The sequence below is a fragment of the Salvelinus namaycush genome, chromosome 3 (assembly GCF_016432855.1).
Source record: "Salvelinus namaycush isolate Seneca chromosome 3, SaNama_1.0, whole genome shotgun sequence".
In the NCBI taxonomy this organism is placed as follows: domain Eukaryota; kingdom Metazoa; phylum Chordata; class Actinopteri; order Salmoniformes; family Salmonidae; genus Salvelinus; species Salvelinus namaycush.
The window spans coordinates 72,016,979-72,085,529 of record NC_052309.1 but is presented as its reverse complement, the minus strand read 5'-3'; the positions used below and the strand labels follow the sequence as shown (position 1 = coordinate 72,085,529).

The 68,551-nt window shown below is 43.7% G+C and overlaps 5 protein-coding genes and 1 pseudogene across 7 annotated transcripts; 3 read left to right on the top strand and 3 right to left on the bottom strand.

Moving 5' to 3' along the window:
* Positions 1 to 1,612: 1,612 nt before the first annotated feature.
* LOC120044018 (vascular cell adhesion protein 1-like) lies at positions 1,613 to 3,019 on the bottom strand. The gene is made up of 4 exons (XM_038988613.1): positions 2,630 to 3,019; positions 2,286 to 2,563; positions 1,933 to 2,156; positions 1,613 to 1,630 (listed from the first exon to the last, which is right to left on the bottom strand). The coding sequence occupies exons 1-4, from the start codon at positions 2,950 to 2,952 to the stop codon at positions 1,613 to 1,615; spliced, it is 843 nt and encodes a 280-aa protein (XP_038844541.1). The 5' UTR covers positions 2,953 to 3,019.
* Positions 3,020 to 4,360: 1,341 nt separating this feature from the next.
* On the bottom strand, positions 4,361 to 9,942 carry LOC120044562 (angiopoietin-related protein 2-like). 2 transcript variants are annotated; one of them, XM_038989226.1, is made up of 7 exons: positions 9,567 to 9,942; positions 8,325 to 8,803; positions 8,042 to 8,182; positions 7,663 to 7,882; positions 5,779 to 5,972; positions 5,135 to 5,405; positions 4,361 to 5,017 (listed from the first exon to the last, which is right to left on the bottom strand). In XM_038989226.1, the coding sequence occupies exons 2-7, from the start codon at positions 8,784 to 8,786 to the stop codon at positions 4,833 to 4,835; spliced, it is 1,473 nt and encodes a 490-aa protein (XP_038845154.1). In that variant the 5' UTR covers positions 8,787 to 8,803; positions 9,567 to 9,942; the 3' UTR covers positions 4,361 to 4,832. The 2 variants fall into 2 exon arrangements, with proteins under 2 accessions (XP_038845154.1, XP_038845153.1); XM_038989225.1 differs by having other exon boundaries at positions 8,325 to 8,798; positions 9,567 to 9,941.
* Positions 9,943 to 26,903: 16,961 nt separating this feature from the next.
* Positions 26,904 to 31,412, top strand: LOC120037184 (annotated as a pseudogene).
* Positions 31,413 to 32,041: 629 nt separating this feature from the next.
* Positions 32,042 to 34,299, top strand: LOC120037174 (P2Y purinoceptor 11-like). Its single transcript, XM_038983349.1, has 2 exons — positions 32,042 to 32,121; positions 32,736 to 34,299. The coding sequence occupies exon 2, from the start codon at positions 32,824 to 32,826 to the stop codon at positions 33,766 to 33,768; it is 945 nt and encodes a 314-aa protein (XP_038839277.1). The 5' UTR covers positions 32,042 to 32,121; positions 32,736 to 32,823; the 3' UTR covers positions 33,769 to 34,299.
* Positions 34,300 to 44,596: 10,297 nt separating this feature from the next.
* On the top strand, positions 44,597 to 49,082 carry LOC120044561 (eukaryotic translation initiation factor 3 subunit G). The gene is made up of 10 exons (XM_038989224.1): positions 44,597 to 44,685; positions 44,772 to 44,818; positions 45,167 to 45,255; positions 45,388 to 45,447; positions 47,400 to 47,504; positions 47,692 to 47,884; positions 48,000 to 48,119; positions 48,421 to 48,557; positions 48,746 to 48,852; positions 49,010 to 49,082. The coding sequence occupies exons 1-10, from the start codon at positions 44,663 to 44,665 to the stop codon at positions 49,023 to 49,025; spliced, it is 897 nt and encodes a 298-aa protein (XP_038845152.1). The 5' UTR covers positions 44,597 to 44,662; the 3' UTR covers positions 49,026 to 49,082.
* Positions 49,083 to 49,571: 489 nt separating this feature from the next.
* On the bottom strand, positions 49,572 to 67,113 carry LOC120037158 (DNA (cytosine-5)-methyltransferase 1-like). Of its 2 annotated transcripts, none has more exons than XM_038983332.1 (34): positions 66,954 to 67,113; positions 66,184 to 66,226; positions 65,171 to 65,278; positions 64,767 to 65,016; positions 64,437 to 64,512; positions 64,259 to 64,349; positions 64,124 to 64,164; positions 63,981 to 64,035; positions 63,809 to 63,892; positions 63,493 to 63,602; positions 63,267 to 63,385; positions 63,022 to 63,114; positions 62,744 to 62,895; positions 62,355 to 62,542; positions 61,521 to 61,704; positions 58,292 to 58,389; positions 57,768 to 57,921; positions 57,490 to 57,605; positions 57,200 to 57,401; positions 56,896 to 57,032; positions 56,123 to 56,302; positions 55,173 to 55,397; positions 54,782 to 54,974; positions 54,563 to 54,653; positions 54,283 to 54,417; positions 53,840 to 54,122; positions 52,158 to 52,299; positions 51,832 to 51,998; positions 51,556 to 51,733; positions 50,944 to 51,139; positions 50,504 to 50,667; positions 50,197 to 50,313; positions 49,991 to 50,099; positions 49,572 to 49,856 (listed from the first exon to the last, which is right to left on the bottom strand). In XM_038983332.1, exons 1-34 carry the CDS (start codon positions 66,998 to 67,000, stop codon positions 49,804 to 49,806), a joined length of 4,581 nt encoding a protein of 1,526 aa, XP_038839260.1. In that variant the 5' UTR covers positions 67,001 to 67,113; the 3' UTR covers positions 49,572 to 49,803. The 2 variants fall into 2 exon arrangements, with proteins under 2 accessions (XP_038839260.1, XP_038839269.1); XM_038983341.1 differs by having other exon boundaries at positions 65,171 to 65,260.
* Between the last annotated feature and the right edge of the window lie 1,438 nt (positions 67,114 to 68,551).

Below are 68,551 nucleotides of genomic sequence, written 5' to 3'. Positions count from 1 at the left end.
TACTTTTAAAAACAGTTTTGAAAATAGTTTTATAAAGGAAAATGAATGTTCAGATTCTACTGTAATTAGACTACAGCAAGCAATACAATTAAGCATTGATATAGAAATATGAACATTCTTATTAAATTCCTTTGTATGATGACAGATGCAAGACACTTGAACAGCCAAAAATCTACAAAAGCATTAAAAAAACGCTAGTCACACAAAAAGCTCATAGTTAAGATTGTTTAAACACAATTCAACAAACTGTACCACTGAATCAAGGCCCATGTATCGACAGTATTCTGATTCATTTTCTAGACTGAGGAAAGCACACACACACATAGCTACTTCATATTTACATAAATCCTCAAATTTTACAACACTATTTGTTCAAGAGGGCAGCCAGCACATGGCAGTAATACATTTCCTTTTGTTATTTTCTTATACAGTGTAATTCCTAGCAGGGGTGCAACTTTCACTGGGGACGGGGGATGGGGGGCATGTCCCCCCCTACATTCTGAAATTGCATTTTCTGTCTCCCACAGTCTATCATTGGAATTTGATACAAAACGAGGCACCGGTGTGCTTTAAGACCATGCAGACGTCTCCGAGCGGTCGCATAGGCTGTTTGGAGTGTTTATCCGACTGGATATTTAAAATATATATATATATGTCCCTCCACTTCTAAAACCAAAGTTGCTATGTGTCTAGTCTACACATAGTTGACATTGACTCCAAATCCCATACAAGTACATTAACAGTAAACTCACATAGATTTGTTACTCAAAGTCACATTCAAAATCAAGGAAAATACTAGTCCAATTGAATCCCCACCTTAATCTTACATTTTAAATATTTTTTTTGCAGATCACGCAGTCGATTTGATTTATTAAATCCCATTGTTGCTTGTAGACCAAATCATTTTCATGTCATACAAAAGTGTTACTGCGTGAAGTTTAAAATACATTCTGTCATTACTAAATTGGGAATGTGATATATTTTAAACTTTTTTTAAATGTACACACACAAAAAGATTTCATGAATAAAAGCTTGTCATCCTAAAATGAAGTGGATGTTGACGCAATCTTTATAAGCGGGAGGGATTCGTATTTCATTGGTCCTCAACTCGTGGCTCAGTCGTTTCATTCAGTGTAAGTGGAGTTCACAGGAGGTTGGTGGCACCTTAATTGGGGATGACGGGCTCTTGGTAAATGGCTGGAGCGCAATCAGTGGAATGGCATCCACGCTCCGTTCCAGCCATTATCATGGGCCGTCCTCCCCTCAGCAGCCTCTACTGGGCTGGAGTTAGCCTGCTCAGGAGCAGATTAGTTCTGAAATGTATCTGGCTAAAGGGTGAGCCACTTTCGTATGACTGGCTATCCCGAGTTGAACTCAGAGTTTTCCTAATTTACCTAGGTAACTCCTCAAACCTTCGTAGGATACCCCTCTGGATCAGATTGGTCTACCCCTGTTGTAGACAGTGGCATCATTGGAACGTTGTTTGGCTGGTTGACGTCTGTGGTGTTGATTGTTATGAAATGATAATATCCTTGTATTTTCCTCAACATACAGAAGACGTTCAGGAGTATCAGGGTACTGACCAGGATAACTAATGTAATAATTACAATAATTATAATTGTGGGGTCATCTGAAGAGGAGGAAATAGAAGGAGATGAGGAGAGTTTAGACATGATTCAGACCAATTCTGTTGATAAATTGATTCAGGCTAACTTGTGATCTAGGATTTCTGTTTCGCAATTCAGCTCTTTAAAATTAAATGCGATTCATTTATTCATCTTACTGAAAGAATATGAAGTATGTCTTATGACAACATGAATCACTACATCAGGGTCAGCTACGTTTCTACCATAACATTACCCTCAGTCGGTCAGTTATAACTACCTTTCTACCTTTCATAGTTACTGTTGTTGTTCTGGTGGCCGTCCCAACTCTATTCGTGGCAGTGCAGATGTAGATCCCAGCGTTGGTAGACGTGGCTGTGGTGATTCTAATAGTCCTCTGGCCCCCCTCAGTGGACAACTTCACATTGCGTGCAGCGGTGTAGTTCCACTTCATCTCAGGAGGAGGGTTCCCTTCAGCACTGCAGTTCAGAGACACATCACTGCCTGCACTCACCTCCACTGTGTCATTCCCAAGAAGGAACTTAGGAGCATCTAAGGAGAAATGAGGTGCTTTTAGAGTAGACCACTCAAAACTATGCAACTTATGGGGTTTCAATTGGAAGCCATACCCGTCAAGTGTTTTTGATTTATGAAAAAGATCAAGATTAATAGCCAACTCACAGTGCACAGTAATGTCGAGAGGTTCTGATGTTACTGTAGGATGGGGTTGTGGTCCCTCTGGTCCCAGGTCCAGTTCTGCTCTACATCTATACTGAGCTCCATCATCATCTCTATTGGGGCTGATCATCAGAGTATCTGACACATCCACTGGTGTCTTATTGACGTTACTGTAAGTTACATTATCTAAGGGTTCATTTCCTTTGTACCACTTCACAACCAGGTTCTGTAGAGGAGCGATGTTCTGTATGTCACACTGCAGCTGGTACTCTGTCTGGAGTCTCTGTAGAGGAGGTCAACAATATAAAAAACCCTCAATGCTGATATACAGTTAAATAGAAACATACCTTTCACATTCACAAGGAGGAAAATACTCACTGTAGAGAATGACTGGAAGTACTTTTGAGGATTGTTTGCCATCATTGAGAGTGATGTAGCATTTAGGTTCTATTGTCCAATCAGTAAGTTTATCCACAGTCCAGGTGACAACGTTGACATCTTGTTCAAAACCTGTACCTCCGAATGTGGCCTCCCAGCCCATTCCCTCATGGTCTGTGGATGATGTGCTGCAGTTGACTGAGACTGAGTCTCCATATCTCACCACCACTCTGGGAGGGTTGAGCTCAAGAGGAAAGGTAACTACTGTAAAAACATACAAGAATGAAGACATCAATGTGAAATCCACATCAAATATAAACTGTTCTGCCTTGTGAGATGTTACACCACATGGAAATTCACACCCACCCCACACATTTAGACACTGACATATCACTCAATAACATCAACAGTGTCTGTATTGTACCTGAGTGAGTGTGTGTTTCTTGTGATTTCATGTCATTATATAATTGTATCCTTTAATTTGGGTCCTGAGTTGTTTCTATCCATGTGACCTGATCAGGAAAAACTCAGGTCCCTGTCTACTGATGACTGTTACCTTATTGCATTATTGCAACATATCAATATAACTTTTTTATTGCTCATTGAATACTTTAATTTCTTGACTTTAATTGCTCTCAAATTGCTCTTAAAACTAATTTCCTTTGTCAACAATCAACTTCTGTTCAAGTTTTGTTAGCGGGAGGCGAGCACATGTTTAAGTACCACCCTGGGAGACAGCAAACAGTTACTATATCACCAGAGTAGATAATAACTATATGATAAACTACATTCAACATAAACATCATAACCCACACAGCGATCACAACAATAGATATTAATAGATAAGTATGGAACAAATTAACCACTCACCTCCATGTAACAGCATGAGCATGAGGAGGCCCAACATCCTCTGGAGTGAGATCATGGTAGTTCTCTGGTACCCCATGCTGAGCAAGGTGAGGGTGATGGGGGACAGGATGCCCTGACTGATGGTCCAGGCTCAGTCCTAACGCTGTGCTAGTGCCAGTTAGTGTATCTCAGGCAGAGCGCTTACTGTGTGAAGCAAGTGTTTCAAAGAGGAAATTCAAACCCTACCCTGATGCTGTGCAAAGAGGAAACTGTTAAACTGAAACATGACATCAATCCAGTGGTGGAAAAAGTACCCAATTGTCATACTTGAGTCAAAGTAAAGATACCTTAATAGAAAATGACTCAAGTAAAAGTGAAAGTCACCCAGTAAAATCCTACTTGAGTGTAAGTAAAAAAGTATTTGGTTTTAAATAAACATAAGTATCAAAAGTAAATGCAATAGCTCAAATATACTTAAGTATCAAAAGTAAAAGTATAATCATTTCAAATTCCTTATATTAAGCAAACCTTTTTCCTTATATTAAGCACATTCTTTTATTTACCGATAGCCAGGGACACACTCCAACACTCACACATCATTTATAAACAAAGCATTTGTGTTTAGTGAGTCTGCCAGATCAGAGGCAGTAGAGATGACCAGGGATTTTCTCTTTATGTGCTTGAATTAGACCATGTCCTGGTAGGCATTAAAAATGTAATGAGTACTTTTGGGTGTCAGGGAAAATGTATGGAGTAAAAAGTATATTATTTTCTTCAAGAATGTAATAAAGTAAAAGTCATCAAAAATATAAATAGTAAAGTACAGATACCCCAAAAAACGACTTACGTAGTACTTTAAAGTATTTTTACTTAAGTACTTTACACCACTGCATCAAACCACAATGTCAGTTCTCATTAGTAAAAGAAACGTACTCCTACTTCACCTTGTGGTGTAATCTTCAAACATTGTTTTGCAACTTTTGATCAAATAAATACATTGCAGTTAGAAAACAATTCCACATGTTGTGTTGGCATGTCAGTCTAACGCTGTCTTATTAACATAACTGTTTAACATATAAGAACTTCATTAACATCCTTCCTTATCCATGAAGGAACCATAATATTGCCGTGATGCATGATTGACATGTGTATAACACAGGAGGCTGCTGAGGGGAGGACGGCTCATAATAATGGCTGGAACTGAGTGAATGGAATGGTATCAAACACATTTGAAACTATTCCACTCCAACCATTACCACGAGCCCGTCCTCCCCAATTAAGATGCCACCAACCTCCTGTGGTGTATATCTAACGGGAAGAGGGTTAGGTGGGTTTGATCATCATGGTGACCGTCTTGAGGGAGTAGGAGCCGCCGTGGAACTCTGCCCAGTAAACCCCGTCCTGGTAGCGGCTGCGGTAGTGACCCCCTCGATACCACACGCCGTTTAAGTTGGAGTGGGCACACATGTGGTACCACCAGCCCCCCTTCTGGAAGTGGGCACAGTTCCCTAATGAGGAAATGGAGAGAAACCAACTCATCAAGCCAAACCTGGGTGCTCAAACAGGCAGCCATGAAAAGAGGCAGAAATGAAAAAAGAGAGGGTAGAGAGAGAGAGAGGATTCACCTGAATAAGCATCCTTATCCTTGTCCAGAGTTGTAAAGGCTTTGTTATTGTGCCAGGACATTGAGTCTCCGGCGTTGCCTTGGTATTCCCCCAGCCTCAGACGGTACCAGTCGCTCTCAGGCTCCAGGCGGAAGCTGTCGTACTCTGCAAACACCTGGCGGCCCTGCCAGTCCTCCATGGCCACCCGAAGCTTGTAGTGGGCCTGCTTGGTCAGCCAGTAGAGGTGCTCCAGACCCAGCCAGTACTCTCCATCCAGGTTCCCAAAGCCTTGCTGGGGTGGAGGGGTACAACAGATAGTTTAGGGTTATGTTCACTGTAGCAATAGTTTTCATGACTTCTGTGGTGTTAAACCGTCCTCAACTGAAGGATACTCTTGAGTCTCTGAGCTGTAATACCAGCTGTTTTTCTGGTTTTAGAGCCCACTGTGATGGTTGTCAATTACAGTAACTATACAGCTCGTGTTTCATGACATATAATCAGCTGAAATGAAAGGCAAATGGAGGAGGGGAAAGGATTATGGGTCTGCAGTGCACACACTCACTGTGTGTTTTGTATTGCAATGGTAATAGCACAATGTCTGATGTCATAACAAGCTCTTGAGCGCTTCACTTTTAGTGCTCACTACACACTGGAGGTGAGAGCACCTTGTACTGCTCCCAGGTCCTGAAGAAGTTGACTGATCCGTCCTGTCTCCTCTGGATGACGGTCCAGCCTCCCTGGGCCTTGGTCTGTTCACACCAGGCCTGCAGAAGCCGGTTGGCGCTCTGTGGACGCAGCAGGTAGATCCCATTGGTGGTCTCGCCCGAGTCCAGCACATGCTGGCAGTCCCTCCAGGGTCCTGAGGGACAGAGATGGTGTAGGTATGTGATTCACAAAGGCAGTTAGGATTTCGGAACATACCTGGGTTCAAATAGTCATAATTGTGCTCGATTGAGCCTGCCTGGTGCAATGGAACTAATGGAAGTCCAGAACGTCCAAACTCCGCCCACCTGCCACTAGGCAGGCTCAACCAACTGCTGGAAATGAGTGAGTGAGACACGTAATGGAGAGAGGGGTCTGGAATTCTGTTTGTTTTAGAGCCAACAGGGTCACAGATACATGTTTTCTCGCTTTGCTTCAGCTTATCTCTTTACTGCCGAAGACATTCTTTCACCACACATGTTGAATGTCTTATGTCACACTGGGAAAGATAAGCATACACCGCATGAACGGACACGAAAGGCTAAGCATCACCTCTCTCTCACACAGTCCAGACCAAGGGTTAGTCATACTGTAACCGTACACTCATTCTATAGACAAGTATCTCCTTGTCACTCATCACACGACATAAGCTCTGAGTCTACATTGTAACTGGTGTGAAGTCCCCATGCTGCTGCTGCTGCTCAGCTCCACTGTGGGAGGAGCCTGTCCATACAAGGTGGTGTCACACATCTGAATGCTCTGCCTTGTAATCTCACACATTCCAGTTGCGCACACAACGTGCATTGTATGGGGGTATCACCTTGTAATTCAAGGTTACATAGCAATGTCCTATAGAGGGCTGTGATTAGGGTGTGTGTTTGTTAGGGTGTGTGTGTGTGTGTGTGTGTGTGTGTGTGTGTGTGTGTGTGTGTGTGTGTGTGTGTGTGTGTGTGTGTGTGTGTGTGTGTGTGTGTGTGTGTGTGTGTGAGAGAGAGTGTCTGTTGTGTGTACTGCTGGTAAATTAGATTTTTTTAGATTCTAATATATTTTTATTTGGAATTCATCCTATTCGCTCTTTCTAGAGGAGGTGCTGACAAATCTGATTATTGGTACCAAATTGTGGATTAGCTACTTTTGATGGTTTATTTCCTAAAAGAGGATTATTATATTTTGGCCCATTTGATTGTTATTTATAACAAATATTATTGATGAATTTGCAAATGTTATATCAAAGTCAAAATGTGTGTGTGTGTGTGTGTGTGTGTGTGTGTGTGTGTGTGTGTGTGTGTGTGTGTGTGTGTGTGTGTGTGTGTGTGTGTGTGTGTGTGTGTGTGTGTGTGTGTGTTACTCATTAACAAAGCCCCTTCTCTACTCTGATGAGAACAGCTGGCAGTTATTAGACATTGTTTAGGCATTCCCAGAGAGATAACAAAGTCCTATCAGCGGGTCAGTGACTCCCCGAGCTTCTGCACAGTGTCTTCTGGAGTGTAAATAACACTGACAAAATACTGACACTGTTTCATACACAAACTCAAGGTCCCGACAGCAAACAATTAAGCATTTGAAGGGCCGAAAGAAAACAGCTTGTTTGTTCTGATTGTTGTCAAAGGTGACAGAAAAACCATATCGAAAAACAATATCGAAACAAAGCAGGAACCAATGAGATATGCGATGTATTGACTGAAATAGAAACAAGGTGTTATAATGTGTGATAACGCTGCCGGGGGAAGATAGATACATAGTGTTACTCTGTCTTACAAAGACAGACCTTCATTCCTACATAGACAGTGTTGGTTAAGCTGAAAGCGCCGTTGGCAGTTGTAAGCTCTGAGGGTGCCATGATTTACCTGGGGTCTTAGTGACAGGGAAGCTTATGAAGGGGGCATCAGTAGGGGTGTCGGCCATGGTGGTGGGGAGCACCTTTGTCCCCTGCAGGGGTTCTCTCTCCTCCTGTGGCTGTAGTGGAGGGGCGCCCTGGTCTCTCTGAACATCATTAGCCATCTCCTTGGACTGTGAGCTGTCATTCAGACGCCCACTGGACTGGATACTCAGGGGTTCAGAGGTCATCTGTCCAATACAACACAAATATATAAAGACATTTGTACAGACCATTGTGGGTACTGTAGTATGTTATGGTACAACTTTAGCTTCATGGGTCAGGGTCAATGCTTGAGAAAGGCCCATGATAACAATGCCAGTGATTTGATAAATACATAGCTCCCCTACCTGTGGAGGTGGGGTAGTGTTCTTGGTGGTCTGGCACAGCTTCTCCAGCCGGGCGATGAGCTGACTCTGGTTGCTCATCATGGAGGTGAGGGCTCCATACTTCTTCTCCAGCTCCCTGTAACTAGTGGAGATCTGCAGCATCTGGGATGTTGGTCCACCATGACCGAGCAACAGACAACGGGACAATCAGGGATGTATCAAGGTGCTACATGCCTGTAGTTATATGATTCTAACTTCCCCCTTATGAACACAGCTGTTCCCACAATGCTCTCTGTCTGATTACCTGTGCGGTGGCGTTGAGCAGTAGGTTCTCGACCCGCCTCTGTTCGACCACCTGGTCCTTCCTGTACATAACCTCGTGCAGCAGCTGGGCGTAGAGCTGGGCGATGCGGGAGTTCATGCTGCCGCTCTCTTTCCGTAGCGCCCGTACCTCCGTAACCAGGGCCCCCTCCTGCTCCAGCTGGCCCCTTAGCTTCTCCAGCTGTTCCTGCTGACGGCTCAACTCACCCCGCAGAGCCGTTACCTCTGAGTGGTTGGAGGCGCCGGTGGTGGACTCGGTGCTCACGCACAGCGCCCCCTTCAGTTTCTGCTGGGGAACGATAAAGGTGTAGGAGCAGCGGCCTGCTTTTAGCTCTGAGGAGCGGGACGGGCGCTTCTGGGTCTCTTCCTTCCACCCCCCCACCTCAGGCATGACTAGGAGGAGCACCAGCAACAGAGACAGGCCAATAGTCAGCTGCTTCTCCATCTACCTGTTCAACTGCTCTTCAGTCCATGGAAATAAGCAGTGATAGAGATTCATTAGCAGATTCCCCCAATAAAACATGATACTCTATATCTAGAACATGTAGAGATGTATTCATTCAGTAAAACTAGCATTTGCCCATTTCAAACAACTATAATTGTACACCAACAAGTACATCACAGTCAGACACTGGCCACAAAGATGCAAAATTCCATACAGGCATTTTCAGTGGATAGCAGAGCATGTAAAAGTGCTACCACAATATCTAAGATGCAGCTCAGACTGTCTTTTAAGCCTTGAAAACCCACCAGATGTTCCCCTGGTAGGTGAAAGTACACGTAACCCTGTCTGCCTGGCTGGAGTTTATTAACAAGTCAACACTGGGGTGACGATGGTCAACAAAACCCAGTCAGAGTCAACTCACACTTCCATCCCATTGGTCAACACAATCCTTTCAGGGTCAACTCTGGCTACCACTATTGTCAACACCATAAACACCATTATCACCTCAACATTGACACAACACACTATATTTGCAGGGGTCACTACTCCTCAACCTCAGTGAAACACATTACTGGTAGCAACAAGTTTCTGTAAGTAAACTGGAATACCAAAGAAAAAGAATACATCACATGATTGCCAAATGGTAGTGTCAGAAGCCCTGTACCATATCGCCAAACATTAACCATTGATCATCTATCATTATAATAGTAGCACTATTCTTATTAAATCTGAAAGGGGATCCTATCTTTGTAACTTTTAAAGTGAGGGAGCATGACTTACCTCAGTCCTGTTCAGTGGTATAGAGTTAGTTGGCAAACTCTGTCAGCTGTGTTCCTGTGTGTATCCCAGAATCCTGAGCTCTAATGGGTACAGAATGTACTTCTTTAAAGCATCCTCATCTAGAATCCAGATGACAGGACTAACGGACCTTTCCTCAGCATTGCCTCAGAATGGTCTACTGCCTCAGAATTGCCTCCCAATGAGAAAGTCCACCGCTGTGGCTGTAGCATGCAGCCCGGCGACCCTTTTTCCTAGTGTGTCTGAGCCTCACAGAGACAGGCAGACCAGAGAGACTGAGCTACAGTAAGAAAGACTCAAGGGAGAAAGAGAACTACACACCAAACTGACACACAACGTTTTTTCAGCAGCAAGACCTCCCCCTCACTTCATCCCTGTCACAGGCCCTCTAAACAAAGAGAGACATAATTACAAACTACCCAAATGACAACCCCTCTCTCTCTCCTCCCATCCTCTCAGCTCAGCTGCCTCTGGCCCTCAGTGCAGGAGGCAGGAGCCCTCTCTCTGTCTCTGTCCGTTGCCTCCCTTCAGCCTGCTGTTCTCTCACAGAGGCCTACTCCCAGGCGGTCCATCTGTTACTGTAGTTCAGCTTGAAAAGGAAGCCTATGAGTAATCAATATCATTTATTAAACAATGTCAAATATAAAAACAATATATTGAGGGTAATAATATGGATAAGATGCAGATGAAGGTGAATATCCACCGTATGATGAGGAATAATTCTGTCAGTCATCATGGATAGTCTCTTTCAACTGCTGTGTGCTAGTAGATACGGTAAAGACGGCATTTCATCTAAAAGGACCCATGAGCGCAACGTGTGAAGTTTACAGGAACATGTCAAATTTGGTGTCAAATGAAAGCTAAGAGTCTATGGTTTTACAAATTAAGGCATATATACATTTTCCAACCATTTTCACCCTAAAAATGTGGAATAAGTAAAGGCTTTGATTTGATTTCTGGTCCAACAGATAGAAAATGGGTCTTAAAAAACATCTACCAGAAAAAGTATTAAAAGGTATTAGAAATACATTAAAAAACAATAATGTAAAGACCTCTGCCAACTAATATCAACACTTATATTTCGTTTTTTAGATTACATTGCCTTCTGCCTTGTAATTCCATTACCTAAAACCTCTAATTTCACTCACTCATGAGAAAGGAGGATGAAAGGTCACAGAAGTAACAAGTAAAGGTATACCTACCAATTAGTTATAGTGTTTTTACTGATATCAAGTTTGTTTATGAATTATTAAGTGATTAAAACTACACCAGGCGGTGTCAGAGGAAGGCCCAAGAAATTGTCAAAATCTTCAGCCACCCAAGCCACAGACTGTTCTCTCTGCTACCGCAGGGTAAGCGGTACCGATGCATCAAGTCTGGAACCACCAGGAGCCTGAACAGCTTCTACCCCCAACCCATAAGACTTGTAAACAAGACTACTAAATAGCTAATCAAATGGCTACCCGGACTACCAGCATTGACCCTTTTTGCACTAACTCTCTAGCACTGACTCTATGCACACACACTAGACTCTATCCACACACTCACATATATTAACACTGACACCCCAACACATGCACACATGTATACTGACACCACACACATGCATACTGATGCCACACACACACACTTTCACCCTCACCACATACGCTGATGCTACTGTCTATCCTGTTGCCTAGTAACTTTACCCCTAACTATATGTACAGTACATACAGTTGAAGTCGGAAGTTTACATACACCTTAGCCAAATACATTTAAACTCAGTTTTTCACAATTCCTAACATTTAATCCTCTTAAAAATTCCCTGTCTTAGGTCAGTTAGGATCACCACTTTATTTTAAGAATGTGAAATGTCAGAATAATAGCAGAGAGAATGATTTATTTCAGCTTTTATTTATTTCATCACATTCCCAGTGGGTCAGAAGTTTACATACACTCAATTAGTATTTGGTAGCATTGCCTTTAAATTGTTTAACTTGGGTCAAATGTTTCGGGTAGCCTTTCACAAGCTCCCACAATAAGTTGGGTGAATTTTGTCCCATTCCTCCTGACAGAGCTGGTTTAACTGAGTCAGGTTTGTAGGCCTCCTTGCTCGCACACTTTTTCAGTTCTGCCCACAAATTTTCTATGGGATTGTGGTCAGGGCTTTGTGATGGCCACTCCAATACCTTGACTTCGTTGTCCTTAAGGCATTGTGCCACAACTGTGGAAGTATGCTTTGAGTCATTGTCCATTTGGAAGACCCATTTGCGACCAAGGTTTAACTTCCTGACTGATGTCTTGAGATGTTGCCTCAATATATCCACATAATTTTCCTGCCTCATGATGCCATCTATTTTGTGAAGTGCACCAGTCCCTCCTGCAGCAAAGCACCCCCACAACATGATGCTGCCACCCCGTGCTTCACGGTTGGGATGGTGTTCTTCGGCTTGCAAGCGTCCCCCTTTTTCCTCCAAACATAATGATAGTCATTATGGCCAAACAGTTCTATTTTTGTTTCATCAGACCAGAGGATATTTCTCTAAAAAGTACGATATTTGTCCCCATGTGCAGTTCCAAACCGTAGTCTGGCTTTTTTATGGCGGTTTTGGAGCAGTGGCTTCTTCCTTGCTGAGCGCCTTTCAGGTTATGTCAATATAGGACTCGTTTTACTGTGGCTATAGATACTTTTGTACCTGTTTCCTCCAGCATCTTCACAAGGTCCTTTGCTGCTGTTCTGGGATTGATTTGCACCTTTCGCACCAAAGTACGTTCATCTCTAGGAGACAGAACGCGTCTCCTTCCTGAGCGGTATGACAGCTTCGTGGTCCCATGGTGTTTATACTTGCGTACTATTGTTTGTACAGATGACCGTGGTACCTTCAGGTGTTTGGAAATGGCTCCCAAGGATGAACCAGACTTGTGGAGGTCTACAAATGTTTTTCTGAGGTCTTGGCTGATTTCTTTTGATTTTCCCATGATGTCAAGCAAAGAGGCATTGAGTTTGAAGGTAGGCCTTGAAATACATCCACAGGTACACCTCCTATTGACCCAAATGATGTCAATTTCCCGATCAGAAGCTTCTAAAGCCATGACATCACCTTAGTGTATGTAAACTTCTGACCCACTGGAATTGTGATACAGTGGAATTGTGATATAAGTGAAATAATCTGTCTGTAAACAATTGTTGGAAAAATTACTTGTGTCATGCACAAGTAGATGTCCTAACCGACTTGCGAAAACGATAGTTTGTTAACAAGACATTTGTGGAGTGGTTGAAAAACGAGTTTATTGACTCCAACCTAAGTGTATGTAAACTTCCGACTTCAACTGTATATACTGTAATCTAGTCAAGGCCTATCCTATTTAATTATTGCTGTACATATACTATTCTATACTACATATTCTTCAGATATTCAAAATATTCTATCCATATACTGTCCATAATGTCTATACATCCCAGTATATATATATATACAGTACCAGTCAAAAGTTTGGACAGACCTACTCATTGAAGGGGTTTTCTTTGTTTTTACTATTTTCTACATTGTAGAATAGTAGTGAATACATGAACGCTATGAAATAACACATATGGAATCATGTAGTAACCAAAAAAAGTGTTAAACAAAGTCTTCAAAGTAGCCACCCTTTGCATTGATGACAGCTTTGCACACTCTTGTCATTCTCTCAACCAGCTTCATGAGGTAGTCACCTGGAATACATTTTAAAAAACAGGTGTGCATTGTTAAAAGTTAGATTGTGTCACATTCTGACCTTAGTTCTTTTGTTATTTCTTTGTTTTAGTATGGTCAGGGCGTGAGTTGGGTGGGTTGTCTATGTTAGTTTTTCTATGTTGTGTTTTGCGTTTGGCCTGGTATGGTTCTCAATCAGAGGCAGATGTTGTTAGTTGTCTCTGATTGAGAATCATACTTAGGTAGCCTTTTTCCACCTGTGTTTCGTGGGTGATTATTTTCTGTTCTGTGTTTTGTATTTTCACCGTTCAGGACTGTTTCGTTTCGTTCTCGTGTTTTGTTGTTTTTGTTCGAGTATTCGTTTTCATTAAAAGAGATTATGAATACTTACCACACTGCACCTTGGTCCTCCTCTCTTTCTCCCAATGACGAACGTTACAGATTGTGGAATTTCTTTCCTTCTTAATGCATTTGAGCTAGTCAGTTGTGTTGTGACAAGGTAGGGGTGGTATACAGAAGATAGCCCTATTTGGTAAAAGCCCAAGTCCATATTATGGCAAGAACAGCTCAAATAAGCAAAGAGTCCATCATTACTTTAAGACATGAAGGTCAGTTAATACCAATATTAAGAAGGGACTTGCTTGGGCCAAGAAACACGGTGGAAATCTGTCCTTTGGTCTGATGAGTCCAAATTGGAGATTTTTGGTTCCAACCGCCGTATCTTTGTGAGACACAGAGTAGGTGAATGGATGATCTCCGCATGTGTAGTTCCCAAGCATGGAGGAGGAGGTGTGATGGTGTGGGGGTGCTTTGATGGTGACACTGCCTGTGATTTATTTAGAATTCAAGGCACACTTAACCAGCATGGCTACCACAGCATTCTGCAGCAATACGCCATCTCATATGGTTTGCGCTTAGTGAGACTATCATTTGTTTTTCAACAGGACAATGACCCAAAACACACCTCCAGGCTGTGTAAGGGCTATTTGACCAAGGAGAGTGATAGAGTGCTGCATCAGATGACCTGGCATCCACAATCACCCGACCTCAACCCAATTGAGATGGTTTGGGATGAGTTGGACCACAGAGTGAAGGAAAAGCAGCCAACAAGTGCTCAGCAAATGTGGGAACTCCTTCAAGACTGTTGGAAAAGCATTCCTCATGAAGTTGGTTGAGAGAATGCCAAGATTGTGCAAAGCTGCCATCAAGGCAAAGGGTGGCTACTTTGAAGAATCAAAAATATTTTTTGATTTATTTAAATTTGTTTTGGTTACTACATGATTCCATATATGTTATTTCATAGTTTCGATGTCTTCACTATTATTCTACAATGTTGGAAATAGTAAAAAAAAAAAAAAAAAAATCATGAGTGGCTGCATCCAAACTTTTGACTGGTACTGTATATATACACTGCTCAAAAAAATAAAGGGAACACTTAAACAACACAATGTAACTCCAAGTCAATCACACTTCTGTGAAATCAAACTGTCCACTTAGGAAGCAACACTGATTGACAATAAATGTCACATGCTGTTGTGCAAATGGAATAGACAAAAGGTGGAAATTATAGGCAATTAGCAAGACACCCCCAATAAAGGAGTGGTTCTGCAGGTGGTGACCACAGACCACTTCTCAGTTCCTATGCTTCCTGGCTGATGTTTTGGTCACTTTTGAATGCTGGCGGTGCTTTCACTCTAGTGGTAGCATGAGACGGAGTCTACAACCCACACAAGTGGCTCAGGTAGTGCAGCTCATCCAGGATGGCACATCAATGCGAGCTGTGGCAAGAAGGTTTGCTGTGTCTGTCAGCGTAGTGTCCAGAGCGTGGAGGCGCTACCAGGAGACAGGCCAGTACATCAGGAGACGTGGAGGAGGCCGTAGAAGGGCAACAACCCAGCAGCAGGACCACTACCTCCGCCTTTGTGCAAGGAGGAGCACTGCCAGAGCCCTGCAAAATGACCTCCAGCAGGCCACAAATGTGCATGTGTCAGCATATGGTCTCACAAGGGGTCTGAGGATCTCATCTCGGTACCTAATGGCAGTCAGGCTACCTCTGGCAAGCACATGGAGGGCTGTGCTTGCCAGCAACACTGTCAATCAGTGTTGCTTCCTAAGTGGACAGTTTGATTTCACAGAAGTGTGATTGACTTGGAGTTACATTGTGTTGTTTAAGTGTTCCCTTTATTTTTTTGAGCAGTGTATATATATACAGTATATTTATACTCCAGACTCCAACATTGCTCATCCTAATATTTCTATATTTCTTAATTCCATTCTTTAACTTTTTAGATTTGTGTGTATTGTTGTGTATTGTTAGATATTACTGCACTGTTGGAGCTAGAAACACAAGCATTTCGCTACACCCACAATAACATCTGCTAAATACACTACATGACCAAAAGTATGTGGACACCTGCTCGTTGAACATATCATTCCAAAATCATGGTTATTAATATGGAGTTGGTCCCCCCCTTTGCTGCTATAACAGCCTCCACTCTTCTGGGAAGGGTTTCCACTAGATGTTGGAACTTTGCTGCGGGGACTTGCTTCCATTCAGCCACGAGCATTAGTGAGATTGGGCACTGATGTTGGGCCCGCCAAGGGCCTGGAAAAGACCTTCCCCAAAATGTTGCCACAAAGTTGGAAGCACAGAATCATCTAGAATGTAATTGTATGCTGTAGCGTTAAGATTTCCCTTCACTGGAACTAAGGGGCCGGGCCCGAACCATGAAAAACAGCCCAGACCATTATTCCTCTTAACCAAACTTTACAGATGGCACTATGCATTGGGGCAGGTAGCGTTCTCCTGGCATCTGCCAAACCTACATTAATCCGTCGGACTGCCAGATAGTGATGCGTGATTGATCACTCCAGAGAACGCGTTTCCACTGCTCCAGAGTCCAATGGTGGAGAGCTCCAGCCCACGCTCGGCATTGCGCATGGTGATCTTTGGCCTGTGTGCGACTGCTCGGCCAGGAAAACCCATTTCATTAAGCTCCCGACGAACAGTTATTGTGCTGAAATTGCTTCCAGAGGCAGTTTGGAACTCGGTAGTGAGCAGTGGTGTAAAGTACATAAGTAAGAATACTTTAAAGTACTACTTAAGTAGTTTTTGGGGGTATCTGTACTTTACCTTACTATTTAAATGTTGGACTTTTACTTTTACTTCAGTATATTCCTAAAGAAAATAATATACTTTTTACTCCATACATTTTCTCTGACATCCAAAAAGTACTCGTTACCCCTTTCCCTTTCCCTTTACATTTTGAATACTTAGCAGTACAGGAAACTGGTCCAATTCACACACTTATCAAGAGAAAATCCCTGGTCATCCCTACTGCATCTGATCCGGCAGACTCACTAATCACAAATGCTTAGTTTGTAAATTAAGTCTGAGTGTTGGAGTGTGTCCCTGGCTATCTGTTAATACAAAAAAACAAGAAAATCATGCTGTTTTGTTTGCTTAATAAGGAATTTGAAATATTGTATACTTTTACTTTTGATACTTAAATATATTTTAGCAATTACATTTACTTTTGATACTTAAGTATATTTAAAACCAAATACTTTTAGACTTTTACTCAAGTAGTATTTTACTGGGGGACTTTCACTTTTACTTGTGTCATTTTCTAGTAATGTAACTTTACTTTTAGTCAAGTATGAAAATGTGATACTTTTTTCGCCATTGGTAGTGAGTGTTGCAATCGAGGAAAGACGATTTTAACACGATACGCGCTTCAGTAGTTGGTGGTCCCATTCTGTGAGCTTTTGTGGTCTACCACTTCGTGGCTGAGCCGTTGTGGCTCCTAGATGTTTCCACTTCACAATAACAGGACTTACAATTGACCGGGGGAGCTCTAGCAGGGCATACATTTTACAAACTGACTTGTTATAAAGATGGTTTCCTATGACGGTGCCATGTTGAAAGTCACTGATATCTTCAGTAAATCCATTTTACTGCCAATGTTTGTCTATGGAGATTGAATGGCTGTGTGCTCGATTTTATGTACCTGTCAGCAAGGGTTGTTGCTGAAATAGCCAAATCCACTAATTTGAAGGGGTGTCCACATACACTATATATACAAAAGTATGTGTATACGACCAATAAAATTTGACTTGATTTGAGTCACCACTAGAATTGTTATTTTTATGCTATTGAGTAGGCCTATATCTTAGTTTAATATAATTAAGCAAATTATGAATCTAACAATAGAAATCCTTATTATTTTGTAAGAAATGTAAGGTCTTTTTACATGTTGCAATAAAGTTGACTAAAGTAGAAGCTCATCTTTTGTTTGTAGGTATTTTCAGTTGGTAATGAGTAATATGTAATATCGAAATTGCTCATAGGTAACTATAAAGTTACGCATCACTTTAAATAGCTACATCCTGTGTAACAATTAGCGATAACCTTGTACTTATGCAGATATTACAGATATATACTCTGTGGTGTATTAGTGTGTTTATTTTCTCACTTGGATGACGATTAGATTGTCAGAATGGGTAACGTACTTTGTAGGTACACAATAATTAAAAGTAAGTACATCTCAAGATACACTTAATTTTAACTGGCTGTATCCTGTGTAACACCTTGTCACGATCTTTCAAGATCGAACCCAGAAGCAGACCAGGACAAGGAGCGTAGGAAGAAGGTGAGTATTTATTTACAATAAAATGTGAAAAGGTAGATATATCCAGATGGCGTAGCGGCCAGCGGTGGTGAATAGATGAGAAGAAATAGGTGAGTCCAATGTAGTAGTAGAATCCTCTGTCAACCAGGCGGGAATGGAGTGAATGATCCAGGTGAGTAACTGAAGGCAAAACAAACGGAGGTAAGTTCAAGGCAAGCAATACGTAAATGAAAACCACAAAACAAATACTATCCAACTGGAGTCTGGTACTCAGGCACAACATACTGTTCATGGCTAACGATCCGGCAGGGAATGGAAGTCAGGTCAGAGCTTTTGAAGGGTAGAGATGATGATCAGGACAGGTGTGCAGATTACTGATGGGAAACAGGTGCGGGTGAACATCAATCTCCCAATGAGCTAATTCGCCCGGCAACCAGACAGGGTGCGTTCCAGGACACCTGAAACACACTCCAGGACAGACACACAGGCAAACCCAGACTCAGGAAGCGGGATTCGTGACAGTACCCCCCCTCCGACGAACGCCACCGGGCGGACTACCTGGAGCGCCAGGATGGAGGCGGTAGAAGTCACGAAGCAGGTCGTCATCCAGAATCTGACGCCGAGGAATCCAACTCCTCTCCTCTGGACCATATCCTTCCCAATCCACTAGATACTGGTACCCTCGACCCCGCCGTCTGGAGTCCATGATGCGGCGCACCGTGTAGACAGGACCACCTCCGATCATCCGAGGAGGAGGAGGACGAGGAGGCAACAGAGGACTGAGGTGAACCGGCTTGAGACAGGAGACATGAAAAGTGGGATGCACTCTAAGTGTTGCAGGCAACTTGAGTCGAACCACCACAGGATTTATGATTCTCTCCACTACAAACGGACCAATAAACTTCGGTGACAACTTCCTTGACTCCGTCCGTAGAGGAAGATCCCGTGTAGCCAACCAAACCTTATCTCCAACCGTATAAGCTGGGGCAGGAATACGGCGACGGTTCGCCTGGATCTGATACCGGTCAGAAACTCTAAGGAGAGCCTTCCTGGCCCGATGCCAGGTCCGGTGGCAACGACGAATGTGGGTCTGGACAGAGGGAACCGAGAGATCCCTCTCCTGAGAAGGAAACAAAGGAGGTTGGTATCCGTAAAGGCATTGGAAGGGGGACATCCCCGTGGCAGATGAAGGAAGGGTATTATGGGCATACTCAACCCAGGGTAATTGAGATGACCAAGAGGTGGGATCAGAGGAGACAAGACAACGCAGCGTGGACCCCATCTTCTGGTTGGCTCTCTCCGCCTGACCATTAGATTGTGGGTGAAATCCAGAAGTGAGACTGACTGTAGCTCCAATGGCCAAACAGAAGGATTTCCAGACAGCAGAGGTAAACTGAGGACCACGGTCAGAAACAATGTCACTGGGCAATCCGTGAACCCTGAAAACCTCCCTAACCAGGATCTCGGACGTCTCCGTAGCCGATGGAAGCTTGGAGAGAGGAACAAAATGAGCAAACTTGCTGAATCTGTCCACAATGGTCAGAATGACCGTGTTCCCAACAGAAGGGGGCAATCCCGTGACAAAATCCAGGGCCAGATGCGACCAAGGTCGCCGAGGAATAGGTAGGGGGTGAAGAAGCCCAGAGCTGGGCCGATTGGTACTCTTGTTCTGGGCACAAACAGGACATGCGGCAACAAACCTCCGGGTATCTTCTCCCATGGCAGGCCACCAAAAACGTCTGCGCAGTAGTGCCATAGTCCGAGCAACGCCAGGGTGACAAGCTATCTTGCTGGCGTGGGACCACTGAAGAACAGCAGAACGGACCGACTCGGGTACGAACAACCGACCGGGTGGACCGTTACCGGGGCCGGGCTGCGTCCGAAGGGCCGCCATCACATCCTCCTCTATCCTCCATGTAACGGCTCCCACGACCACATTCTGGGGAAGAATCGTCTCAGTCTTGACCCCACTCTCCTCCGTCTTAGAGAACATCCGGGACAGGGCGTCCGCCTTCCCGTTCTTCGACCCAGGTCGGAACGTCAGGGAAAAATTGAAACGTCCAAAAAACAAAGCCCACCTGGCCTGACGGGCGTTGAGACGTTTAGCCGATTGTACGTAAGCCAGATTCTTGTGGTCAGTCCAAACCACAAACGGTTGCTCCGCTCCCTCCAACCAGTGACGCCACTCCTCCAAGGCAAGCTTCACAGCGAGAAGCTCCCGGTTACCCACATCGTAGTTTCTTTCAGCTGGAGAAAGACGACCAGAGTAGAAAGCGCAGGGATGGAGTTTACCGTCAGTGGAGCTACGCTGGGACAGGATGGCGCCCACACCCACATCAGAAGCATCCACCTCCACAACGAACTGACGGGAAGTGTCAGGTTGAGAGAGAATCGGGGCGTTGGTGAATCGGCTCTTCAAGTCCAGAAATGCTCGGTCTGCCTCAGGAGTCCAACAGAACTTTCTGGTGCAAGACGTCAGGGCAGTTAAAGGTGCAGCCACCCGGCTGTAGTCACGGATAAACCTCCGATAAAAATTCACAAACCCCAGGAATCTCTGGAGCTGCAATCTTGTACCGGGCTGGACCCAATCCCGAACCGCCCGAACCTTCTCTTGGTCCATCTTGATCTCTCCCCTGGATATGATGTACCCGAGGAAGGACGTTGTGTGGGCGTGAAAATCACACTTCTCAGCCTTCACGAACAGCCGGTTCTCCAATAACCGCTGCAGGACCTGCTTGACATGCAGAACGTGGCTAGAAAGCTCCTTTGAGAAGATGAGGATATCATCCAGGTAAACGAACACAAAAATACCAATCATATCTCTCAGAACGTCATTCACCATACTTTGGAACACAGCCGGAGCGTTGGTCAGTCCAAACGGCATCACCTGGTACTCAAAATGTCCCATCGGAGTATTGAACCCAGTCAACCACTCGTCCCCCTCCTTGATCCGAACCAAATGATAAGCATTACGTAAATCAAGCTTCGTAAAAACCGTAGCACCCTGTAAGGAATCGAAAGCCGAGCTCATCAAGGGCAGGGGATACTTGTTCTTAACCGTAATATCATTCAAACCCCGATAATCAATACACGGTCGAAGAGAGCCATCCTTCTTGCTCACAAAAAAAAATCCTGCTCCCAAAGGTGATGACGATGGCCGAATAAGACCTGTAGCTAGAGACTCCTTGATGTAGGTCTCCAAGGCCTCACGTTCCGGTCGAGAGATACTGTATAACCGTCCCTTGGGAAAGGCAGATCCAGGAAACAGATTAATCGCACAATCATAAGGTCGGTGGGGAGGAAGGGACAGAGCCTTCTGTTTACTGAATACCTCACCCAACTCGTGATATGTTTCTGGAACCAGGGACAAATCAGGAGGAGCAGAGTCACTGACCTGACTGGAAACAGCAGGAGAACAGGCAGTCCTAAGGCAGTTAGCATGACACTCAGTGCTCCAACTAGTTACCTTCCCTGTCACCCAATCAAACGAGGGATTGTGTTCCTTCAGCCAGGGGTAACCAAGAACCAGAGGAACATGGGGCGAGGACAAAATGAAGAAAGAGATAAACTCTGAATGATTTCCCGACACCAACATCTTAACCGGTTCAGTCCTCATAGTGATCCGTGCCAGACTACTGCCGTTCAGAGTGGTTGCTTCAATGGCTTCCGGCAATTGCTCCTTGGAAAGCCCCAGCTGTTCCACCAAGTCGGCATCCATAAAGCTGCCATCGGCACCTGAATCGATAAAAGCGTTCATGTCAAAACTCTGATCCTTATTCATAAGGGTCGCAGGAAAACGGGGTCTGACAAGATCCTTGAGAGATTGAAACTGGCTCGCTAAAATTCCTCCCAAAACTAGCGAGCCGGGCAGTTTAACGGGCGCTGTGGACAAGCGGAGATGTAATGTCCCGATCTACCACAGTAGAAACCGCTATTGGTCTCACGTCTACGTTGACGCTCCTCCTTAGTTAGCCCGTGTCGCCCCACTTGCATTGGTTCAGAATCTGGTGGCAAGACCCCTCCACTAATCCCGTGTGGAGAATAATGCTCAATACGTCCTGGTTCACCTCCTGAACCGAATGGTAACCGAGTTGCAGATTGATTGGATGGGCCCCACTGCTTCTCCCTCCTCTCTCGGACTCTATTATCTACCCGAATAGATAAAGCGACCAAGCTGTCCAGGTCACTAGGCTCTGGATAAGATATCAGCTCGTCCTTAAGTTCCTCTGACAACCCCTTGTAAAAAACCGCTTGTAGTGACTCCTCATTCCAACCACTCTCCACAGCCAATGTCCTGAACTCAATCATAAAATCTGCCACACTGCGATCTCCTTGGCGAAGAGAGAACAAACGTTTAGCTGCGTCCTTACCTCGGACTGGATGATCAAAAAGCTTTCTCATCTCTCCCGTGAACTCCTGATATGAAGCCGTGCAGGTTCCCTGTCGTTCCCAAACGGCTGAAGCCCATTCCAGAGCTCTTCCACGCAACAGTTCAATAACAAAGGCTATCCTAGCCTTGTCAGTGGCGTAAGAATGGGGCTGTAGATCAAACACTAACCCACACTGCATAAGAAAGTAACGGCATTTTCCCAAATCCCCTTCATATTTATCAGGCGTCGGTACCTTGGGTTCACGGAATGACACCGCTCCAGACACGGCAGGTGAGATGGGTGAAACCGGTGGTGAATGAATCGCCGGCAAACTGAGCTGATCCTGGATTTGTGTCAAGCTAGCAGATAAGTTCTGGATCGAACTCGCTATCTCCTGTAGCGCCGTATTGTGTTGTCCCAATGTTTTCCCCTGCTGGGTAATGGCATGGCAAACGGAGTCCAGGTCCGCTGGGTTCATTACTGGCCGGATCGTTCTGTCACGATCTTTCAAGATCGAACCCAGAAGCAGACCAGGACAAGGAGCGTAGGAAGAAGGTGAGTATTTATTTACAATAAAATGTGAAAAGGTAGATATATCCAGATGGCGTAGCGGCCAGCGGTGGTGAATAGATGAGAAGAAATAGGTGAGTCCAATGTAGTAGTAGAATCCTCTGTCAACCAGGCGGGAATGGAGTGAATGATCCAGGTGAGTAACTGAAGGCAAAACAAACGGAGGTAAGTTCAAGGCAAGCAATACGTAAATGAAAACAACAAAACAAATACTATCCAACTGGAGTCTGGTACTCAGGCACAACATACTGTTCATGGCTAACGATCCGGCAGGGAATGGAAGTCAGGTCAGAGCTTTTGAAGGGTAGAGATGATGATCAGGACAGGTGTGCAGATTACTGATGGGAAACAGGTGCGGGTGAACATCAATCTCCCAATGAGCTAATTCGCCCGGCAACCAGACAGGGTGCGTTCCAGGACACCTGAAACACACTCCAGGACAGACACACAGGCAAACCCAGACTCAGGAAGCGGGATTCGTGACACACCTAGTAATTACATTACACGTATACAGATATTACACGTACTCTGTGGAGTAATAGTGTGTTCATTTTTTCACTTGGATGGTGCTTCCAGAAGCTTTAAAATTAGGGCCAGGTTGTCAGGGTGGATGACGTACTATATAAGTACACATTAATTACATAATGTTCCCCTCAAAATCAGTGGTGGAAAAAGTACCCAATTGTTATACTTGAGAAAAAGTTAAAATACCTTAATAGAAAATGACTCAAGTAAAAGTGAAAGTCAGCCAGTAAAATACTACTTGAGTAAAAGTCTAGAAGTATTTGGTTTTAAATATACTTAAGTATCAAAAGTAAGTGTAATTGCTGAAATATACTTAAGTATCAAAAGTAAAAGTTTAAATCATTACAAATTCCTTATATTAAGCAAACCACACGGCAACATTTTCTTGTTTTTTAAGTTTAAGTATAGCCAGGGACACACTCCAACACTCAGACATCATTACAATTGAAGCATTTGTGTTTAGTTACTCCGACTGATCAGAGGGAAGGCCATGGATGTTCTCTTTACTAGTGTGTGAATTGGACCATTTTCCTGTCCTGCTAAGCATTCAAAATGTAATGAGTACTTTTGGGTGTCAGGGGAAATGTATGGAGCAAAAAGTACATTATTTTTCTTTAGGAATGTAGCGAAGTAAAAGTAAAAGTTGTAAAAAATTAAATAGTAAAGTAAAGTACAGATACCCCCAAAAACGACTTAAGTAGTACTTGAAAGTATTTTTACATAAGTACTTTACACCACTGCTAAAGATACACTTCATTTCAACTAGCTAAATCCTGTCTAACACCTAGTAATTGCATTGTGTTATTCTGTGGTGTACTTGTGGGTTTAAATCAAATCAAAGTTTATTTGTCACGTGCGCCGAATACAAAAGGTGTACAGTGAAATGCTTACTTACAGGCACTAACCAACAGTGCAAAAAAGGTATTAGGTGAAGAATAGGTAAGTAAAGAAATAAAAACAACAGTAAAAAGACAGTGAAAAAAACAGTAGGGAGGCTATATACAGTAGTGAGGCTATATACAGGCACCGGTTAGTTGGGCTGATTGAGGTAGTATGTACATGTAGATATGGTTAAAGTGACTATGCATATATGATAAACAGAGAGTAGCAGTAGCGTAAAAGAGGAGTTGGCGGGTGGTGGGTGGCAGGTGGTGGGACACAATGCAGATAGCCCGGTTAGCCAATGTGCAGGGGCACTGGTTGGTTGGGCCAATTGAGGCAGTATGTACATGAATGTATAGTTAAAGTGACTATGCATATATGATAAACAGAGAGTAGCAGCAGCGTAAAAGAGGGGTTGGGGGGGGGGCACACAATGCAAATAGTCCAGGTAGCCATTTCATTACCTGTTCAGGAGTCTTATGGCTTGGGTGTAAAATCTGTTGAGGAGCCTTTTTGTCCTAGACTTGGCACTCCGGTACTGCTTGCCATGCGGTAGTAGAGAGAACAGTCTATGACTGGGGTGGCGGAGGTCTTTGACAATTTTTAGGGCCTTCCTCTGACACCACCTGGTGTAGAGGTCCTGGATGGCAGGCAGCTTAGCCCCAGTGATCTACTGGGCCGTACACACTACCCTCTGTAGTGCCTTGCGGTCAGAGGCCAAGCAATTGCCATACCAGGCAGCGATGCAACCAGTCAGGATGCTCTTATCTTCTTACTTGGATGGCAAGGAGATTCAGGTTTTCATAATTGGTAGTGTAAACATTAATTATACATTATTTTTGTATTATAATCTGGGATGACACCCATATGGTAGACCCCAGTCAGTGAGGTTGATTTATATATAACTGTCACACCCTGATCTGTTTCACCTGTCTTGTGCTTGTCTCCATCCTCCACCAGGTGTCTCCCATTTGTCCCCATTATCTTCTGTGTATTTATACCTGCGTTTTCTGTTTGTCTGTTGCCAGTTTGTCTTATCCCGTCAAATCCTACCCGCATATTCCCGTGCTCTAGTTTTTGTTTTTCCTAGTCTTCCCAGTTCTGCCCTTTCTGCCTGTCCTGATCCTGCCTGCCGTCCTGAACCTGTCGTCCTGTACCTGCCTGACTCTGATTTGGATTATGACTCTTTGCCTGCCTTGACTTACCTTTTGCCTGCCCCTTGTACTATAATAAACTCTGAGACTTGTACTATCTGCCTCTTGTGTCTGCATCTGGGTCTTAGCCTGAGCCATGATATAACATGTTTTTATAAACTCAACCAAGTTAACCAAGATGGTACACTTTGGTGGCAAGCAACAATATTGAGTGGAGCAGCTTCTATCTCAACGCCATCAGACTGTTAAATAGCCATCACTTTGCTGCTTCCACCCGGTTACATAACCTTGCTCCTTAGAGGCTGCTGCCCTATATACATAGACTTGAAATCACTGCCCACTTTAATAATGGAACACTAGTCACTTTAATAATGTTTACATAGTTTTGCTTTACTCATCTCATATGTATATACAGTATTCTATTCTACTGTATTTTAGTCTATGCCACTCCGACATTGCTCGTCCTAATATTTATATATTCCTTAATTCCATTATTTTACTTTTAGGTTTGTGTGTATTGTTATGAATTGTTAGATATTACTGCACTGTTGGAGCTAGAAACCAGAATTTCGTACACCCGCAATAACATCTGCTAAACATGTGTATGTGACCAATAACATTTGATTTTATTTGGAGATTTCGAAGGGTGCGGATTGACGGGTTGGTAATTAGAGCCCATTGAGCATCCAATTTTTATAATCTGGGACACCCAGCGCATCTGTCCACAAGAGATACAACCTTGTGACAGTTATTACTAAATCGGATGCAGCTGATAAGAAACTAAATACTAAATTGGTGAATTGAAACACTAAATTGTTGAATTTAGTGGAAACTTGCCCCTTTGTAACAAACATGGTAACAATTGTTGTTACACCTCTGTAATTACAGAATGCAATTACCACCAGTTACATGTTATTACAGTATAACTATGAGTTATTACAATTAACTACACTACCTGTTACATGTAATTACACTGTAATAATGAAGTTTTACCCTTTGGACTTCATATTGCAAATGTTCTTTAAATACCCCAAGCAACACCAGGTCGGTTGCCAAATACACATGCTGGAAGCTGAGAACAAAAGTTTGGTTAGGCATTTGAATAAGACGAACGTTTTTCAATGTGACACACAACGCGCCGGCGCAGTCAGATCCACGTGGTTGAAGAGCAGTATCTGATTGAAATGGAGGACACGGAGAGGCATAACGGAGCTTGCTCGCTTTTTACATTTAGATAGTTAGGTTCATTAGCGACGTGTTATATTATTGACTCTATTATATTGTTTTGTTAAACTGCCATTATGTGAAAGTCAAAGGTAAGTGGTTAAGTAGTTGTTGGCTAACGTTAGCTATCTAGTTATTGACACGATTCTGTGGATGAAAAGGATGTTTTTATGAGAATATCTGAACAATGATTAAAATATTTGTAACTGATTACATCCACAACTGCGTCAGCTCGTAACATAGCGAAGTATCTTGGCCATTTAAACGAAGGTGTTAATTCAATTTCAGACCAAAAACCAGAAGAAGTCACGTGTGAGTGCGAACCATTTGGCGGAAGAGGTGTTCGGTGCGGTCCCTCACTCCTTCGTGTTTCACCGTGGCCAAGTCGGCAAGAATGTCTGTCAGCTAGTGGAGGACATGCGGCGCGTCATGGAGCCCTTCACTGCAGAATCCCTTAAGGTCCGTTTGTTCATGTCATGAAACTCAAAACTGCTATTTATAACTGACTTGAATCAAATTGACGTTACTGCATGCCACATTTGTTACTTAATATATTTGTTAATGTTTATAAAACGTATCATAATACTTCTGTGATCTTGCACTTTCAACCACTGCTTTGAGTTTATACATAGAAGTGTGTCTTGGCTCATAATGGATTGCATTTGATTGACAGGTCTTGCCTGCTTGTGATTGACAGGTGAGAAAGAAGAATGTGCTGAAGGACTTTGTGGCTGTAGCAGGGCCACTGGGAGTGACACACTTCATGATCTTCACCAAGACGCCCAGCAGTGTCAACATGGTAAATAAGTCAGCAAACACCAGGGGTGTGTTCATTACTGAAACCGTTTTACTGTTTAAGAACCATTCACTGTTTAAGAACCAAACTGAAGCAAATTAAACAGGGAGTGACATACTTGATTTTGTAAAGTAGAAACTCATATTTTTCTTGTAAAAAAAGTATGTTTTGTTATATATATTTTTACCTTTAAAAGGTTTTGTTTGGCGTAAATGGTTTATTTTGCAACAGACAACGTTTTGCAACAGAATCGGCGTAATGAATACACCCCTGTTGCGTTACTGTACCACGTGGGGCTTTAACAGTAGACACTGCAGCTGCTCTAAACCCATGGCCTTATGAAAGGCAGGCATAGGGAATAGCTTTATGATATATCGCTATTGATCAATGAAGTATATGCTGTGTCAGCCACCTCCTTAGTTATTCCGATTGCTGATGCAGATGATGAGTTATGAGAATATCTGAATTCATGATTAAGATGTTTTATCACTGATGCATCAATATCTACATTTGGGCTGTTTACTAGATCCTAATGGCAAATTAGAAAGTGTATGAGTAATTTTTTTCTCTTTCCAGAGGCTTGCTCGGCTGCCGAAAGGCCCTATGCTCCATTTCCGGGTGACCAAAGTGAGTACACAAACCCATATGACTTACTGGAAGAAATGGGCTCAAAGGATGACAGATGTGACTGTTCGGTGATATATGTTCAAAGTAAACGCACTGATGAGCCCCAATACTAGAAACAAGCAAATATAGGGTTTTGTGCTTCAATTGCTTTTCCTGAATATGTTCTTAATCGTTTTCAGTACTCCCTTATTAAAGATGTGGTCTCGTCACTGAAGAGGCACAGAATGCACGAACAGCCGTTCACACATCATGCACTGCTGGTCCTCAATAACTTTGGCTCGGAGGGCATGCATGTCAAACTTATGGCCACCATGTTCCAAAACATGTTCCCTTCCATCAATGTGCACAAGGTATGTCAAAAGCACCAGTACCTGGATTTTTGCTGGATTGGTGATTTGTGAAATATGATGATAGTATAGTCTTCTGATTATCTGTGACGATCACTCAAAAGTAAACGCTTTCTGATATCCCAAAATCCTTTTATCCTCTTATTATATTGATGAGAATCGTATTAGTATGCATTTTAACAGGTTTGCTTCTTGTAGGTAGCCCTCAACGCCATAAAGAGATGTACTTAGCTGAACTACGATCCAGTGTCTCAAGAAATTGAATTTCGCCATTAGTACGTATACAAGATGTTTTGTGCACTCATTTTAATTCAAGGTGGCTTGGTTACTCTATAGGAAGACCGCTTGGGCTCAGAGGATGACAGATTGTGATTTGATTGTTTAGTGATGTATATTCAAAGTAAACGCACTGATGCGCTCATCATGCAGAATCCCCCCCCCCCCCGTAGCTGACTGAATGGATCAGTCCACACTCATCCTTGTCCTTCTCCCTATCCCCCTCTGCAGCAGCCTGAAAGTAGTCCCTGTGGGCATGAGTAGAGGAGTGAAGAAGCTGATGCAGGAAAAGTTCCCCAACGTGAGCAAGTTTGAGGACATCAGTGAGCTGCTGATGAAGTAAGAGCCCTGTCTGTTATAGTCCTAGCAAACTGCAGAGTGTCTCCTGCTCTACTTGATCTATCTGGTCTATCTGCATGTGTTTGGGTTCTCAATATTGCTTTGATGAATTTGAGCTGTTTCATAATGTTATTTGGGTGATACTACCTTGTCTATGTTGGCTGTGAAGTGATCTACCTACAAAGTAATTCTGATTTGGCCAGCTGTTATGTGTTTTCTTACCCTGCTAACTTTCTTTCAGAGGGGCTAATCTTTCAGAAAGTGAAGCAGAGCAAGATGGAGATCACAACATAACGGAACTGCCACAGATCTACTCCGGGCGTGGTAACATGGCGTCTCAACAGAGCGCTGTGAGACTGACTGAGGTGATTACCATGGTGACTTAGTGGCTGATCTTAATGATATTACATTGTAACCAGTGTTTCAATAGAATTGTCTACTCCTGTGTTGGCAGTGACTATAAATGCTAGGTTTATAGCATCAGTTTGTCTTGTCATTTTCTGTCCATGGGATGTACATGATGAAAAGATATCTATGATTACCTGTGATATTTCACAAAAGTAAACGCTTACTGACACATCCTGACATTTATCACCATGGTGCCTTCAGCAGTTGATCCTACTGATGTGACATTGTTAGCAGTTTCTGGTAGGGTTTTACAGCATCAGTCTCTTCAGATTGGCCCACGCATCACCATGCAGCTGGTGAAGATCGAGGACGGAATGGGAGAGGGGAACATTCTCTACCATGCAGTCAGTAAGTACACCTGTCAGCTTCCTGTTGATTTAGCTGTCCATGGGATGTACATGATGAAATGATAACAATGATTACCTGTGATATTTCAACAACAAAAAAGTAAACGCTTACTGACACATCCACTGAGAATGGGTGTTTCTGTTGATTGGTCATGGTGAAATGCTGATACAGGCACTCTGAATGTCTTTTCTGAAGTCGCCAAGACTGAGGAAGAGCTTCAGGAGATCCTGATCCGAAAAGAGGCGCAGATGAAAGAAAAGCAGGAACGGAAGAAAAAACAAGAGCCGGATGTTGCCCAAAAGAAAGCGCTACGGGAGGAGAACAAGTGGGTGTTCTAGCACATTGTAATTGCTAGTCATTCCACCTGAGTTGGAGTGGAACAGTGATGTTTGTTTCTGTAACGTCAGAAAAAGAAGCATGGCAGGCATCAAGAGGAGGCGCCAGGAGGAGGAAGAGCATGACCCTGAAGTGGAGGATCCTGGGAACCAGGATAACAGGCCTCCGGTTGTTGAATCTGACGACGAGGCAGAGTACTACAGACAGGCTGTAGGGGAGGAGCCAGATGAAGGTATGTACTCTTTCAGTACTGAACCAAGTCTCTGTAGTTTGTGTTTTGTTGTACTATATGTTTGTGCTACTTTGGCAGACAAAATCACCTATATTTATTTTTCTCCCTCCCCCATCTAGATATGTTCCCTGCAGCCAAGAGGAGGCAAAGACCTGAAAGGCCCTCAGGATGACCCTTCAAGAAGAGGAAACCGTTCTCTGGCGACGACAGGAAAAACAAATATGGTTCCAAGTCACCTCATAGGTCTGGTCCAGGAGGGAAACCCAAAGACCGAATGGGGGGTGACGTGGACAGGAAAGAGGGAAAGAAATTTGGGGATGGGGGCAAATATTTTGGGAAAATGTCACCAGGGGGCAAGAGGTTTGGAGGAAAGACATTTGGGGATAGGGGCAAACGGTTGGGAGGGAAGAAATTTGGTGACAGGGATAAAAGATTTGGAGGGAAGTTTGAGGGGGGCAGTAAATTTGGGGGTGATGGGGGTTCTAAGTTTAAGGGCAAACCTCGTCCTGGTGGTTTCAAGAAGGGTCCTGGAGGGGCGAAGGGGGGCTTCAAACAGAGGAAGGGGAAGAGCTGAGCTTCATAACCCTTTGAAAGCCTGGACTGATGCACGCTGAGCGCTCTACCCTGGTAAAACACCAGGTGGCAGTATGGACTCACTCTTGTGGTCACTGCAGTTTCTGATCAACATGAACAGAGGAACGCATTCCTTCATGAAAGGACATTGGTATTGCCACAAGTCAGCTGGAGGACTGGATGAAAATGCAATGATGTCATTTTGTACCTTGTGAACATGTTTATACATTTTTTTTTATAAGCATTAGCAAATAAATTGCTGAATACAGGGAAAGAAATTTGGGGATGGGGGCAAATCTTTTGGAAAGATGTCACTGGGGGGCAAGAGGTTGGAGGAAAGAAATCTGGGGATGGGGCAAACGTTTGGAGGACAGAGGAATGTATTCTTTCATGAAAGGACATTGGTATCGCCACAAGTCAGCTGGAGGACTGGATGAAAATGCAATGATGTCATTTTGTACCTTGTGAACATGTTTATAAAAATGTTATAAGTATTGGCAAATACATTTTTGAATACAAAGTTCAGCTCAATTGTGTGTAGCGTTTTTTCCTTGTGTCTGACTCATGTAGCCTCTGCCACAAGCTTTCACTTCAAAGCGTGACCGTAAACTGGAGCCGAGGCTGATGCGCATGAGACTTGAGTATGGAACGCCGTTTGGGTCTTTGCGTGTCAAAAAGATACACATAAAATAACACTATTTGACTTGTGTCAAATAAGCTTGACCAATCGGCCTGAATATGACTCCAGGTCACATAATTTAACACGTTCATACATTTTTTACGTAGTTATTACACATTGATTACACTCACTCGTAATTCATATGTCACAAAGATTCACCTATAAGTATGCTATGAGTCATAGATTTTTGTCACTGATGATCCACATTTGCATAAAGGTCGTTTGGACTCCGCCCAATTCTCGGGTACTGATAACAGACGTTCACTCAGCTTCTGTTCTTCCGAGGTAAAATAAGCTGTCCAAACGGTGTTCCATAGAGTTGTCACATTTTCATTTGGTACTGTGCTACAAATAGAACAAGGGGCAGGCAGTGTTGGTCACACTTCTTGAAAATGCTTACAAATGGGTTGATTTGGTTGGATGGAAGGTCAGAAAGGGAAGTGACTGCTTTAAATCTTTGTACATGTAACTCACCTATCATGGGAAGTTCTACTGGTCTCTGTGTGAACGTCTACCCCAGGAAATGTAGCCTTATCTGTCTGTCAATGAGTAAGTACTAATCTGGCTTTATTCTGAGGTCATTGCCATTATACATTTAAATATCTGTAAAGTGTAAGGACAAAAATGGAGTAAATGTGGACCGTTTATAGTTGACCACCTGTTTTTTAATGCTGGTGCATGCTTCAGGTTTTTGTGTCTGTTGAATAGACTGGAGAAGTAACATTAGAAACGGTCTTGTGGCTTTTCTTAGAGAGAAATTCTATTTAACTTGTTTTAGGCTCCATGGGGTGTTTTGGACAGACATTCTGTTGGTTTAAGATTTACACAACCTTGGTCCATGGTATTTTAGATTATTATTTGCTATCCATTGCACAACATTAGTATGGAGAACTGCAGTGTGTTTTTATTTATTTTTGACCACAGGTGTATATTTCTGATAAGACAACAGCTCTGAAGGTATCTTAAAACACTACTAATACTAGCAATTTATTACATGTATTGCGACAGAATGATACTGATTGATGTTATGAACAATTGTGACTGATGTATTGGCTGGCACAGTGCAAAGTTCCCCTAAGGGGATCAGTATGACCTGCATAAAAGAATGGTTCTCCACTTCAGCACAGAATATAATGAATATCTTTATCCTTTTTCTTCCACAGAGATGAACAAATACCACTTTTGGGAGCCAGTTTGCACAGCCTTTTCCCCTCCTATTTTCTAATCTCCCACGGAAATCAATACACAAACATGATGGATTACAACTCTTCTTGTCATGGTGACAAGTTCCAAGTGCAGTTATTGCCTTCAATGTACGGTGTTGAGTTCTGTGTGGCGTTGGTTGGTAACCTGTTTGCCCTGAGACTCTTGGCGACCAGGGAGAGGAACAACTGGCACACTGGTGTGGTGCTGTCCTGTAACCTGGCCATCAGTGACCTGCTCTATGTCCTCACCCTGCCCCTGCTCATAGTCTACTACATGCAGGAGAACTGGCTGTTTGGGATGGCGGTCTGTAAGATAGAACGCTTCCTCTTCACCTGCAACTTGTATGTCAGCATCTACTTCATCATGTGTATCAGTGTGAACCGCTATGTGGCCATTGTGTACCCCTTCTCCAGCTGGAACCATGTGAACCCCGCCAAAGCCAAGGCTGCCAGTGTCGTCATCTGGATCTTTGTGACAGCCATCTCCTCTCCTGTGCTGAAGTTTGCCTCCACATGTCCAGAGGGAAGCAAACAAACCAATTGTGTATCCTATTCCTATTGTACCAACAGTGATGCAGTTGAAGTTGCATACACTCACTTTTATTACAAAGTCTTTCTGTCTGTGGCTGGGTGTTTTATTCCCTTCCTGGTCACATTTGCATCATACTGCGCAGTGTTGAGGGCGGTGTGGAGGAATGTGAATATAACCTCCCTGGAGAAACGGAAGGTGGCCCTGATGGTGTTTGCGGTGGTTGTGCTATACGCCATTTCCTTTGTGCCTTATCATCTCCTCCAGAGCTACTATTTCTTCCGCAAGGTTGATGAACTTGGCTCTTTCTGCGACTGGGTGTACAAGGCCTACCAGGTGTCCAAGGGACTGGCTACACTGAACATGTGCATCCATCCACTGCTCTACGTGGCTGTGTTTGATAACATCCGAGTGGCCTGCTGTGGAAGGAGCTCAGCAGATATGGCAATGAATAATACATGAACAAAATGATGCTCTCTCTGCTCCTTGGATGCTTGCACTTATGGTGTTTCTGATAAGCAAGTGTTACACACAGTTGATGACTTATCTGTAAATAACTGCAGCTATATGTACTTCCTTCCAATGTTCTGATGTAAGATGTTTTTGATGGTCATGTTTCTTTTCATGAAGTCTAAACTATGCTCTCTTCTATATTCATTATTACAGTATCAGATAATAGAAATTGAACATGTTCAAAATAACTATTTGAAATGTAGCTACATTACAACATAATAACTTACAGTTTTCACACGATGAGAAATATATTAACACCAAAAGCACTGGATAAAAAGTTATTATAACAACCATGTTGTGCCCTAGGAGACGGTGGATGGGAAAGCGTGCTAGTTTGAAATTGAAAATAGGCGCTGTAGCTATTGATAAAGAAGAACATCAAGACGATGCAGTTGCTTTAGAAGTGAGATCGGTTAAATGGCGTCCCTTGAGAGGGCAAGAACAAGATGTATGTGAGGAGAAGTGCCGTATTATCATAAGGAGATGTATACTTGGAATACGGAGGAGGAATGGAGGGAAAACGTGAGACAGATGAGGTCTAAGAGAGAGGGAGAAATAGGGTGAGCTTAAGTCGGTTAAAAGTGGCGGGGAAAAGGGAGATGGTTTGTTAAAGAGGAATGGTAGAAAGTGTAAGCAGAGTGAGTTGTACGCAGGATCGAAGACAGGAGGGGAAATAGAAGTTAAACAGGGCGAAGTATCGGAGGCGCAATGGCGACCTGTCATTCAGGCAGGTAGCCCCACCTGTTTAGTAAAATACATTTTAAAAAAAAAATATATATATATATACACACGTTTTGCATGTTATTTTGGCATTTATGTGTCACATAAATGTTTACAACTCAAACAAAACATTTGTTAGTAAAATGTAGAATTGTAAACTGGGTGGTTCGAGCCCTGAATGCTGATTGGCTCCCGAGTGGCGCAGCGGTCGAATGCACTGCATCTTATTAGTGCTAGAGGCGTCAATACAGACACCCTGGTTCAAATCAGGTTGTATCACAACCGGCCATGATTGGGTGCCCCATAGGGCTGCGCACAAATGGCCCAGCGTCGTCAGGGTTTGGCTGGTGTAGGCAGTCATTGTAAATAAAAATTTGTTCTTAACTGACTTGCCTAGTTAAATTTAAAAATATACAGTTGAAGTTTACATACACCTAAGCCAAATATATTTAAACTCAGTTTTTCAGAATTCCTGACATTTAATCATAGTAAAAATTCCCTTTCTTAGGTCAGTTAGGTTCACCACTTTATTTTAAGAATGTGAAATGTCAGAATAATAGTAGAGAGGATGATTTATTTCAGCTTTTATTTATTTCATCACATTCCCAGTGGGTCAGAAGTTTAGATACCCTCAATTAGTATTCAGTAGCAGTGCCTTTAAATTGTTTAACTTTGGTCAAACGTTTCAGGTAGCCTTCCACAAGCTTCCCACAATAAGTTGGGTGAATTTTGGCCCATTCCTCCTGACAGAGCTGGTGTAACTGAGTCAGGTTTGTAGACCTCCTTGCTCGCTTTTTCAGTTCTGCCCACAAATGTTCAATAGGATTGAGGTCAGGGCTTTGTGATGGCCACTCCAATACCTTGACTTTGTTGTCCTTAAGCCATTGTGCCACAACTTTGGAAGTATGCTTGGGGTCATTGTCCATTTGGAAGACCCATTTGTGACCAAGCTTTAACTTCCTGACTGATGTCTTGAGATATTGCTTCACTATATCCACATAATGTTCCTCCCTCATGATGCCATCTATTTTGTGAAGTGCATAATCTGGTGCGTATTCGGGATGGAGATGAGTGGAAAAACGTGTTTAGTACCACATCTGGCCATTATGAGTACCTCGTCATGCCGTATGGGTTAAAGAATGCTCCAGCCGTCTTTCAATCATTTGTAGACAAGATTCTCAGGGACCTGCACGGGCAGGGTGTGGTGGTGTATATTGATGATATCCTGATCTATTCAGCCACACGCGCCGCGCATGTGTCTCTGGTGCTCAAGGTACTTGGGTGACTGCTGGAGCATGACCTGTACGTTAAGGCTGAGAAATGTGTGTTCTCCAAACGAGCCGTTTCTTTCCTGGGTTATCGCATTTCCACCTCGGGGGTGGTGATGGAGTGTGACCTCGTTAATGCCGTGCGTAATTGGCCGACTCCGACTACGGTAAAGGAGGTGCAGCGGTTTTTAGGGTTTGCCAATTACTACCGGAGGTTTATCCAGGGTTTTGGCCAGGTGGCGGTTCCCATTACCTCACTGCTGAAGGGGGGGCCGGAACGTTTACGGTGGTCGGCAGAGGCGGACAGAGCTTTCAATCGTTTGAAGGCGCTGTTCACCGACGCTCCCGTGTTGGCACATCCGGACCCCTCTTTGGCGTTCATAGTGGAGGTGGACGCGTCCGAGGCTGGGGTTGGAGCCGTGCTATCACAGCGCTCGGGCACGCCACCGAAGCTCCTCCCCTGCGCTTTCTTTTCGAAGAAGCTCAGTCCGGCGGAGCGAAACAATGATGTGGGGGACCGGGAGTTGTTAGCTGTGGTAAAGGCCCTGAAGGTGTGGAGACATTGGCTTGAGGGGGCCAAGCACCCTTTCCTTATCTGGACTGACCACCGTAATCTGGAGTATATCCGGGCAGCAAGGAGACTGAATCCTCGTCAGTAAAGGTGGGCCATGTTTTTCACCAGATTTAGGTTCACTATCTCTTATAGACCGGGTTCCCTCAACACGAAGGCCGACGCGCTGTCCCGTCTCTATGACACCGAGGATCGGCCCATCGATCCTACTCCCATACTTCCAGCTTCAAGGTTGGTGGCACCGGTGGTATAGGAGGTGGACGCGGACATCGAGCGGGCGTTACGGTTGGAACCTGCGCCTCCACAGTGTCCTACAGGTCTTAAGTACGTGCCGCTTGGTGTCTGTTACGCACGCCTCTATAAAGAGGGAACGCAACTCCCTGCTACAACTCAACTCCCCGTGAAGTGAAAGAGGTATGGACTGTAGGTGCGAATAAGGACGACAAAGGCAGAATTTACCGTTACTAGGATTTATTTTCTTAAACGGTAATATGGGGAAAAGGGGCTGGACGGAACCAAAGCAAAGAAAGTAAATATCAAAGCTCCCCCTCTCCTATCTAACCTGCCTACCCACTACTTACCTAACTTAGCACCACCTGGTGCCCTAACCAAAATACAGGGGGTGGTCCGCCCAGGTCTTACCTAGTGTGCCTAGACATTGAATATACTAGGGGTATATGTATGCCCTCGGGCCTCTTGCCTAAGCACTCCCTAAGTGCCTTCCCCTTCCCCCCTGGGAACAAATGAAACAGAATAATTATTAACAATTTCACAAACACTTTACAACAAAACTGAGTAAACTAACTCAGGCCACTAAAGAAGCTTTGACAAAGCAACAAACACAGAACTCTTTCTAATGATTTCTCCAAAACATTCAATCTCCCTCTAACCTTTTCTCCAAAATATTCAATCTCCCTCTAACCTTTTCTCCAAAATATTCAATCTCCCTCTAACCTTTTCTCCAAAATATTCAATCTCCCTCTAACCTTTTCTCCAAAATATTCAATCTCCCTCTAACCTTTTCTCCAAAATATTCAATCTCCCTCTAATCTCTCATGATTTCTCTCTCCTTCTGAACAGAACACTGGCTTTTATATCTTCTGGTGGCAATGGTGATTAGAGTCAGCTGCTTCTTGACGAGGGGGCGGAGTCAGCTCCAATCATCAATTAGCCTGGTGTCGACCAATCAGCTGGTTGGGGAGGCTTCCAGGAAGCCATCTCCTGAAATACACACACTCAAATACAACACAGAAACTGGGGAACGTAACAGTGTCCGTGATCAATTGATTCGGTGGGCTCATACACTACCCTCTTCGGGTCATCCTGGTATTGCGAGGACAGTGCGTGGTCTTAGGGGGAAGTACTGGTGGCCCACCTTAGCTAAGGACGTGAGGTTCTATGTCTCCTCCTGTTCGGTGTGCGCTCAGAGTAAGGCTCTTAGGCACCTGCCTAGAGGGAAGTTACAGCCTCTCTCCGTTCCACAACGGCCGTGGTCTCATCTGTCGGTGGACTTTCTTACCGATCTTCCCCCGTCTCAGGGAAACACTACGATCCTGGTCGTTGTGGATCGGTTTTCTAAGTCCTGCCGTCTCCTCCCGTTGCCCGGTCTCCCTACGGCCCTACAGACTGCGGAGGCCCTGTTTACCCATGTCTTCCGGCACTACGGGGTGCCTGAGGACATCGTTTCTGATCGGGGTCCCCAGTTCACGTCCCGAGTTTGGAGGGCGTTTATGGAGCGTCTGGGGGTCTCGGTCAGCCTGACCTCGGGTTATCACCCCGAGAGTAATGGGCAGGTGGAGAGAGTGAACCAGGAGGTGGGTAGGTTTCTGCGGTCGTATTGCCAGGACCGGCCAGGAGAATGGGTGAGGTACGTCCCATGGGCGGAGGTGGCTCAGAACTCACCCCGCCACTCCTCCACGAACATGTCCCCGTTTCAATGCGTGTTGTGCTACCAGCCGGTCCTGGCACCGTGGCATCAGAGTCAGACCGAGGCTCCTGCGGTGGAGGAGTGGGTGCAGCGCTCTAAGGAGACCTGGAGGGCCGTCCAGGAATCACTTAAGCAAGCTGGTGGACGGCAGAAGAGGAGCGCTGACCGCTACCGCAGTGAGGCCCCCGTGTTCGCACCGGGGGACAGGGTCTGGCTCTCGACCCGAAACCTGCCCCTCCGCCTGCCCTGCCGGAAGCTGGGGCCGCAGTGTGTGGGGCCATTTAAAGTCCTGAGGAGGATAAACGAGGTGTGTTATAGATTACAACTCCCTTCTTACTATCGTATTAACCCCTCGTTTCATGTGTGTCTCCTCAGGCCGGTGGTAGCTGGTCCCCTGCAGGAAGGTGAGGTGCCGGAGGTCCCTCCGCCCCCTCTGGACATGGAGGGGTCCCCGGCGTACACAGTACGTGCTGTTCTGGACTCTAGATGCCGGGTGAGGGGCCTGCAGTACCTCGTGGACTGGGAGGGGTACGGTCCGGAGGAGAGGTGCTGGGTACCGGTGGGGACATCTTGGATCCGTCACTGCTGAGGGATTTCCATCGCCTCCATCCGGATCGCCCTGCGCCTCGCCCTCCGGGTCGCCCTCGAGGCCGGTGTCGGTGCGCTGCGGGAGCCGCGCGTCAGGGGGGGGGGTACTGTTACGACTCCCACCGAAGGTGGCTCCTCTTCCTGTTCGGGCGGCGCTCGGCGGTCGTCGTCACCGGTCTACTAGCTGCCACCGATCCCCTTTTCCTTTTCTGTTAGTTTTGTCTTATTGTTTACACCTGTTTCTTGTTTGGGTTTTGGTTAGGGCTATTTAAGCCGGTTATGCCCACCTGCTTTTGTGCGGGCTTGTTCCTCTGTTAGTTTATTGATGTGCATTTGTATCTTATTTTCTTCGGACTGTTTGGGTCCTGTTTTTGGGCCGGTCAGTTTGTATGCGCCTGGTGTTTTTGGCGTGACCTTTTCTGTACCGGAATAAATACGATTGTCCTAACCCTCTGCTCTCTGCGCCTGACTCCAAACCCACTACTAATAGAAGTCCTGACAATATCAAGCAAAGAGGCACTGAGTTTGAAGGTAGGCCTTGAAATACATCCACAGGTACACCTCCAATTGACTCAAATTATGTCAATTAGCCTATCAGAAGCTTCTAAACCAATGACATCATTTTCTGGAATTTTCCAAGCTGTTTAAAGGCACAGTTAACTTAATGTATGTCAACTTCTGACCCACTGGAATTGTGATACAGTGAATTATAAGTGAAATAATCTGTCTGTAAACAATTGTTGGAAAAATTACTTGTGTCATGCACAAAGTAGATGTCCTAACCGACTTGCAATTTTTTTTTTTTGTTAACAAGAAATTTGTGGAGTGGTTGAAAAATGAGTTTTAATGACTCCAACCTAAGTGTATGTAAACTTCCGACTTCCACTGTACAGTCGTGGCCAAAAGTTTTGAGAATGACACAAATATTAATTTCCACAACGTTTGCTGCTTCAGTGTCTTTAGATATTTTTGTCAGATGTTACTATGGAACACTGAAGTATAATTACAAGCATTTCATAAGTGTCAAAGGCTTTTATTTACAATTACATGAAGTTGATGCAAAGAGTCAATATTTGCATTGTTGACCCTTCTTTTTCAAGACCTCTGCAATCCGCCCTGGCATGCTGTCAATTAACTTCTGGGCCTCATCCTGACTGATGGCAGCCCATTCTTTCATAATCAATGCTTGGAGTTTGTCAGAATTTGTCGGTTTTTGTTTGTCCACCCTCCTCTTGAGGATTGACCACAAGTTCTCAATGGGATTAAGGTCTGAGGAGTTACCTGGCCATGGACCCAAAATATCGATGTTTTGTTCCCTGAGCCACTTAATTATCACTTTTGCCTTTGTGCAAGGTGCTCCATCATGCTGTAAAAGGCATTGTTCATCACCAAACTGTTCCTGGATGGTTGGGAGAGGTTGCTCTCGGAGGATGTGTTGGTGCCATTCTTTATTCATGGCTGTGTTCTTAGGCAAAATTGTGAGTGAGGCCACTCCCTTGGCTGAGAAGCAACCCCACACATGAATGGTCTCAGGATGCTTTACTGTTGGCATGACACAGTACTGATGGTAGCACTCACCTTGTCTTCTCCGGACAAGCTTTTTTCCGGATGCCCCAAACAATCGGAAAGAGGATTCATCAGAGAAAATGACTTTACCCCAGTCCTCAGCAGTCCAATCCCTGTACCTTTTGCAGAATATCAGTCTGTCCCTCATGTTTTTCCTGGAAAGAAGTGGCTTCTTTGCTGCCCTTCTTGACACCAGGCCATCCTCCAAAAGTCTTTGCCTCACTGTGCATGCAGATGCACTCACACCTGCCTGCTGCCATTCCTGAGCAAGCTCTGTACTGGTGGTGCCCCGATCCCGCAGCTGAATCAACTTTAGGAGACGGTCCTGGCGCTTGCTGGACTTTCTTGGGCGCCCTGAAGCGTTCTTCACAACAGTTGAAAAGCTCTCCTTGAAGTTCTTGATGATCCGATAAATGGTTGATTTAGGTGCAATCTTACTGGCAGCAATATCCTTGCCTGTGAAGCCCTTTTTGTGCAAAGCAATGATGACAGCATGTGTTTCCTTGCAGGTAACCATGGTTGACAGAGGAAGAACAATGATTCTAGAAGCTTCCAGTCTGTTATTCGAACTCAATCAGCATGACAAAGTGATCTCCAGCCTTGTCCTCGTCAACACTCACACCTGTGTTAACAAAAGAATCACTAACATGATGTCAGCTGGTCCTTTTGTGGCAGGGCTGAAATGCGGTGGGAATGTTTGTTGGGGATTCAGTTCATTTGCATGGCAAATAGGGACTTTGCAATTCATCTGATCACTCTTCATAACATTCTGGAGTATATGCAAATTACCATCATACAAACTGAGGCAGCAGACTTTGTGAAAATTAATATTTGTGTCATTCTCAAAACTTTTGGCCACGACTGTATATATATCAGACCGTATACCATGGGTATGACAAAACATTTATTTTTACTGCTCTAATTACCACGGCTAAGGGCTGTGTCCTAGCACTCTGCGTTGCATGGTGCAATAGAACAGCCCTTAGCCGTGGTATATTGGCCATATACCACATATACCACACCACCCTCTTGCCTTATTTTCTTAAGTAAATTCCATTTGTGCATGTGCATAACTATAGATAAATTCTGACAGGAGAGTTTGAGTGATGAAAGTTGGACAGATGATCTCAATATGTTCAAGAAACACTTGGACGAACTTAAAAAAATAATAATGTTAGGCTATTTTCTGGCAATTGTGCCATCTTTATGTGCCAGATGTTAAGACTACAAACAATTATAAATGGCCTATTTGCAAGATTGACTTGTCACTTCAATAGGCATAGGCAATTGACTAAAATCTGGGTTTATAATTGCAATTCAACGTTGCCATGGTTTGCTGAGCTAGATGCAGGTAACGTTAGCCTTTAGCCTCTGAAAGGCCAACATCTAATTTCAGGGAAAAGTCCACAATGAAACTGACATTAAATGTGGAGAATGATACATACGCGATATGGCTGTGACCATGATCACAATTGATAACTTCCAATTTAATTAACTAAACATGGTCATTAAGAATTGCATAATAACAAAAGGCTACAACAAAAAACGGAGTTATATTTATTAAATCCGTTTGCCAGCTCCAGGTAGGCTTCACAAGTGACACAAATTGATTTGCAATGACTCCAGTGATATCGTAAATTCAACATATTTATTGTACTGTGTCAAATGGTAGGTTACAGTAGCCTAGAATGGCATAGAAATTAATAGCCTACTTGATGGCCAACATATGCTAATGTGGCCTATCATTCTCCACATTTAATGTCAGTTTCATAGTGGACTTTTTCTCCATAAATTCCATTTTAAATGTCCACTCTAGAGCGCTGCGCGAGTGAACATTTGAAACGGAATATATGGGGGAAAAGTCCACTATGAAACTGACATTAAATGTGGAGAATGATAGGCCACATTTGCATATGTTGGCCATCAAGTAGGCTTTTAATATCTATGCCATTCTAGGCTACTCTAGAACTGAGCATGAGTAAAACCCTTCGCTTGATACGGTTATCCATAAGAAAAGTCGCCATTTGAATGCAGTTTACTTTAATCCACCTCTGGGCGAATTTATCTAAAGAGCTCTAGAGCACATAAAGTCCTTTTCCGATGCTTTGTCGCCATTATATCAGTTCTAGTGCGTCAATATGTTTTATGGAAAACATATTAAATAGCCTACCTACAACTGGTAAAAAGTTGTCACGATGCTGCACTGTCTCCTTGACTCAGCAGTATGGGATCAATATCATGCCAAATATATTGTGAACAAACCTGCAACGCCATATTTGGAAGCGCTAAGGTCACCTGACTTTTGGCAGGGATTTGACAACAAGAAAAAGACCAAAAGTTCTCACATGTAGAAAGAGATTTGTAGTACCCCTAGAAAGCATGTAGTAACTCTAGAAAGCACAACTACAAATCGCTTTTTTGGGGGTCATTGTCCTGTTGAAAAACAAATGATAGTCCCACTAAACGCAAACCAGATGGGATGGAGTATCGCTGCAGAATGCTGTTGTAGCCATGCTGGTTAAGTGCGCCTTGAATTCTAAATAAATCACTGACAGTGTCACCAGCAAAGCACCCCACACCATCGCATCTCCTCCTCCATGCTTCACGGTGGGAACCACACATGCAGAGATCATCAGTTCATCTACTCTGCATCTCACAAAGACACAGTGGTTGGAACCAAAAATCTCCAATTTGGACTCATCAGACCAAAGGACAGATTTCCACCTGTCTTGTTCATTGCTTGTGTTTCTTGGCCCAAGCAAGTCTCTTCTTATTATTGGTGTCCTTTAGTAGTGGTTTCTTGGCAGTAATTCGACCATGAAGACCTGATTCACACTGTCTCCTCTGAACAGTTGATGTTGAGATGTGTCTGTTACTTGAACTCTGTGAAGCATTTATTTGGGCTGCAATTTCTGAGGCTGGTAACTCTAATGAACTTATCCTCTGCAGCAGAGGTAACTCTGTGTCTTCCTTTCCTGTGGCGGTCCTCATGAGAGACAGTTTCATAATAGCGCTTGATGGTTTTTGCGACTGCAATTGAAGAAAGTTTAAAAGTTCTTGACAGTTTCCGGATTGACTGACCTTCATGTATTAAAGTAATGACAGACTGTCATTTCTCTTTTCTTATTTGAGCTGTTCTTGCCATAATATGGACTTGGTCTTTTACCAAATTGGGCTATCTTCTATATACCACCCCTATCTTGCGGTCAATTTGCAATCTACAAATTATTTGTAATTCTGTTCTGGCCTCCCGACCTACCTCTCAAGAAAAAATTGGCCATCGGCTGAATCTAGTTGATGATCCCTGCTTACGGGCATGTGACCCCAGTGTGTAGGAGTGTGTAGGAGGGAGGTTCCTAGGTGTGAGACGTGTGCAGAATGGGGCGTTAGACAAAGGAATTTGTAGCATTGGGGAAAGTAGTGGTATGTGTTAATTGTAGGGGTGCCCATGGGACTGGGGATCAGAAATGTCCGGTGCAAGAGAGGCAGGTTGAGGTTTCCAAGGTTAGAGTAGTTGTTATATGCTGAGGCAGGGAAGGAATTAGAGGAAGATTAGAGGAAGATCCCTCCCCCTTGAGGGATCCTGAGAGGAGTGGTGTAAATTGTAGATCTGTACCAGTACAGAGGGATAGGCCAACAAGTTTCAGTAAGATTGGATTTTTAGCAATTATAGCAATGGTTATCAACTGAACTGCAGGGGTGTAATGTACATCGCAGAAAATTGAGGTTGTGGTGGCAGCTGCAGAGAGGTTTTTTTGTTGTGCGAGACTTGACGTCAGAAGAGTTACAGTGTGTTAAGTGGTGGTGTCTCATCCTTTCATGCTGTTGGCCTGAGGTAGGACTAAATATATTTAAAAAGTGGAGCAGGGTGGTGGTTTATTTTTATATTGTTTATTACTGTTATATAATGTTTTTGTGAAGTGTAGGTTGGTAGGGTATTTGTTGATTAAAAAACAAATTCAAGCAAAGTATAAGGTAGTTATACTCCAGTCTAGTAACGTTAGGTGGCGGTAATTCAACATTAATTGGTTGCCAACCGCCGTTAAACCTCATCGAATAAGATTTGGTGCCCTATCGTTTCAGTTGAATTAAGTAGCCTTCAGACCCGTTGGTGGCGCTCTAGCTATCCTATTTGGTAAGCTTTTCAGTTTGTGTCGTTCGTGTATTTTTCCTTGTTCTCTGGCCGCTGCGCGCACAGACAGAATGCCGTCGATTGAATACGACGAGTGAGTTCTTCAATACAAATATGATGATTGTCGTATATATCATGTGTTTGAATTTTCAAATACTGTGTGTTAATCCTTCTTTCTAGTTCCAAGCCCAGTTGGGCGGATCAGGTTGAAGAGGAGGGAGACGAAGGTAAGAAGCTGGCTAACATTAGCTTGCTAGCATTGACATTAACTTGCTAACTAAACCAGGCGATTTCCACGTGTATTTTTTCGTCATTATAGTGGTTAGTTTCTCTGTCACACTTCGTAGACAGTAAGACAATTTTTGTGATTTGTCAGGGAGAAGGCTACCCCCCTCTAACGTTAGTTGGCTAGCTAGTAACTAACGTTAGTCTGTCGGGAAAACAAAGTCTACTCGTCATGCTGTAGTGTGCTTGCCTTAGTTGGTGGTAGGCAGCTAACAATCCACTAACAGACAGTATCGATATTATTGTTAACTATCATGACCTCATTTGTGTGTTGTCATCCCCACCACCAGGTACCCTACCCCCTCCAAAAGAAACCGTCAAAGGAAATATCAAAACCATCACGGAATACAAGATCGATGAGGATGGAAAGAAGTTCAAGGTACTTTTTGTTTTAATGCTCATCCAAATAGGAGAGTGGGTTTCTTGATTCCTTCCCACAAAGTCTACTGCCCCTGATGTCAGAATCAGATGTAACTAACCAAGAAATGAACATTTGTCATTTGTGTTATAGATTATTCGAACCTTCAAGATTGAGACTAGGAAGGCCTCCAAAGCTGTTGCCAGGAGAAAGGTCAGTGTTTTCTTTGGGAATTTAGCACAATCTTAACCTTTGTTGCACAACACCTCAGTATTGAGTTTGATAGGATTGTACATTAAGGGCTTGTAAGTAAACATTTCATTGTACCTGTTGTATTTGGCGCATGTGACAAATAAAATTTGATTTCTGTTCAGTATGGGGGGGTATAATGCCATGTCATCTTGTAACTGTATATCAAACATAGTGATCATAGATGTTGACAGTGTATATTACATGAGTCTTAGGATATGGAAATGTGAAGTGCCCATTTGGATTAACGTGTGTTTGGCTTGCTTGTATGACATCAGTGGTATTTACTATAATCCGTAACGTCTCATCTTTCACAAAACACATAGAGCCTCGTAATTTACAGCATTTCCCTCACTCAGACAAAACAATTCTAAAGTTACCCAATTAGCGGGATGGATGGGAGCAACTTCTTGTCACACGCAGTGCTCAAGTTCAGAACCGCTGTCAGTCAAAACCCATACAAAGCTGTGAGGAGACCCTGAGCTCTGACGTCGTGCATAGCATGCTATTGTACAACCACTGCCTCCAAATCTGCCATTTCCCATCCATATACAGGTACAAGGGTTAACCAACAATGCAATTTTAAGAAAAAAAAAGAAATATAACATAATTAAGGAGCAACAGTAAAATAACAGTAGCGAGGCTATATACAGGGGGCTCCGGTACAGAGTCAATGTACAGGGGCACTGGTTAGTCGAGGTAATATGTACATTTAGGTAGAGGTAAAGTGACTATGCATGGATAATAAACAGAGTAGCAGCAGTGTAAACATGGGGGGTGGGGTAGGGATAATGCAAATAGTCTGGGTAGCCATTTAATTAACTGTTCAAGGGTCTTATGGCTTGGGGGTAGAAGCTGTTTAGAAGCATTTTTGACCAAGACTTGGCGCTCCGGTACTGCTTGCTGTGCAGTAGCAGAGAGAACAGTCTATGACTAAGGTGGCTGGAGTCTTTGACAATTTTTAGGGCCTTCCTCTGACACACCCATAAAATTGCCAAGGACTCCAACCACCCTAGTTATAGAATGTTTTCTCTGCTACCGCACGGCAAGTGGTACCGGAGCGCCAAGTCCAGGTCAAAAAGGCTTCTTAACAGCTTTACCTGAGTTTGTTTGTTGGGTATTGTGAAGAAGATTTGCTGCTGAATACGCATCTGAATGCACTCATGACACAAATTACGATTGGCTTCTCTGAATTGCCTTGTGAAAGCCTAACATTAAGATAATATTTTATCATTTAGCTAGTCATGTTAGCAATAGAACAAGCTTTCAAATGATGCCCATCTGACCCAGATTGTGATTTATAATGGACTGTTTTTGTATTGCGTAAACGTCAACAGTAATTGGGTAAAGGCAGGGATGCAGGGCGGTGTTCCAAACAAAGTAACTGCAAGTGTGCTTCCTCTAGTTCCTCAACGGCACAGATAGGAGAGCTCAAAAAAGCACCTTTTATAGTTGAATAATCTTCTTTGAGTCATAAAATTGCTTAGGAACTGTTCACACTTTGGAGAGGTGTGGCCACTTGAAAACACCAGTTAGACCTTTTTTTGTTCTTTGTTGCACCTACCCCAAATGTTCCACACATATTCTTTGTTACTGAATCTATCCAGAATATTTTCAGATTTCGTTATCAACAAATGCGTCAAAAAGTACAGTACATTTAAAATGCACATAAAATCAAGTGTAATGTTTGGATTCAGTTGTGTGTCAGGTGAACTGTTGTCATCACCTTTAGTCTGATCATTTCCCCATAATCTCCAAAAGTGTTTTCTTTCAGTTGCTGCCATGGTCATGCATATCCTTATTCACATTTCAATTTAGCCCTATCCATATAGGCCAATTCCCACGAGTGTAAGGGGTTAAAAAATTGAAGATATTTTGATTTGACTTAACATTGCTTTTCTATCCCCGCCAATCAGAACTGGAAGAAGTTTGGCAACTCAGAGTATGACCCACCAGGTCCCAATGTTGCTGATACCACAGTCAGTGATGATGTCTTTATGGTGTTCATCTCTAGCAAAGAGGTGAGGAGCCACTGAGAGAAGCTGATCTAGTATTGTTCTCTTTGAGCCATCAGAGATCTCCTCTTCAGTCGCAACAATCCACCAGTTCATTTGTTTTTGTATGATGTAGTTAAATGATCCTAATTGTCACCTTTTAGTACTGTTATAAATCAGTGATGATATGTAATAACCTGAATCCTTCTCTCAGGACCTGAATGCCCAAGATGTGGAAGAGGACCCCATGAACAAGCTGAAGGGACAGAAGATAGTGTCCTGTCGAATCTGTAAAGGAGACCATTGGACCACCCGCTGCCCCTACAAGGACACTCTTGGCCCCATGCAGAAGGAGCTGGCCGAGCAGCTGGGCCTGTCCACTGGAGACCCGACGAAGACTGCAGGAGGTATTGTCATAATTGCCCATAGCTTAGAAGTTATATTGGGCTGTAAATGTACACTGGCTAATGATTTTGTTAAATTGACATCACTGATGGATATTTTTTTTAAACTTTGTTTCAGACGAGCCTGAGCCAGCCGCACCAGCCGCAGGGAGCAAAACGGGGAAGTATGTGCCCCCCAGCCTGAGGGACGGCAGCACACGTAGAGGAGAGTCTATGCAACCCAATCGCCGTGGTGCATGTACGTATGATTCAACTCTTCCACTCAGTTTTCTAGAATAAGGAGCATACTAGTCTATGGAGTCACCAGACCTTAACACCGTAGTCTCATTTGAGAAGTATTTTGATGTCTGGACAACACTCATGGTCCTGGTTCAGCATGGAGCAGTCCAATCAGAGTTTAAGCAGAGAGATTTAAAACATTTTTCCTCTTGATTTCATTTGGGGAATTCCAACAAAGCCAGGCATTTTGGTAAGATGCCTAAACGGCTGGGGGTGGGATAACACAAACCCAGACCTAAACTGTGTCTATCCTTCCACAGCTGATGACAACGCCACCATCCGTGTGACCAACCTGTCTGAGGACACCCGTGAGACGGATCTGCAGGAGCTCTTCAGGCCGTTTGGCTCAATTTCCAGGATCTACCTGGCCAAGGACAAAAACACAGGCCAGTCCAAGGTGAGTACAGCAGTAGAAGTTCAAATGGCTACTAGTTTAGAAGTAGTGTATACATAACCATTAACTTGCTTGTGCAGGGTAAAAAAGAGTAATTGAAAATTGCGGGAGCATTTACAGGTCTTTCAGAAGTTCAACTGTTTGGTTTATTTTGAAATAGTTTGCCTTCTAACCGCCTCTTTGTCCTTCAGGGCTTTGCCTTCATCAGTTTCCACCGCAGGGAGGATGCAGCCAGAGCCATCGCAGGAGTGTCAGGATTTGGATACGACCATCTTATCCTCAATGTGGAATGGGCCAAGTGAGTATTGTTTGACTTGTGATGAGCGATTAATGTCAGATGGAGCACTCGTATGCATTGAAAGGCTAATCAGTGGCTGTTTAGAATCTAGACGCTTCACTAAATTGCATCGGATTCATTTACTGATTTTATTCAACCATCTTTTCTCCCCTCCCAGACCATCAAACAACTGAGATGGCGATGACAGATTTCATTCATGTAGCTCTGAATAAAGACTTGTCATTCCCTGACTACGTAGCACTTGTTTGTATGTAAATCCAAACTTCTACAGAATATAAACTTGGAATGACTCATGACTTCAATTTGGGGGGTGGGGGCAGATCAGGCTAGAGGTAATTGCTGCCTTCATAACATTGTAAATATGAGCGTGGGGGGACCACGTCAATGCACCTCCCAACCGGTAAATAGTCTATCCCTGAGCTCATACTTCAAGGTAACTACCTAACAGCATGTTTTCCATTATTTCCCCTAGTCATGGGCATTTAGAGTTGGCAGTCTGTTGCTCACTGCCAAGGAGGGGACAACATTTGACCGTTCTACATGGGAACCTCATTTTTACCCATTGAATGTTATCAGATACTGTAGGTCACTAGTTAATTGCTTATGTCCCATCAAGCGCCATCAGTTACTACATGCCACTTTGGGTATGCACTGATCGCTGCCATTAAAAATAAGACATTGATGTACTGAAGGCCAAGAAGGTTACAAGGAGGAGGAACTGCCATTTAAGAGCTTTATTTGAAATATTACAACATATAAAAACTACATACGATTCACTTTTCAAGCAAATACACGGTTAAAATCACATTTAGACAATCAAACATGGAATGGTACTGCAGACTGGCCAGCTCATTTAAAAAATATGAGGATCTCCTGTGGCTTAGTGGGCTTCAGGATCTCCAGGGAATTTGATGATTCTCAGTGGAAAGGGGATTGAGATAGGGCCAGGCACTAGTCCGACACCATCTTCTCCTGCTTGAGGTTCTCTTCCTGCTTCCTGTTCTCTGAGGGAGGAAAATGACAGTATGGATACTGATGACATGCTTCCCACCCACATTAAAGCCACTATCAGTAATTCATCAAAATGCCCAAATGAGCAGTGGTAACTACTACAGGATGCACTTTGAGCAGGCCTAACCTTTCTCATTCTCTTTTGTATTGCCATTCTCCTTGATTCGCTCTAGGACACACTTCTTGACCTCTAGTCCAATGGCTCTGGAGAGTGGTGGAGGAACAGCATTGCCAACCTGGGGGGGGGGGGGGGGAACAAACAGTGTCACTCAAAGGCATTTTCTGGGAGGGGATTAAATTCCTGATTGAGAACAGAGAGACCACGTCCAAAACCTGTCTGTGTTTGTCCAGAACATTTCCAAAGAAGCGGTAGGTATCAGGGAAGCCCTGAGAGCGAGCACACTCCCTCACACTGACCACTCGGTGCTGCTCTGGATGCAGGACACGACCCTGAAACATGACAGGACATTTAGTACCCAAAGCATCCAACATTACAGCTCTGCAGGAGCGGGACCCCAATACATTTCTGTAGACTAGTATTTACAACCACTGTACATGTTATTACATGGCTGTGTCCTGAGGTGAAATGGTCCTAGCCATTCATCAATTCTGCTAGAACTGGTACAGTATTAGATTTTACCTGCTTGCCCATGGGCTCAGGGTTGGTAACGGTGGTGCTGAAGAAGCCGTCCCACTCCAGCCTGCCGTAGAGGCCGGCCCAGTGGTTGTGGCGGTTCCCCGTGTGAGGCAAACACCAGGGGATCAGAGTGTTGAACTGCCTGTCAGCAGGGTCACAGGGCACCCCTAGAGGACAGGATGGCAATCAGAACATGTCTACAGACAGCATTACAACAACCCCTTGGATTTGCCATCCAAACTACATTGGCCATCTGACCTGAAAAAGTGCTATAAAAATGAACAGCTTAAGACTATTTGTCAGAGTCATGAACACTCCAAGCACCCACTGTTTTAGCCAAGAGGCTTAACTGATTAGGTTGCTATTGTATAAAAAAATAAATGAAATCCATTAAGCATTTAATAACATTTGTATGGCCTAAATATCCATATAAAAGTGAGTACCTCCTGAACAAGTACAAACGCCCCTCAGTGCTCCAGAGCTGCTGCGGCCATTCTTCTTGTCTGGGTGGGTGTAGCGGAGCTTCTTGGATGAGGTCCCGTCTCTCAGCCGGACCTCCATGTTGGGCAGGTCCCTCCAGTCAGAGCCAGGCGCCAGGGGGATGTGCCTCATACGTGCCGCTACAAGCGCACTCAAGTCCTGGGAACCAAAGAGTGGCTTAGTTTGTGTCAGGGAAAGCCATTGTCCACCCATCCTTGTGACAGTTCTCATTGCATCTATGGGGCATTGCATAATTCCATTTGAGAAGCAACGATTTTACTCCTAGTTCTACTTCAGAGATGATCCATTCCTGTTTTGATACACCCACGTAGACAGTCACCACGCACCATGAATTTAACCAATGTAGCAAGCATTAGAGGCACAACAAATCTGCTCTCCAAGTGTGGTACTCTGCTTCTGTAAAAACCAAAACAGCTTTTCCCTAAGCTGCACTGAAGTCTTAATAGCTGACTAAATTATCCAAGAGACTCCAAAGACCGAGCCACACCTTTGGCTGCTCTAACAAGTTACTGCTGAGCCACCAGGTGATTGTAACTATGAGGCAGCAGCTGTACCTTGCAGATGTGGTCTTTGAGGATGGGCTGGTACTGTGTGCCTCTGATCTGCCTCTGGAACCAGGACTGGGGCTCTCCGTTGTAGGAGATCTCCAGAGCAGACGCTCCGTTGCGGATCTCTGGCAGGTCAGACATGGTGTCCCTGACTGTGATGGTCCTGTACACACCGCCATTACCTCTGAAACAGGAAGGAACAATCAGAAACTAGACAACCCTTATCCTTCACATCACAAGCTATTCAACCACACGCTTTTACATTGACTGGTGGCTGGTTACCGTGTGACGTTGCTGAAATATTTCTTGTCGTCCACCACCACGTTGAGAGAGCATGCCCGGGGAGCGAACACATGCAGGGGCTCTGGGTAGCGAGGAAGCTTCTCCCCAGGCGCGGCCGCCAGGATGATGGCCCTGCGCCGCGTCTGAGCCACGCCGTACTGCCCAGCCTGGGAAGAGTGGACAGCAGAGGTCAGGCTTAAGCATATCCCATGAATGACTTTCACAACATGTAGCACCATAACTAAACTAACATTGCGTAATACTGCAGACTATTGGATTTGTCAATCAGAAAGAAAAATGCCAGCTTAAGTTAACTAATAACTCACCTGAAGGACTCCGAATGTGCACTGATAGCCCATACGGACAAGACAGCGCAGAGTCAGTTTCAAGACCATGGAGCTTTTGAAGGAGACAAAGTTCCTCACGTTCTCAAGCAGGAAGAATTTGGGTCTGTAGTAGTCGCAGTAACTATAATAGAATACGCGTTAGGGGGAAAGTATATAACTACACAGCAACCACCTAGACAAGCTTCTGTACTTGGACAGATCAATAATATATATATCCATACATATACTTTTATATGTAAACGGGAAAATTTGTTTAACTTCTTATGGCTCGGGGCGCTATTTTCACGTTCGGATGAAAAGCGTGCCCAGAGTAAACGGCCTGCTACTCAGGCCCAGAAGTTAAGATATGCATATTAGTAGATTTGGATAGAAAACACACTGAAGTTTCTAAAAATGTTTGAATGATGTCTGTGAGTATAACAGAACTCATACGGCATGCAAAAACCTGAGAAAAAATCCAACCAGGAAGTTGGAAATCTGAGGTTTGTAGGTTCAAGTCTTTGCCTATCCAAGATAGTATAAATTGTCCGATTGCACTTCCTAAGGCTTCCACTAGATGTCAACCGTCTTCAGAGCCTTGTTTCAGGCTTCTACTGTGAAGGGGGAGCGAATAAGAGCTGTTTGACTAAGGGGTCTGGCAGAATGCCATGAGCTAAGTCAGGCGCGCGGCCGTGAGAGAGATCTCTGTTCCTTTTCATTTCTAAAGACAAAGGAATTGTCCGGTTGAAACATTCTTAAAAATGTGATAAAAACATCCTAAAGATTGATTCTATACATCGTTTGACATGTTTCTACAAACTGTAATAGAACTTTTGACTTTGTCTAGACTTAGTGCTCGCGCGTTTTGCATTTGGATTACTGGACTTAACGCGAACGAAAAGGAGGTATTTGGACATAAATGGACTTTATCGAACATTTGTGGAACTGGGATTCCTGGGAGTGCATTTTGATGATCATCAAAGTGAATATTTATAATGCTATTTCTGACTTTTGTTGACTCCACAACATGGCAGGTATCTGTATGGCTTGTTTTGGTGCCTGGGCGCTGTACTCAGATTATTGCATGGTGTGCTTTTGCCATAAAGTTTTTTTGAAATCTGACACAGCGGTTGCATTAAGGAGAAGTATATCTTTAATTCCATGCATAACACTTGTATTCATCAACATTTATGATGAGTATTCCTGTAAATTGATGTGGCTCTCTGCAAAATCACCAGATGTTTTGGAGGCAAAACATAACACGCCAATGTAAACTGATATTTTTGGATATAAATATGAACTTTATCAAACAAAACATACATGTATTGTGTAACATGAAGTCCTATGAGTTCCATCTGATGAAAATCAAAGGTTAGTGATTCCTTTTCTCTATTTCTGCTTTTTGTGACTCCTCTTTGGCTGGAAAATGGCTGTGTTTTTCTGTGACTAGGCGCTGAACTAACATAATCAGATGGTGTGCTTTCGTCGTGAAGCCTTTTTGAAATCGGACACTGTGGTGGGATTAACAACAAGTTTATCTTTAAAATGGTGTATAATACTTGTATGTTTGAGGAATTTTAATTATGAGATTTCTGTTGTTTGAATTTGGCGCCCTGCACTTTCACTGTCTGTTGTCAAATCGATCCCGTTAACTTCTTACGGCTGAAATCCCGTTAACTGACCTGAGATAAGACACCACCAGAGAGTTTTTGAATTTGGAGTAGGTTCTGGAGTTGAAGCGGTTCATGCCGCTGAAGCCTTGACAGGGAGGGCCTCCACACAGCATCTCCACGTCTCCCTTCTGGGGCAGCCGCTGGCCCAGGGAGTTGGTCTTCTCTCCAGACATCACCAGCTTTAGCAGCACATTGCAATCCTCTGTAAACACTGTGGTGCCCGGGTTGTTCAGTCTGAAGGCCTGGGCTGCTGGGTCCCACATCTCGATGGCCCACAGAGTCTCAGCGATACCTGACAGGTAGAAGCAACAACAAATTGCAGTCACTATGTGGCCTGACAAACACTTAACTTCACTTTTGTAAGAGATTCTACCTGTATATTAAAAAAGTTCCCTCGTGGTCACCCACAACGTAGACATTTCCCAAGCTGTTGAAGTGAAGAAACTACTAACCAGCTTGGTGGAAGCCTTCAGAGAGCCCACCACAGCCAGAGAACACGTCCAAGGTACGCAGCTTGGGCACCTTGGGGTCCTGAGGCTCCTGGTCTGGAGGCTCCTGAGCAGAAGACGACATCCCTTTGCCTTTACCTGGAGGGCAGGGGGTTTGGAGCCACAGTTATAACAGTAGTCGGAGAAGCCTCATGACAAGCCTAAACCTCTAATAGGCAAGAGGACATTTCAAAAGGAGAGAACTATGTGACTGGCAATAAGTACCACAGAGGAGAGTAATTACCTTTGCCCTTCCCTTTCCCCTTGCCCTTGTTCACAGCAGAGCGGGCATGGTTGGGTGGGTCCTCAAAGCTCTTGGACTTGGCATTATAAGCCTTTGGGTTAGAAGGCGACCGATATTACCATCTTGAGCAAACTTCCTCGAACGAGCATCTCAGCTTCTTAGCATGCAATAATAATAATATGGGAAGTTAAAGTTGCTTCTCATCTAGTCCAGCCTCACCTCAAGGAAGTAGAATCGGTCAGGTCCACCTGAGGAGAAGTCCTGAACGGTCTCATTCAGGTCCTCTCCGTACTCCACACGACACCGGCCCAGCACCGCTGACATGTTGACTGTCACTTCCTCGTCACTCCAGTACAGCTGGTTGATGTCTGTGTGGTAACCTGCCTTCGCCCCCTTGTGAGTGTTCTCAGGCCTGACAGAGGGTGAACATTAAGAGTACAGTAAAACCACAGAATACAGACATGCAGATATTGGCACCAGTTCACATCCCTTACAGTGAAGAGATGCATTTCAGGCCAAAATTCTCATTGTACAAAAGTTACTAAATTTGGCATGGATCCAAGGGGTCCTTCTTTGCAGTTCTACCATGACATTTGACTTGGGTGCTCACCTGTAGAACTTGTACAAGCGCAGTTTGACTTCAGACACGTCAGCCTTCCCGTTGCTGCGTCTGTGGCAGAAGATCTCCTTGATGCGTCCCACTCTGAAGGGCTCAGGGGCATCCAGGTTGGAGCCCTTGATGTAGTCTGAATGCTTCCTGTAGTACTCTGGGTACAACTCCTCATCCACGTCCTCCTTCCTGTGAGGACGCTTCACTGGACTGGCTGCCTTCACACTGAGCACAAAAGAAAATAATGTTAATATAAGGGGAGATGATAAAATATATTTGAAAAAGCTGATGTTGAATTTGCCAACACTAGGATTTGCCTAGTTGTCCCCAATGGAGACCATGCCTATGTAAGTGGTATTGAAACTTTCAGCAGGGACCCCATTTTTGCACCAGAATCTCTTGGGACCCACCCCTCCAAATCAATACAATTAGATTTACATCAAATGATCTTCAATTCATTAGATTTATCCCTTAACAGATCTTTCCCAAAAACATTTGTCTACTGTCCCATACAATAACATGTACTCTTAATTTGTGTTGTTGCGACCCCACCGCAATTACCCCACGACACCAACTTTGAATACCACTGATGCAAGAGAATCAACGAGGGGCTTTGCATCCTATGAAAATCATGCACGTGGAACGTGTTCCACGATGTGCTAGCGGAGCTGAACTAAAATGCCATGGAGTTGCATTATTTTCCAGAGAATGCTTAGAGTCCAGAGTTGATTATGCCTTTTATACCAAGGCTATAATTGAACACATTTCCCACTAGAAATGTTTTCAACATCCACTGAAGTAGATAGCAAGTTTACAAGATCACTACATTAGTTGCCTTGGTGACCAAAACAGACTGGCTAGTTCAGCAAACCAAACCTAGCTTACCAATCAGAAACAAGTCTTCAACAATGCCGTGTATAAGCATCAGTATTCCTGGATGTTCCACTCACCTGAAGTTGTATGCGTCGGGGGGCAGGTAGCAGCTGTCTCCCACCCTGAACTGCTCTCCCTTCAGGCAGGCCAGAGCATATAAGGCCTTGGAGTCGTGGTCCTCGTCCTTTATGGGTTCAAACACCCGAGGAGTCTCCTGCTCTTCCCTCTCCTCTGCCCTACTACAGCTGGCACAGAAGCTGAAATACAGGGGACACAGTAACCCAAGACCAACTTACTAATCCTCCTATCAAAATGTCACACTTAAAAGGTTCATAGACATTGCTAAGTAAAATTCAACGACTGTCAAGCACTGAATTGTAATTTGAAGACCTCAATTTGTATTGAATTGCAGTATAGAAGAAAAACAGCATTACCACTTGACAAGCCTTTCCAAAGGTACTATGCATTGGAATTCAACATTTTGCCATTTGAGATGTAGGGTTTTGTATCATGTTTCTCAAACATAAAAAACACCCAAAATGTCCCTTTGTATGGCAAGCCAAGTTCAAGACAACATTTGATGTCATAATAACCGTACATGGTTTTACCGCAACACCAGTCAATTGAAACTGTAGGAAAGAAATGAAAGTCTACATCACAAACTGATCAGAAATGAAATCATTGGAGCAGAAGAGATTAAAAAACCTTGGCTACAACAAATTTCAAAATGACTTCTCAAGAACCACACTGAGGAAATGTCAGCTTTATGGTATTCCAGTACTAGATTTTCAGAGCTCCAAATATAAGTACTTAAAGCACTGATAGGGCTGTCAAGTCAATTATGACTCACTTGTACTTGCAGTCCTCTTGGGGTGTGAAGGTGGGCGGGGTCTCAAAGCGGGCACAGTCTCCTTCATACCACAGCTGGTAGAAGAAATTCTTCCCATTGTCATCGTCAATCACCTTGATGTCCTCTACCATGCCACCCTGAAAACACAGTGGTACAAAATACATCAGTGATGAGGTGCATTGAGTAGTAGCTGTACAGACAATTGGCATGGCAATGACTGTAGGAGTTGGAAAGACAGCGCGCACAGATCTGGGACCAGGCTAGCGACTCCGCTTAAAGAGCGATAAAGCCAATGAATTCTTACCTCCATGAACCAGCTGTCTGAGGGGGCCTTGTACATGACGTTGACCTTGCCCTCTACGAAGCTCAGCTGCATGTCTTCACAGTCCTCGACCAGGAACAACTCGAGAGGGTCAGAGGACTCCCCCAGCACAGTATCTGTACCGCGGCAGAACCAGTGGGCATGGAACCACTTCCCATTGTTATCCTCCCACAGGGATGTGATCCTGGAGACCCAAGACAGTCAACACCTAACCCAGACAGAAACCAATAGAAAAGGCTAAGTCAAGATTCTTAAACTGTTATAGGACCTACCTGGCCAGGTAGAGCAGGATTGATGGGTCATCTGAGCTGACAGAAACACAGTCTCCCACCTCCAGCACCTCATTGTCCATACACACCTTCATGTAGTACTGCTTCTTCCCCGCAGTCTGAACACAGGAGGGAGAGGAGAGAACCTTTATCCCAAGAGCTGTTTGCATTGCAGCAAGTCAGTGAAATTACATACACATTTTTGATATTACAAGTCTGGTGTACTAAGGGATATTTTGATCAGTTTGAGGTTAAGAACTTCAACACTAAGGAGTACATACTTTGATAGAGTCTCCAACCCAGGTCAGCTTGCCATTGCTCTGCTTCTTAGTCTTGGCCTTGGACACCTTCTTTGAAGGGGGCTTTACAGGCAACAACTCTTCCTCCTCTATGTTCTCATCATCCTCAGCCTCCTTTACTGCCAGGTTGGGGCATCTGGTGGGGAAATTACATTGATAAGGGAGCCAATGATAAGTTAGCCAATGAGTTCAAGCCACCATACCTACAACATAAGCACCCAATTTGAAATAAAGGGCTGTGAAGATGTTCATTAGCTGGCTAGCATAGCCCCATTTCCAGTTCCACCCCATGGCCCAGTTCACACTTAGTGGCAGTTTAATTTTTTAAAAGAGAGTCTGGAGTTAGTTTTAAGAGTCTCAGAACTGTTTAGCGTTTTTCCAGAATGAGCTCATGGGAAGGAAGTGTCCTGGAACAAAATGGTATGAGTGTTCAGTTACAGCCATGGCAGGAACCATTTATCTCGGCAGCTAAGGGGGAGAGGGGCACTAAAGACCAGCTAACTTACCTCCTCTTCTGGCAAGCCTGCTTGCTGCGACCACTACCCCCGAACTTGATCATGTCCTTGCAGGCTGAACACTTGCCACAGTCTGGAACTAGGCAAACCTGGAGACAGAATGAGAACATGTGTTTTAAACTAGGGCATTTCATACCAAAGCTGCAGCCTAAAGTTACATCTAGACTTGGTTTCCTCTATCATAGTCGCTCCTCTTTCACCCCAGCTACCAAACTAACCCAGACGACCATCCTACCCATGCTAGAATACAGAGATGTAATTTAGAGAGCGGCAGGTAAGGGTGCTCTTGAGCGGCTAGATGTTCTTTACCATTCTACCATCAGATTTGCCACCAATGCTCCTTATAGGACACATCACTGCACTCTATACTCTAAACTGGTCATCTCTGTATACCCATCGCAAGAATGCTTATTTATAAAACCTTAGGCCTCACTCCTCCCTATCTGAGATATCTACTGCAGCCCTCGTCCTCCACATAACACCCGTTCCCAATGTTTGTACCATGTGTTGCTGCCATGCTGTGTCGTCTTAACCTCTCTTGGGTGGGGGCAGTATTTTCACGTCCGGACGAAAGCATGCCCAAAGTAAACTGCCTGTTACTCAGGCCCAGAAGCTAGGATATGCATATAATTGGTAGATTTGGATAGAAAACTCTAAAGTTTCTAAAACTTAAAATAATGTCTGAGTATAACAGAACTGATATGGCAGGCAAAACCCCAAGGACAAACCACCCCCCCCCCAAAAAAAATCAGCCTACCACTGTTAAACTTCTTATGGCTGCAGGGGCAGTATTGAGTAGCTTGGATGAAAGGTGCACAGAGGTGCCCAGAGTAAACAGCCTGCTCCTCAGTCATAGTTGCTAATATATGCATATTATTATTAGTATTGGATAGAAAACACTCTGAAGTTTCTAAAACTCTTTGAATTATGTCTGTGAGTATAACAGAACTCATATGGCAGGCAAAAACCTGAGAAGTTCCACTTCCTGTTTGAATTTTTTTCTGAGGCTGGTAGATTTTCAAACAAACTCCCATTGAAATTACAGCGAGATATGGATGAGTTCACTTCCTACGGCTTCCACTAGATGTCAACAGTCAATAGAACTTTGTCTGATGACTCTAATCTGAAGGGGGGCCGAAGGAGACAGGAATGATTCACCACTGCCATGAGGTGACCACGCATTGAACACGCGCGTTCACGTGAGAAGCAGCTCCGTCGCTCAACTGAAGTCAATGTAATTCTCCAGTTGGAACGTTATTCAAGATGTTAACAACATTCTTAAGATTGATTCAATACATCGTTTGACATGTTTCTACTGACTGTTACGGAACTTTTGGACATTTCGCCACGTTATAGTGGACGCGCTTTGTGACTGTTTACCAAACGCGCTAACCAAAGTAGCTAATTGGACATAAATAACGGACATTATCGAACAAAATCAAGCATTTATTGTGGACCTGGGATTCCTAGGACTGCATTCTGATGAAGTTCATCAAAGGAAACATTTATCATGTATTTTCTGGTTTCTGTTGACTCCAACATGGCGGCTAATTTGACTCTTGTTCTGAGCTCCGTCTCAGATTATTGCATGGTTTGCTTTTTCCGTAAAGTTTTTTTGAAATCTGACACCGCGGTTGCATTAAGGAGAGGTATATCTATAAATCCATGTGTATAACTTGTATTATCATCTACATTTATGATGAGTATTTCTGTTGAAACGATGTGGCTATGCACTATCACTGGATGTTTTTGGAACTAGTGAATGTAATGCGCCAATGTAAACTCAGATTTTTTATATAAATATGAACTTTATCAAACAAAACATGCATGTATTGTGTAACATGAAGTACTATGAGTGTCATCTGATGAAGATCAAAGGTTAGTGATTCATTTTACCTCTATTTGTGCTATTTGTGGCTCCTCTCTTTGGCTGGAAAAATGGCTGAATTTCTGTGAGTTGGTGGTGACCTAACATAATCGTTTGTGGTGCTTTCGCTGAAAAGCCTATTTGAATTCGGACACTTGTGGGATTAACAAGATTACCTTTAAAATGATATAAAAAACATGAATGTCTGAGGAATTTTAATTATGAGATTTCTGGTTTTTGAATTTGGCACCCTGCACTTGGACTGGCTGTTGTCATATCGGTCCCGTTACCGGGACTGCAGCCATAAAACAGCTGTCACTTTTATTATAAGGCAAAATCCTCCCAGATTGCAGTTCCTAGGGCTTCCACTAGATGTCAGTCTTTGGAAAGTTTCATGCTGGTTTTTGGAAAAATGAGCCAGAAATTGTAGGTGGCTCCCATTTAGGCTGTAGTGTTTCCAAGCGTGTGGAAGAGAGCGCGTTCTTTGGTATTTTTCTCCGGTAAAGACAATAACGATTCTGTCTTAAATTGTATAGTTTATTTACGTATTAGGGTACCTAAGGTTTGACTATAAACGTTGTTTGACTTGTTTGGAAAAGTTTACTAGTAACGTTTGGGATTCATTTTGTATGCATTGGAGGGAAACTGGGTGGATTATTGACTGAAGCACGCCAGCTAAACTGAGTTATGGATATAAAGAAGGACATTATCGAACAAAAGGACCATTTGTGATGTATCTGGGACCTTGGAGTGCCAACAGAAGATCCAAGTTAAGGCATTTATTATATCGCTATTTCTGACTTTCGTGGCGCACCTGCCTGGTTGAAATATGTTTTTCATGCTTTTGCATGCGGGGCGCTGTCCTCAGATAATCGCATGGTGTGCTTTCGCCGTAAAGCCTTTTTGAAATCTGACACAACGGCTGGATTAACAAGAAGAAGTAAAGCTTTATTTTGATGTATTACACTTGTGACTTTATGAAAGTTAAATATTTATAATTCTGTAGTTTGAATTTTGCGCTCTGCAATTTCACCGGATGTTAAGTCTCTTTATGTAGTGTTGTCTCTTGTCGTGATGTGTGTTTTGTCCTATATTTTTAATCCCAGGCCCCCGTCCCCGCAGGAGGCCTTTTGGTAGGCCGTCATTGCAAATAAGAATTTGTTGTTCTTAACGGACTTGCCTAGTTAAATAAAAAATGTATTCTAGAGTGCTACATGCTTCAATTATGAACGGAAGACTGTTCCAATTAGTTGCATAAGGGTTTAGCTAGTTCACTTGGCAGAAGGTTTGTACTTATTCAAAGTGCAATTAAATAAGGCTCCTCCAAACTCAGATTGGCACTTAGTAAGTTACCTCACAGACACCACAGCGCTGGCGTTTGATTCCGCCATCCTTCTCATTCTGATCAATCTGGTCAGAGAAGAAAGTGTCAAAGATCTTGTAGACCAGCTTGGTGGTAGTCGCTCTAGTGGGCCCTCCTTTGCTGTCCTTTTCAATCTTGGTGGGATGGCGGATGGCCTGTCTTCTAGCAGCTCTCCTACGAAGGGAAAGAAGCAGGTGGTTGGGTGTTGGCCCAATGTACTAATATTATTATAACAATTGATTGCAAATGTAGTAATGCTGTGTTCAAGCTCTCGACAGCCAAAGCAGCCATGCAGCAGATTTATTTTATGACAAACAGCACAAATTGGGATGAGCTATACAGTTCACCAAATTGCTCTATGACAACACATTTTTTGCAATGCACACCAAACAAGCCATGGATATATTCAGACCGAAGGGCTGTAGAATACCTACCAGTACAACAGCATGCTGCATTAGGGAATGTCAAGAGGAGTGTTAAACACCAGGGATCAGAGGGAACAGACAGCAGGGAGTCAAACATGACCCCCTTATTGTCCCACAACACAAATCAGCATGTGACCATACACAGCTCTGATGGCTGGACCTTTAGCTTTACGGTTTCAACATAAAATGAACCACAGCCAAATTAGACTGAATTGCATCTTCAATCCAGCTACTGACAGACAAGTCTGCCATTTTAACTTCACACTAAGAGTTATGATTCTCTTCCAGCAACACAGCCGAGTGAGAAGCAGACAGCACTACAGGGGAAGGACGGGGGGGGGGGGGGGGGGGTTGTGCTTCTAATGGCAAGTCTGTTGCAACATCAGGTCCTATCATTACCTCTTTCCCAGGGTGACCCCAGCCAGCTTGATCAGGTCCCTCATGCAGGGGGTGACGATGATGGGCTGCTCGTCAGAGTCCCCGGCCTCGTCGTAGCTCTCCACCTGTTCCACCACGAACTGGGCGTGGCGCAGCAGCGTGTCCTCTGTGAAGCGGTTGAAGTTCAGCCCAGCAGGAGGCACTGTGGTCTTAGAAGCAAAGAGAAGAGCGGGCGAGTCAAGTCAGTGCTAAAGCCGATGTTGTCATGTGTGAAGATTTGGTCCATGTTCATTAGACAACAAAAAACGACCTGCATTTATCTAATAAACTTTAGTTGCATCATTTTGAAACATTTGGCACTAATGAACACGACCCTGGTCAAGTGTCTACACCAAACATTAGTAGTTCACCTCGATCTTGTTGAGGAGGTCCTCATAGCTGACGTCAGGGTTCTTCTGCAGGAACTCCACCACCATCTTGCTCATGTAGATTTTCTCCTGCATCACGGCGAAGATAGGAGCGTACTCCTCCCTGGGATCCATCAGGATGTAGTCAGCAAAGGCTGGAGATATAGAAGACGTCATCAGTTATAGGTCAGAGTCACTATATACACCATGAGTATAGGCATTAGGCTAATGTTTTAACATCCAATCCACTTAAACCTAAAGGAAACTCTTGATGAGATTACCTGTAGTGAATCCAATTAAGGCCTTCTCTCCTCCGTCAAAACCAGTGATCCACCAGGCGTTGATGGGACCAAGCTTTTTGGCAGGAACCCCACCTAGAAGAATAGCAGTACAGTAGTTAGCCAGATGTACACCACTCAAGTATACCTCACATAAAATGGTTTAGTAAAGATAGTTGATTTAGAATGGTTGGAGGAAAACATGTAAAGTATATAAACAGTTAGTGTGAAAAAGGCCAGGGCCATACCATCCATGCAGGGGTTGTCATCATAGATGGGCTTGACTGCACAGCTGAAGTACAGCTCAACGTTCTTCTCAATGAGCCCAGAGTCGAATGGACACAGGTGGCCACGCTTGTCATAAACACTGCAAAAAAGAACAGTTCACTTTTACCAAGGTGACCACAAAAAACATGCACTAAAAAGCTGAAGCTGTATACAATTTCGAAGGGACAGCATGAAGGGACCACTCACCAGAAGTTGGTAATCTTGTGCTGGGGTAGTTCTTCATAGTTCTCAAAGCCGTCTTCGTTTGAGTCAAACAGAGAAAGGCGCTCGTCTGTTAACATTTCTGGCTCATCCAGCTGTAAGTATACAAACATAAGCAAGAAAAGTCATTGTTTCATTGATTGTGCTACCAGAATGACAACTAGAATAGATCCATATTGTTTTACTCTATAAAATCCTATTTAGTGCAAGTCATCATTCAACAAATATCCAGCTGGCCCCAATGACACGTTAAAATAGCACCGTATCACATTATCTGTAGTATTACTCTTGAGTTTCTCACCGCATTATCAGGATCTCCCTGAAATAACTTGAGGTCCGAGTCATCAAGATACTGCCTGCAGTCTGGACATTTAGGGGGTGGAGTCTGAAACAGGAGATGAGCATCAGTGACACTGACATGGCAACTCTGCACCAAAATTATATAACAGCGTTAGTGCAGGAATAGGCCTCACCTTAGCTGCAGCCACTGGCTTCATTTTCTCACTAGTGGCGTCCTCTGCAACTGGCCTGAGAAGAGAGGATGGAGACAGTCAATGCAAATTGGAGGAAGGGTGTGGCCAATTGAAGGGAGGGGTTAAAAGGTGGAAGGTCTTACTTATTGTCTGGCTCCACTTTAAAACGCTTCTCTTCCTGTGTCTACAACAGAAAGGACTGATTAGGAGGTGCATTGATTAATAAGAGTAAATCACATGGTCTGAGTGGCAGGTGCCAGACAATAAGATCACCTCACCTCTTCCTCCGTGTCCCGCTCTACTTTCTCCTTCTCTTCCACTTTTCCATTTGTAACCTCTCCATTCACCTCATCAGACTTGCGCTTCTGACTGCAAGGGAGCAAGAGGAAAGTTTACTCATGAGCAGAATGCATAAGACCTTGAAAGGTTAAGGGAAACAGATGAGATCCTACTCACACTTTGGAGAACATTGATAAGATGGTCGGTTGTTTCCCGGAGACAGAGTTTCTTGTGACCATGGAACCAGGAGATTCTGGACAAAAGTAAAGAAACAATGTTTTATTATTTAAGGATTTGGAATCCATTGCACATGCATCCATGTGCCTCAACACTTAGTCATTTCCCAAAATGTACAGTTCTCTCTAAAATGTGTTCGGTGTTTTACAAGTTGCTTGGTCAAACAATTAGATGGACATCAGAACCAATCTTTCAGAGCATGAGACATCCCAGAAAAGTAAGGGATACTGTATAGATTAGAAATTGATGTTCCCAGCCACTCCTACTCACTCTTGTGCTCAGAGTCTGACTTGCTCTTCCGTCCTCCCTTGCCTTTGGGGGCAGAAGGAGACTTCATGGCATCAGCCTCTTTGGTGTCCATGATTCCATCTTCATCCTCTTCCTTGTGAGAGTCACCATTTACAGCAGAGCCATTTGTTTTGCCATTCTTGCAGTTCTGCCCCACAACATCCCCATGTGAGCCATTCTCCACACACAGCTCACGTCCCAATAGAGCCTTCACCTTAGAGAGGTAGCCATCCTGAGGGGAACATGCAGGCCCTGGTTAAAAGCACAGCACTATATAGGAAATAAGGTGCCATTTTGGACAAACCCAAAGATACTATTTCTATGGAGTGAGTGATGGGCCAGAGTGAGTGGATTCGTTAGATTGACAGGATGCAGGCACAACTCACCATTGAGATCTCTGAACTCTTCATCTTGGCTTTCAGGCTGCTGAGCTGGTCCTGGGCATCCGCATGCAGGAAGTCCTGCACCAACTTCACCTTTTCTTTGACAAGGTCCTATGAGTTAAACTCGTTTAAGACCTGCTTTGGAAGGTGCTACCCATCTAAGTTATTTTAAGTGCTTAGCCACAAGCGGTTCACTCGCTTACTGTGAGGAAGACTATTGGAGCATGAGGTCTGATACCAACAGGCTCAGAGATGGCTTGTAGCTACAAGCCATCAGAATGTTGAACACTATGCAGCTCTCCTCACACATATGCACTCATACTGGGGTGCAAAGGAGCAAGATAAATATCTCTACTTGCACAGTTGTGCATGTATAATATATATATATATATATATATTATGAACAGTTACCATTCCAGTGTTTAATTGCTACATTGTAATTACTTCACCACCACGGCCTATTTATTACCTTATCCTACCTCATTTCCACATACTGTATATAGACTTTCTACTGTACGTTTGTTTATTCCATGTGTAAACTCTGTTGTGGTATGTGTCGAACTGCTTTGCTTTATCTTGGCCAGGTCGCAGTTGCAAATGAGAACTTGTTCTCAACTAGCCTACCTGGTTAAATAAAGGTAAAAATAAAAATCCACACGATTGCATGCCACACACAAAATAATGCACAATGTAAACACTTGCCCTGCAACCCCCAAAACAGGTGTAAATATTAAACTACAGATTGTGCATTCTTGTATTATACTTATGCTAAAATGTTTATTCTGAGCCATTTACTTCTCTTGTATTATTTCTTATTGCCAAGTGACATGCAAGTAAGCATTTCGTTGGACGATGTATACCATGTGTATCTTGTACATACGACTAATACAACTTCACATAGGGATAGTCATGATCGGCTTTATGGACATTAGTCAACGATGAAATAACATAGAAAACGTAAATAAGTCTTTAGCAACCGAAACCAAATGTCCAACTTGGTAGTTCAGGTCACTCACCTCATCTGAGATCCCATCTTCATCTTTTTCCAACACCTCCAGTCTGTAAACAAAAACAAAAAGTGTTACCCACTTGCTACAATGACCTAAACACGAACATAGTCAAATCCAACATATCAACATGGCACAACTGGTTGGCAGGTCGCTAACGCTAAATGTTAACGATATCTAGCTAATTAGCTGGACACTTGATTGTGAACCTGACTTGGTTTTGAATTCCTATCCTAACTACTGTACCAAGCATCGAATAAAATAAGCCAGCTAGAGTAATGTTATCATGTTGTAAACAGACAACGTAGATAGCTAGCCGTTTTGAGTTGATAACATTTCACAAATAGTCGATGATAGCTAGCAAGCTAACAGTTAGAGCGATAACGCGAACGTGAACATTAGTAAGCCAACTAGGAAATAAAAACATGCATGTATCCAATATTGAAGTGAGAGGCAACAGCTGACATGAGCCAAAATGTATTATTTGGCGCCAAATCTATTCCAAAGCATATTTGGTACAGTTAAATAGCTAGACATGGCATAGGTAAACTGTGTGGAAGATGCTAGTTAGCTGAGCAGTTTCAGCGTGGCAAAATTAATTCGTCGTATTGTGCATGGAATGGTGGATCGTGTGATGCGGTGAGAATAAGAATACCACATGCCATGCATGTGTGCTTATTTGACAGGACAAAGGGTGAACTGAATGCAGTGTGCTGTAAGCTAGCTAGCCGAACATGACAGCACTGCAACATTACATTTGCGCTAGCTTGTAACGTTACCTTTTCCTGACATCCACCGGCAGAGACAAGGAAGTATTGGCTGGCATTTCAAGTGTGAGCGTGATACACTAAAATATAAAATTCGTTTAGATAAAAAAAAAACGAAATAAGAAAAGACAGCAAAGAATCGTTAAAACAATGTGCTAAAACCAGAGCTCTCTGAACAACAATGCGGCTAGCTATATGCAGTTCAGGCGCGCGGGCCGTCTTTTCGCGCGGAAACCCGGGCATTTTGGGCTTTACCATTACGTTGATGTATAGGTGAAACGCATGGAGAATATGGGATCACATTTCATTAATAAATGTATCGATTAAGGTTTTGAACAACTTTTACATTGATAGTTAAATTAAATGATACATCCATAGCATTGGCTGTTTGTTTCATAGTATGTCTTCACCTCTCTATGGAACATTGTAAATTGTTGACACCTCCATTGATTTGCCTACTACGAAACTACGTTCACCACAATGTACATGATTTTTCCAGGGAAATCGAGGAACGATACAAATGCAATCGGATTGCTAGTGATAATGGTTGATGTTTTTTTTTAACTTATCAGAGATAGACATAGCTGGCTTTATTAATGTATTTGTTATGGTGACCTGCTGTACAACTAACGCCTCATGTCCACGAGATGCCGCAAACTCTTTGCGTTCCGGCGGCTGTCATTCAACGTCAAAGGAGCATTACGAACGCTACGTCAGGGATGACGCACTAGGTGGTCGTGCGTTCTGAAACGCAATTTGGGGCGGCAGGGTAGCCTAGTGTTTAGAGCGTTGGACTAGTAACCGAAAGGTTGCAAGTTCAAATCCCCGAGCTGACAAGGTACAAATCTGTCGTTCTGCACCTAACCCACTGTTCCTAGTTTGTTCTTACACTTCATTGCGCTACGGATACCGAATACGGGTTCACTTTCCAAAACAACTGCTGAATTGCAGGGCGCCAAAATCAAAAATATTACTAAAAATATTTATAACCATGCAATCACAAGTGAAATATACCAAAACACAGTTTAGCTTGTTGTTAATCCACCTATCGTGTCAGATTTTGAAAATATATTTTACAGCGAAATAAATCCAAGCTTTTGTGAGTGTAGCTTTCAATGCTACATCAGCTAGCCCCAAAATAGCATGGTCACGAAAGTCAGAAAAACAATAAAATTAATCGCTTACCTTAGATAATCTTCGGACGTTTCCACTCACGAGACTCCCAGTTACACAACAAATGTTCATTTTGTTCGATAAATATTACTTTTATCACAAAAAAAAACGCCATTTGGTTTGCGAGTTATGATGAGAAAACTACAGCCTCGGTCCGGAAAGGAAGATGAAAATTTCCAAACGTATCAGATTAAAAAATATTACTAAAAATATTTATAATCATGCAATCAGAAGTGAAATATACAAAAACACAACTTAGCTTGTTGTTAATCCACCTATCGTGTCAGATTTTGAAAATATATTTTACAGCGAAAGAAATCCAAGCGTTTGTGAGTGTAGCTTTCAATGCTATAACAGCTTAGCCTTATATTAGCTTGGTCACGAAAGTAAGAAAAGCAATAAAATTAATCGCTTACCTTAGATAATCTTCGGGTGTT

Excerpts from the sequence above, each read along its gene's own strand:
- LOC120044561 (XM_038989224.1), top strand. The coding sequence starts at position 44,663 with ATGCCGTCGATTGAATACGACGA. Across the intron at positions 45,448-47,399 it reads AAGCTGTTGCCAGGAGAAAG|AACTGGAAGAAGTTTGGCAA; the intron begins GTCAGTGTTTTC and ends CCCGCCAATCAG. Across the intron at positions 47,885-47,999 it reads CCCGACGAAGACTGCAGGAG|ACGAGCCTGAGCCAGCCGCA; the intron begins GTATTGTCATAA and ends ACTTTGTTTCAG.
- LOC120044562 (XM_038989226.1), bottom strand. The coding sequence starts at position 8,786 with ATGGAGAAGCAGCTGACTATTGGCCTGTCTCTGTTGCTGGTGCTCCTC. Across the intron at positions 8,183-8,324 it reads TGCTCAACGCCACCGCACAG|ATGCTGCAGATCTCCACTAG; the intron begins GTAATCAGACAG and ends CCAACATCCCAG. Across the intron at positions 5,973-7,662 it reads CCCTGTCACTAAGACCCCAG|GACCCTGGAGGGACTGCCAG; the intron begins GTAAATCATGGC and ends TCTGTCCCTCAG.
- LOC120044018 (XM_038988613.1), bottom strand. The coding sequence starts at position 2,952 with ATGTCTTCATTCTTGTATGTTTTTACAGTAGTTACCTTTCCTCTTGAG. Across the intron at positions 2,564-2,629 it reads CCTCCTTGTGAATGTGAAAG|ACTCCAGACAGAGTACCAGC; the intron begins GTATGTTTCTAT and ends TCCTCTACAGAG. Across the intron at positions 2,157-2,285 it reads TCTCGACATTACTGTGCACT|ATGCTCCTAAGTTCCTTCTT; the intron begins GTGAGTTGGCTA and ends ATTTCTCCTTAG.
- LOC120037174 (XM_038983349.1), top strand. The coding sequence starts at position 32,824 with ATGATGGATTACAACTCTTCTTGTCATGGTGACAAGTTCCAAGTGCAG.
- LOC120037158 (XM_038983332.1), bottom strand. The coding sequence starts at position 67,000 with ATGCCAGCCAATACTTCCTTGTCTCTGCCGGTGGATGTCAGGAAAAG. Across the intron at positions 58,390-61,520 it reads AGCGCTGTGGTGTCTGTGAG|GTTTGCCTAGTTCCAGACTG; the intron begins GTAACTTACTAA and ends TTCTGTCTCCAG. Across the intron at positions 52,300-53,839 it reads CTGGTGGTGTCTTATCTCAG|TTACTGCGACTACTACAGAC; the intron begins GTCAGTTAACGG and ends ATTCTATTATAG.